This window comes from Achroia grisella, unplaced genomic scaffold (assembly GCF_030625045.1).
Source record: "Achroia grisella isolate CSIRO2021 unplaced genomic scaffold, CSIRO_AGI_Agris_v1 utg5499, whole genome shotgun sequence".
Taxonomy (NCBI): Eukaryota; Metazoa; Arthropoda; class Insecta; order Lepidoptera; family Pyralidae; genus Achroia; species Achroia grisella.
In genome coordinates, this window is record NW_026712934.1 from 37127 (window position 1) to 101838 (window position 64712).

Here is a 64712-nt window from a genome sequence, read left to right on the forward strand (position 1 = left end):
TTTTCACGTTCCCAGCCGGCGACTGTAATCCGTTAACACATCAAAGGGTGATGCGGTGATTATTTGTACTTTTGTGCACACTTGGTCGCCTGTGTTAATTTGTGTCTTAAGTTTTTATTTGTCATTTTTCGACAAACTTGATCAAAATAGGTGTATATTTCAATTGTAACTTCTTTTCCATTTTTAAAGTTTATTTATTTAAGTAATGGCTTAATGCTAACTAAATTGATAAAAATATGTCTTCGTCGCCCAGATTAGTGTCTGTCTTAAGCTTTTATTTGTCTTTTTTCGACATTATTGATAAAAATAGGTTTTCTTAATTTGTGTCTTTGAGGATGTACAGTTTTTTTTTTTTTAGTAATAATAATAATAATATATTTATTTGTCAGAATATGGTATGTACAATGGTGGTAAGTATATATAATATATGTTTCGTCATATTCTGCTGTTTCCAGCGTACAAATATTAAATCAATCAAGTCATTATTTGTCTTCTTTTGCGACAAACTTTTTGTTTTTCATTGCAATTGTTTGTTTTCTGTTTTCTATTACAATTGTATCTTCTTTTTTATGTTATTTATGTTATATGATATATTTACTAGCTCTATGTAGATAAGTTTTCAATAAAATATCTTTTCTGATTCGATAGGTCCTTTTCTTCCAACTTCAAGTGTGTTGTTATAAGAAAGAGGTAGTTATGTTTTAGAGCTTGATCTTCACAATTTATATTATTTCCGATTAATAAATAAATAAATAGTTGAAGGTATGGTTATATCTGGAGTCTTTGAAATACTAATTTTATTAGTAGAGTTGGTTAACCGAGACGTCATCCGCTAAAATATAAATTAATAAAATTTCTAAATTAAAAGTACCTTAAATTGGATTAGGTTAGGCAATTATTTTAGAAATTTGACGGAACTTTCACTCGCATCTGCAAATCAGCCCAGCGGTTTCAGAGATTAGCAAGAACAAACAGACAGACAAAAAAATCTATTATTTTTTTATGTAAGTATCGCATATACTTTCATATACAGTAGTGGAAAGCTATTAATTTGAAATTAGAAATAGATTTATTTGTACAGATGTTGATTTTGGAAGTTTGTGTGTTTTTCTTGAAAAAATTTAAGCATTTATTACAAAAACTACTATTTCATTGTTTTTGTTAAAAACGATATATACTATGTAATATATGTGTGATATATATTGAAAAACCCGGACGACGTAGGGACTGACTGCCATTAACAACAAATTGGTTTTAATGTAGGACCAATTGAAAGCACTACGTTGACAAACGAGGCACAATTGCTATGATTTATTGCAATATTCATTGGTACGGCAAACATGGATGTTTCAATGCAAAAATTATATAATACGATACAGCCTGTACCCGTGATACACTTTGAATATTTATTCTAGTGCTCCCTAGAATGAATTTTCAAAGAATCATCGAAATTGAAAAATTACCTAATGTAGGTAATAGGATGTAAGGAAATAATTAGCTGTATATATATATATATATATATATATAGAGCCAATATAGTATATAGATATATATAGAGCCAGTTTTCACTATTAATGTAATGGTGCATCATGTGCTGAAGGTATACGCTGGCGGGGCACCGGTGAAGAATCATAGGGTGACCATGACGTCAGGTCAGTTAGCCCATCGTGACAAATTCAACAAGAAATTACCTGGACGGTTTCCATGACATAGCAATGGGTCCACATTACTAACAATCCCCTAGTATTAGAAAGTTAACGAAATAACCAATGAGTCAGCGTACACTCACACTAGACAGTGGGAGTCGTTTAACGCGACCCTAATACGCGGGATGTTACTACAATTTGAGTTATATGCTTTATTTATAGGGCTGTTGCACAGTAACACATCTCGCCCTCCCCCCAACACCCCCCTCTTCAAAACTGCTTAATTTGAAGTTTGTATGTGTTAATTAATTATGTGTTAATCGTGTAAGGCAACATTAAATAAAAATGGCAAATCAATTATTACATTCCTTTATCTAAGTAGAGGCCAGAGCCTAAATAATCTTTGGGACATTGATGGATTGGACTGGGTATCGGGAGTTTGGAGTGTTTATTATTATAAAAACAAATAAGTGATAGGTAATTGTAAATAATGAAGCCATTGGGGGGTTTATTAGTTGGGACTGGGAAGACACCACAAGTAGTGAAAGTGAGTTTTAATGCGTTCTAAAAGAGCCCTTTAAACCTACACCCGTGTCACAAGTCTCGGGCACTACTTGGGGTTCTCTCCTTGAACCATCGGTGGCCGGCATCAGGGCCTAAGTCGTCCTCATAACCAGTGGTTTTAAAATATGTATAAAGGATTTCCTATTCTATTCAATTTTAAAGTTGGCGTCTACGCCGTTTTGACATTCTACACGTAACATATAAGGTCTTCAATGTTAGAAAGAAAGAATTCACATATTCATTATATTACGGATGTTCGGATATATATCGCGACAAAGTACACAATATTTACGGGATCTAAAGTTACCCATATTCTCCAAATGACTTAGGCAATGAGCTAGTTATATACATATAGCTATATAAGATAGAAGAATGGGTAACCGACGATGAATATGTTTTCAATAGCCCACACAACCAAATACGAAACCTAAAGTGTCCAAACGATACGTTGGACACTTTAGATGGAATGACAAACTCAAATGCATTGCCACTATTCCATTAATAGTTCAGTTTATGGAAGGTCTAAATAGTTTTTAATTTTTAGTGCGATTATCTCAAAACTATTTTTACTTTACTTACTCCACATTAAGTCGACATTTATATCTGCTATGAAATATGCGGAAGAACTTAGCGAACTGTAGTAGTTGGAGATGGACTGTGTTGGTCTAAGAGACTATGAACATACAAAGCCGATCTCTATATGTAAATGAAAGAGAGTTTTACCTTTTAAATTGTTGTATAAAATACTAAAACATGACATTTCATTTACGCAAAACGCTATCCTGACCACAGCACTAAGAATTTTTTTTTATTAGTCATAAACGCACAAGTATATCAAAATAATAAGGCAAGTAACGGATGCAATGAACACGTAATCAGACGGTAGTTGGGCAACGTAATTGCCATGAGGTACTTACAGCTGACCCCAGTTGCACAAGTAGGAAGATAAACACCGCCCAAATATCTGGCAGCGGGCAACCCTATACAGCTGCGTGTTTACGTACAGGAGCCAGTTAAATATAGAACAGCTCGGAGTCATGATTTTTGGATGCGGTATAGTAGGTTTTTTATAGTATAGAGAACCAAACGAACTTGCGGCTCACGGCTAAGCTCTTTTTAATAAAAGCGAAATTTGCGACTATGGATGTATGTTTATTACTCTTTCACGCAAAAACTGCTGAACGGATTTTGATAAAACTTTACAGTAATACAGCGTATACAGACAAACATATAGGCTATAAATTTAGCGGGTTTTAGCGGGTGTAACCGCTGGCATAGTTAGTATGAAATAAATGCGTTAGTTACCGCATCCATTGGCGTAACATTTCGTATCTCCGTTTTCGTACATCAGACAGCTGTCCCAGCATCCAGTCAGTCTCTCCCGATGCTTCACAGCGTGTTATGCTGCCGCAAGGTCTGCGTCGCGTCACCCATCAAAACACCATACATCGCACCGCTCTCTAGTGCATGAACTAATATCGACTGAACCTTACCACTAATGTCACATTTATTCATCATTTCCCAAAATGTAGCAATTTGATAGTGATAGATAGTCGTGATGAATTAGTGCGTGTATGTATATATAATCGGTGATGATTATACGTGATGTGTGATGTTTGTGTGGGGTTATATTAGGAAGTACATTGGCATGGGACTACCGGATCTGACGGTGAGTCGGTTTTGTTACTTCATTTACGGTCGTCTCTATTTTCGTTGTAATGTAACAGATGATAAAGTTTTAACAGATTATCAAACCTTTTAATTGAACGCCGTTTATAAAGTTTTGTTTATGATTTTGAACTGTTTCGTAGTCTGTATTTTTTATATACATTGGAGACAAACAAGTTGATTTAGTATATAGATAGAATGAAAATGTATTTAATATTTTTTCAGTGAAGAACAGGTTTCGTACCAGATAAGTTTCTTGCTCGTTCTTTTTGGTTGAGGTTTACATTTTGAATGTGTGAATGTGGAATAAAAAATGTATACTAAAAAGCGCTTCTAATGAAATTAATTCATCCAATAAATATTGTTAATAATGGGATAAAGGCAAGGCAATGATGATGATGAATAAATATTGTTATAATTTCTTTTAATTACTAGATCGGAAATCTTACTTAAAGATTTTCGATCGAAAATCTCTGTTAGTCTTAATCCCTCTAGGTGTGCATTAAAACAATAATAACAATGAACAACCCATATACATAGCCCCATAATAAGCAGAGCTTGTGTTGTGGGCGCTAGACAACTGTTACATAAATACTTAAATATGTATATTTTGTAAATAAATACATTGAAAATACCCAGATTGATACTAACATCATACTCATGAATATAAATTTTCATACAGTGCTTGAAATAAAACCCAACCCATCGGAAGTAAGGCAGTGTGGTAAACCACTAATGATATATTAGTTTAAAAAAAACTAATATTTAAAAAGATAACAGTAAACAAAAACACACATATATACAGCTCTAAAGTAGACAATAGTGTATATATTCAATGACACTATAAAAAAATTTTAATAAAGTGGATATTATTTAAAAAAAGAATACTAATATTTAAAAAGTTAAAAACAAACAAAACACACATATATACAGCTCTAAAATAGTCATCAGTGTATATATTTCATGCCACTACGAAAAAAAATGATGTAAGGCGGATATAACTTAAAAAAAAAAGAATACTAATATTTAAAACGTTAACAGAAATCAAAACACATCTAAAATAGAATATTAAATATATTCAATGCCACTACGACAGTCCAATGCGACAATATTGTACTAGTGATATTCATTTTGTACAAACTGTACCCGCGACTTCATCCGCGTGGAATATAACTATTGTTCTAAAATAAAATTATTTTTCTAAAATAAAAGTAGCCTAAGTTACTCCTTATTATATCAGCTACCTGCCAATAAAGTCCCGTCAAAATCGGTCCAGCCATTTCAGAGCCATTTCAGACAGACAGAAATTGTAATAAATGTTTTTTGGTGCATGTATCGTATAATATATTCATATGCATGTAGTAAAAAACGGTTATTTCAATATTACAAACAGACACTCCAATTTTATTTGTATGTATATGTATGTAGATGTGTTTAATCTTTGTTGGGAACTATTCACGGCCCATCAGAGCAATTGTGGTTGCCAAAGTCGCAATGTTATGTACATTAGCAGTATGTATAAAATGCTTCATGCGTTATTGTTGCCAATTTAAAGTCGATCTAGACATGGTATATTCATTTTCCTAGCTTCCGATAGTTACTTCAAATATTTGAAAGATTTTTAAATAGAAATAAATAGTATTGAATTTTTTTTTATAAATATTTCCTAGATTTCAACTGAAATTTAAAACGAAAAGAAAGTAATGCTAATATATTTGAAACGAAAGTTTTTTAAAAGAATTAAAAATTATATATGTATTGAGTATAATTGTTAAACTATATTTTATATTATTAATAGTGTTAGGGTTTATGGTAAGCTAGCTAGAAGTACTTGCTTTTTTTCCTAGCTTATGACTGTAAATTCAGGCAGTTATATTTTTGAAAGACTTGTATTGAATTCAAACAGTATCGAGTTTAATTATTAAACTGTATGTTTTTATTAATGGTAGTTATGGTGTTTATGGTAAACTAGTTTTCCGCAGTGCTGATGTTCGTGGACTCAATTAGAAATAATCTTTATTCAAATAAAGTAACTATTTTACTTCATATAGTAATCTTTTAATTTAATACTGCTCATTGTAAACCAGACTCATCATAAAAAGAACGAGCAAGATACTTGCGTGTTGCTCTTTGAAATAAGTCTTGTTTCTCGCTGATAATGGTTAATTTTTTTAAATATATGTTTTTATATGTCTGTTACAAAAAAGAATCCAATACAAAAAATGTATTTTTTATTATATTATGGATGATTTGATAAGTATCGAGGGGAGTAGAGTGGAGTATTTATCTTAAGAAGTTAAAAAAGGAAATATTTTGTAAATTTGATGCCCATTTGATGGTAGATGCTTACAGTAGCCTATGAAACACCAGGGTATCACGTGCGCATTGTCGACCCTTAAGAGACCTTATAATAGTGTATTCTTATTTATTACAAGCTGTACCCGCGACTTCGTCCGCGTGAAATTCAATTTTATTTTTCAAAAATAAAAGTAGCCTAAGTTATTACATCAGCTAAATGCCAAAAAAATTCCCGTCAAAACTGGTCCAGCCACTTTACACATTAGCCGGAAAAAACAGACGGACAGACAGACAAAATTTGTAAAAAATGTTATTTTGTTGTATACACCGTATTTATATTCATATGCATGTAGTAAAAACGGTTATTTCAATATTACAAACAGACACTCCAGTTTTATTTATATGGATATATTCGTAGAGTATATTAACTTAAAGTGAAGTACTAGTTCTGAGGTATGGTATATGAACACATAATTATGTAGTGGAGACTCATATGACTAATTTGATAACCCAAACACGTTTAACCCAATGACATTTACAGACCTCTTTACAGCGACATACAAACTGTGTCGCACTGATATATTTAGCTCTCAGTTGACTGGGTTAGTTTAAACTGTATATCATACTATATTTTATATATAACACTCATGTCTTTACTAAATATAACTGGTAGTCAAGGTTATATTATTATGTTTTTATATATATTTTAAATTATTACTATTAAAAAATGACGACGATGTACTGTCATGAAGTATTGGTATGTGCTACTAGGCATTACCTAAAGTAAGATTACGTTACTTATTTTTAAACTTTCGCGTTTAGCACACAATATCTTTATAGAGTTCTTGTCAATTGTCTCCATCACGAAATCACTTCGCACTGACGGTAGATTTGACATATATAAGTCTGTAATAGACCTACATGAATAAAAGAATTGTATTTGATTGGACTGGACTTGGACTGGACGATAGGGAAAAAAATATAATGTAAAACTTGACGTTCATAAGCGGGTAAAAAGTCCTACATGAATAAATGATTTTTTAATTTGAATTTGAATTTGATTTTTTGAGTATAAAAGTCGTTGAGTAGACTCGAGAGAGAAGAATAGGAGCCTGCTTGGCGAGCTTTTTTTTTTTTCGAGACAGTTCACACAGCACCTAATTCAAAATCTAAGCAGAGCTTGTGTTATGCTTACTAGGTCTGATACATAGATATATTTTTTGTAAATATATATCTACATACTGAGTCTACTCAACTGTGGCGTTAATCGATTTCCTGACCTGGACATCTTTACATGTGACTTGTTGAATTTTAGCAGAATGGCAATGGATTTCCTAAATAACACGTAAATTTGTCGGTTATTATTGTTTTAATATATATTTTTTTGTGTATTTATTAATATTTTATATTTTGTAAATTTTTTCCTAAGCGAGCATATTGGGAAGCTGTAAGGCTCACTTAGTTTGATGTCAATAAATAAATAATATACATAAAAAATACCCAGACCGATACGAACAATCATACTCATGAATACAAAGAGGGTAGACCACCGAGGCTGTCTCCGTGGAACATCAAGCAAGTCTCATCTCCGTGCTTGTATGAATATGTTGAATAATGTACAGGAAGGAAATGAGGCCTGTGAATAGATGTGGCAACATTTGGCGTTCCGTCGATTCTGTCTTTCCCAATTGCAGTCACGCGTGACGATATATCTTTAAATTGATTTATTAATATTGCTAGTATAACTGATTATTGTTTAATGGTTAATTCTTTACCTTGTTTAGGAGATAATGCTAAGTATGATTATTTTGTAGATTGTTTCCTTGTGTATATGATGAAGTGTATAAATAATAAAATTATCTCGGAAATGTGTGCGTTCTGTTTTTAGTCTATATGACGACGTTTGAGGAAGTTAAATGAAGAAAAAACTACTTGTATAGAGTTTCGACGTAAGATGAATTTAAATGTATCGGCGAGCATGGTATTCGTATCTTAAAACTAAAGTCCCCTCCTGTATTGATGTGGATTGCTCACTCATTGTCATCTAGCGTTTTACTAAAATATTACACATGTATAAAAGATGCTATTTACGACAAGTTTAGGTAGTGGTACTATAAATGATTGTATAAAATATGTGATGTGACGTGATTTGTGGCGTGTGGCAGGAGGTGCGCGCGGAGCGGGACGTGCTGCAGGCGCGCATGTCGGAGCAGGCGCTGAAGATCTCGTCGCTGTCGGCGCGGCTCCAGCAGCAGCGGAACGACGCGGAGGCGCTCGCGCACCACGCCGCCAGCCAGCTCTCAGTACAGCTGCACGACGCGCTCGCAGAGGTACTCTACTGTACTGTACACTCCTCACTACACCACCTCACTACAACGACGCGGAGGCGCTCGCGCACCACGCCGCCAGCCAGCTCTCAGTACAGCTGCACGACGCGCTCGCAGAGGTACTCTACTGTACTGTACACTCCTCACTACACCACCTCACTACAACGACGCGGAGGCGCTCGCGCACCACGCCGCCAGCCAGCTCTCAGTACAGCTGCACGACGCGCTCGCAGAGGTACTCTACTGTACTGTACACTCCTCACTACACCACCTCACTACAACGACGCGGAGGCGCTCGCGCACCACGCCGCCAGCCAGCTCTCAGTACAGCTGCACGACGCGCTCGCAGAGGTACTCTACTGTACTGTACACTCCTCACTACACCACCTCACTACAACGACGCGGAGGCGCTCGCGCACCACGCCGCCAGCCAGCTCTCAGTACAGCTGCACGACGCGCTCGCAGAGGTACTCTACTGTACTGTACACTCCTCACTACACCACCTCACTACAACGACGCGGAGGCGCTCGCGCACCACGCCGCCAGCCAGCTCTCAGTACAGCTGCACGACGCGCTCGCAGAGGTACTCTACTGTACTGTACACTCCTCACTACACCACCTCACTACAACGACGCGGAGGCGCTCGCGCACCACGCCGCCAGCCAGCTCTCAGTACAGCTGCACGACGCGCTCGCAGAGGTACTCTACTGTACTGTACACTCCTCACTACACCACCTCACTACAACGACGCGGAGGCGCTCGCGCACCACGCCGCCAGCCAGCTCTCAGTACAGCTGCACGACGCGCTCGCAGAGGTACTCTACTGTACTGTACACTCCTCACTACACCACCTCACTACAACGACGCGGAGGCGCTCGCGCACCACGCCGCCAGCCAGCTCTCAGTACAGCTGCACGACGCGCTCGCAGAGGTACTCTACTGTACTGTACACTCCTCACTACACCACCTCACTACAACGACGCGGAGGCGCTCGCGCACCACGCCGCCAGCCAGCTCTCAGTACAGCTGCACGACGCGCTCGCAGAGGTACTCTACTGTACTGTACACTCCTCACTACACCACCTCACTACAACGACGCGGAGTCGCGCACCACGCCGCCAGCCAGCTCTCAGTACAGCTGCACGACGCGCTCGCAGAGGTACTCTACTGTACTGTACACTCCTCACTACACCACCTCACTACAACGACGCGGAGGCGCTCGCGCACCACGCCGCCAGCCAGCTCTCAGTACAGCTGCACGACGCGCTCGCAGAGGTACTCTACTGTACTGTACACTCCTCACTACACCACCTCACTACAACGACGCGGAGGCGCTCGCGCACCACGCCGCCAGCCAGCTCTCAGTACAGCTGCACGACGCGCTCGCAGAGGTACTCTACTGTACTGTACACTCCTCACTACACCACCTCACTACAACGACGCGGAGGCGCTCGCGCACCACGCCGCCAGCCAGCTCTCAGTACAGCTGCACGACGCGCTCGCAGAGGTACTCTACTGTACTGTACACTCCTCACTACACCACCTCACTACAACGACGCGGAGGCGCTCGCGCACCACGCCGCCAGCCAGCTCTCAGTACAGCTGCACGACGCGCTCGCAGAGGTACTCTCTACTGTACTGTACACTCCTCACTACACCACCTCACTACAACGACGCGGAGGCGCTCGCGCACCACGCCGCCAGCCAGCTCTCAGTACAGCTGCACGACGCGCTCGCAGAGGTACTCTACTGTACTGTACACTCCTCACTACACCACCTCACTACAACGACGCGGAGGCGCTCGCGCACCACGCCGCCAGCCAGCTCTCAGTACAGCTGCACGACGCGCTCGCAGAGGTACTCTACTGTACTGTACACTCCTCACTACACCACCTCACTACAACGACGCGGAGGCGCTCGCGCACCACGCCGCCAGCCAGCTCTCAGTACAGCTGCACGACGCGCTCGCAGAGGTACTCTACTGTACTGTACACTCCTCACTACACCACCTCACTACAACGACGCGGAGGCGCTCGCGCACCACGCCGCCAGCCAGCTCTCAGTACAGCTGCACGACGCGCTCGCAGAGGTACTCTACTGTACTGAGTACAGAGTACTACCTCTCTGCATCACCTCACTACACTACCTGCACTACCTGCATATCTTGTAATGCAGTACATATATTATACATGGTAGTTCAGAAGCAATGGGAATACACAGCTCACTCCCCAAAATTCGTAGTCTTCGTCAACACACACGTAATACAAATTGCAAAGTTCAACAACTCGCAATTTTATAATATTACGGAATTTTTGTACTTTTATTTTCGACCTTAATTTTGACTGATACGCACGCTTAAATATAAAAATAACAAAAATAATCATTCGTATAAACACACAATAAATGGATGATAAACTTAAATGTTGTATCTGTTTCTTCTTTTTTTTTTTAATATACAATCGATTTGTTTACATAAAAATTTTAAATTAATATAATTTAAAAATTGAAGATATATGTATATATAGTAGATATAGAACCTTAGTTAAGTCCATTTTGTGACTGTTTTTTGCACAATAAACTTATTATTATTATTATAATTTATTGAAATCATGGTGTCCTCATTCTGCATCGCAGGTACAAAGATTAAAAGATGAGCTGGATACAAAAGAGAAACAGATGATGCGGCTGAAACAAACACTGGACGAGAGGGACAAACTTAACGAACAACACCAGACCTTGTATGGAAACTCATGTGAGTATTATTATATCATAACTTACACAACTTGTATAATGACCACCATGTTGTAGCAGTTTACCACATGGTATCATATTCTAATGATCACGAATTTGAACTAAGCCTAATATAAACTTGTATTCTTGAGTATGGCCGTTGGTATTTTTATTTGGACTTAATAATGGAATTAAATAAATTTTACTTGGAAGTTACACAAAAGAGTGTTAAAACAGTAGTAGCAAGTCTGCTGTGAGCAGTATAATGCTCAATACGACAGACGCACTCAACCACCACTGGTCGACGTCAAACGTTGCGTCGATGACGGCATCACAAAATCGACCAGTGAGAAGCACCGCTCATCACGCGACATATATGAGAACCAATAAAAAGGGTGGATACTCCACCCCTATGTAATATTAAAATTTAAAGTTGTTGCAATAAACGCTTCATGAGAAGAGGTCACAAGTTTCATTTAAAAATACTCTTCCTTATCAAAAAACAAATTAACAAGAGTATATTTAATTGTGTATCGGTGGTAATAGCAATACCAAACCGCCATGCAGAACTAGTTACTTCTAAAATACGTGGTACTTTGGAAGTAGATAGGCCTGTCTGATTTATTGTAACATGAACGAATATGTGTTACTCTTTTATATATGTTACATTAGTAACATATATAAAAGAGTAACACATATTCGTGAATCAACAACAATATTAATTGTTGTTGATCTGCTTAAGGCTGCTTATTACTTGTAGTTAGGAATATTTTAAGATAAATACACGAAACGATTGATATCTGATAACTATAGATAACCGCCATTGTCTTACCATATAATAATAATATCACTGGATAATTCACACAGCATCATCTTGTCCCTAACTAAGCAGATCTTGTGTTATGGGTATAATATACATAGAAAATCACATAGACCTATACCACCAATATACTCATGAATACAAATGTTTGTACTGTGAGGAATCGAACCCGCAATCATCGAAAGTAAAGCTAATCTGCTAGACCACCGAGGCCGTCAAATTTCACCAATTATTTTAATTTATTACCAGGTAATCCTAAAGATAAAGTCATCATATTGGAACGCGAGCTCTCTACAGCGCAAAGTCGTATCGCTCAATTAGAGTCGCTCGCAAGAAGTTTAGAATCTGATAAGGAACAGTTGCAAGTTAACGTTAGGGATCACCAGAGGGCGTTGGCCGAGAAAGAAGATCAGCTGCAAGAACTGTTGGGTAAGTTATGACATACCAGTTTTTACTCGCGACTTTGTTCACATGACCGATGTTGGACTGCGGTAAATATAGTACTGCAGTAAAGAAATAATTACGTTATACCTTTGATCATAATTTTATTTGAGATCGTTAAAAACTTTCAATCGAAGTAATTTATAATACTAATAAAGAAAATAACAGGTGATTTACAAGTATATAGGAAAAATGTTACCATTTTACCATTCTTAAATTAAGAAACTAGTTTGTTTAGTTGAAAATATCATTTAACCACAATATTTGATTAAATGTTATGATTGGACGTGAATTTCTAAGAAGTTTAAATTGCAAATTTCTAGACTTCGTTAATTAACAATACTTGGACATGATCCAATTTCCTACAATTATCTAGGGTACGATGACAAATCTGTTTATACCACGGTCATTATGATTCATAGCGTATATTACCTTTCAGCGTTAAAACTAGAGGATGATAACAACGAGGGTACCAACGAAAAAAGCGATATGGTAGAAGGAAAGGCTTCAGCTAGAACACTAAGCGACATAGTCTCAATATCCGAATTTGATGAGCAGGATTTGCAAATGAGGAGAGCGGAGTTAAAGGCTCAGAACTTGAGTTTAACCGGCGCACCGTACGCATCTGACATTCGAGACAAGAGTCAATTGAATAGGACATTGCCCCCGGATTTGCAGCGAGCGAATATGAGCTCCCTCAATATCGAGTTCGTCGACCATTTTGACGTGCAAGCTAATACTCCACGCGCTGATTCATTGCCCACACATCTTACTTCCACCCAGAATAAAGATATACTTAAACAGTTTAAAAGAAATGTCAATGAAACTACAATGTTTGGTACTATTGCATTTGGGGACAGTGTTAAACATTCCACCGCTCAAAATATACCAGATAATTGTTCAATGTATCCTAATATGGAAGTTAATGAGACAAAAGATGTAAGCGTTGAACCTAAAAAGATCAACTTCTCTATTGAACCATCGAATGATAATAAAACGCACGAGGAAGAAGAATTTACATCTTTGCGAGAATTAGGAATAAATCTGGATATCAGACAGGAAAATTTCCCTGATATACTGACACAACTGAAGCATGAGATTAAAAAATCAAGAACTGAATTAGACAATTGTAAGTCAGAATTAAAGAACGCTGAAGAACAATTGTGTGAATTTCCGGCTCTTAAGGAAGAAGTGGAGGAACTTAAGGGACTTTTAGAAAATACTATGGCTACAATGAATACAGACAAGAAATTCTACGAGAATCAACTAGATAATTTCTCATCTAATAAGAAACTTTTAGAACAAAGATTAACGGAACTAACACAGGAGGTTAATGAAAAATCGAAAGACTTACATTTGCTCAAAGAAGATATTTTAAGAAGAGAAAACATGATACTAGAATTAGCTAAAGAAAAGCGTAACCTAACTAATAAATTGGCTGAGTTGGAAGTCAAAATTGATGAGCTTCAGAGTAGAAATAAATGCTTAGAAAAGTGTGAATCTGAGAATCATCAACTTAAGGAGAATATAAAGGAATTACAAAAACTTGAACAATTGGTCTCTGAAAAGAACCATCAAATAGATAGTTTAAATCAACACCTAGACAGATTTGACAATTTGGAAAGGTGTCTTAATGATAAATCTGAAGAATTAGATAATTTGAAAGAGACATTAGAAGAGAAATCTGCCGAACTTTATCAATTACAAGATTCTGTAGAAGCTGTGAAAGGCGATTTGAATAAAGCCAATGAAGAGAATCAACAACTCAATATTAATAATAAGGAATTGATACTAAAGTTAACAAAAATAGAAAAAGAGCAAGAAAATGCTTCTCTGAAACTTCAGAACAGCGAAACTGAGTTGGAAAGAATGAATTCAATAAACAACGAATTATCGTCGAAAATTGACGAGCTTAAGGTGCTCACTGATAAGCTTAAAGATAAAGAAACTGAGATAGAAATACTCCATGAAGATATCAACTCTTTTCATGAAGAGATTGCGTGTTTGAGGGAGCAATTAAAAATGGTATCGAGAAGTCCATCGCCGAAGAGCAAGAACGGCGAGGAGAAAAGATCGCCCAAGACTCAGGCGAGTAGTGACAAGAAGCAACTGGTTAAGATTAGGAAACAGATAACACTACTGCAACATGAGCTTGACTTTAACAAGAAGGAGCTTAATGATAAAGTAAGTAATATTAAACACGTTTTAAAATTATTTATTTTTACTTTAAAGACATGTTTGATGTATCTTTTATTTTGTTGTATGTAAAAGGAATGTTAAACAAGTTGAGGGCCGACGTGATAGAAAATGGCAACTGTTGCCTATATATAAGAACAGCACTACATTACGTCGTTATATGAGATTTGTGGTATCCTACTGGGATACTCATGCCTCTGCACCCTAAAATTTTGCTGGCCTATCTCATACTTCAAACCTAAACACAAACTGCTTGGCGCCAAAATAGGCAATGTACAGTCTATTTTGTACAAACCTTGGATTGAGTTTTAACCGAAGTGTCTACTTCGGTTAAAACCCTTTTCGGCATTTTCCTTGATATTAAACTTTTTACACTGATGTCTATTTTATAATCAGGCATTCGAATTAGCAAAAGCCAAGCTGGATGTAACGGAACTGAAGAATAATCTGAGTCAAGCGAACAAACAGACAGCGGATAAGGATTTGTCCAATATGGAATTACGGCAACAGACGGAAAGTTTACAGCAACAGATACAACACTTGACGGTGGAGAGACAGCACTTGAGCGAACAGTTGGAGATTGTCGTGGCAAGGTTAGTTCCATCAAATAACTAATACACCAGTAGGTAATTTAATTTTAACGATAGGTTCGTCTTCGATTTGAATTTAAATATTGAAATTAGTCTTCGTCGTCTTTATTTTTCCCATCAGGCACCACATGGCATGAAATTCAAGATGCTATAAGTATTAAATTACATCCTTGTTTAATTCATATCCATTTTTGTTTATTTCTTAAGGGAATAATTAGCCGGTCACCTTTGCTACAATAAATTGGGATCAAAATCATACCGATTTATTTCCATTTCTATATTTTTTTTCCTCAACGATACTATGTGACATCAATTTTCATGGATTATGTTTAAGAACTGCAGGCGTCAAATAGGCCTGCAGTTTTTAAATATAAAATAATAACAATATTGCAATTTCTATAGCAATTCTGTTCATATTATTTGTGTACAAATTCATGACTATTTTTAGATTGAGAGAAGAGTCAAATGTATCGGAACTGAAGACGAAGTTGCAGAAGAAGGTGGAACGTTGTCAAGAGCTGGAAAACGAGGTTCAAGAGCTGAAGGAACTCCTAGATAGGTGAGGGAGTTAAATCATGTAATAAAAGTTAATGTATATATTTATTAGTCGAGTTATAGACTCTAATATTCGTAAGTTCGAGTTAAGAGCATCGCGGTTTTAGCAGTATACTACCCAGCTTAAAAATTTTAATGTTTACGCTAACGGTTACGCTAGCGGGTTACTAGGATGATAAGATGAGCCTCACGCTCAGGTCAGATCGGTTCCACCCATCGTGACAAATTTGCCAGGAACTTATGATGGGGTTTTTAGGGGGACTGCGTTGATGGTCCATTGATAGCTATGGGGATGTTAGTCCACAGTACTAACAATCACGTTCGTCATTAGACGGTAATATCGTGTGTATATGGTTTTATAATATTGGAAGACCGGTGTGCAGGCAAAGACCGTGCCAAGATCTGGTGGTGTCGCAGCACTCGGGCGGCGGCAGTCGCTCGCCCACCGCCGAGCTGGAGCGCGCGCTGCGCGACCAGCTCCACTACTCCCACGCCCTCGACGAGGACATCATGGAACAGGTACCCTCCACGCCCCATTCCTAATGCTGTATCATCCAATCCCACGTAACTCTTTATAGCTTAGGAATTCAAAACTGTGTGAATTTTGTTATAGTCAATGTCTCTACGAAACAATATACTCTCATACTAAGAAAAATGTACTAAATTGATGCTCTGAATCCGAAGTTTATTTTCCTAATAACAGAATCTTCCCTCTCTCTCTCTTTCGCTTTCCCTCTCTCTCTCTCTCTCTCTCTCTCTCTTTCTCAGTGCAGACATAGAATTTCAATTTTGAATTTGTAGTACTACTGTTAAATATCCCATTTTTTTTTAATATTGTCTCATTATTATAGCTGTTTGGGTTTGTTCCGTTGCTTTTAAAAAGGTGAAATAACTTTGGCGCCAAAATGTAAAAAATATAATATTATAGAGACCATAAGCGAACTATAGGAAAAGTATATATATTGTCATATTTATTGAAATATACTGAAATACAGTTTTAAAGGTTTTGTTTTAAGTGATATAATAGTTGAAAGTACCTACAGTACAAGTATATATATATATTTAAGGCTTCAAAATAAAGAAGTATATTAATTACAATTTTTCTCTAATTAAACATTTGGTCTCGGATTTAAATTCAGTTTGGTTTAGTTTAGTGTAAATTGATTACCTATATATAACCTGACTAAACTAAGAAACAGAAGTTTTTTGCTGGACAAGTCCATAGTACAACAACGAGTAGCATCAGTGGCGTCACTTCATGGTACCTATAGTGCGTTGTTTTCGTGACATCAGTGGTCAAGCTAGTTGTAGACTGTTGTAGGCGCTGTTCGGAGTAATTTCGATACATGGAAGCAGAGAAATAATATTGCTGTGATATCTGATTATCAATAAGTGAGTGAAGTGGAAACTGTGAGTACATTCCATAAATTATTAATTGTAGGCGAAATTTATTAATTGAAGAGAACAATAGTCAATGAAGATACAATTAAATTAACTTTATTATCTATATGGTGGCAAGAATGATGTACTGCAACAATCTTTCAATAAAGTATTGACTTTGATATTTGTGAAACAAGGATTTGGAAAATTTATAAATAGACAAAAATGATTAATATCGTACAATATTAGGATAAGATACACTTATATTTATATTTGTAAAGTGATTTTATATTTTATAAGTCTGAGATCTGTATGTTTAAACTATAATTTCGTTTAATTTAAATTTACTCTGTAGTTTATGTTTGTAGTTTAATTTACTTAATAGGTTCTTATTACATTGAAACAACAGAGCAATATATATATTATAGAATTTTAATTTAATTAATAAGTGTAAATTGTAAATTGACAAGACAGCAACTATAATTGAATAGATTCTTATATCTTAATATTTTTATGTAATTAGCGTTTGTAAAATGGATTCATTAATTAATGTTCAAAATGATCTATACACACGAATTTGTAAGGCTAGGACTAACTTTAAAAAATCGCCTAAAAGCCGTATTACAATGGAATATATAGAGAGTAAACTAGAAGTAATAGAAGAGTTATGGTCTGAATTTAAAGCTGGTCATAAAGAGCTTCTTAAAGTAGCAGATCCAGATAAATTGAATATTCATATTTATGTTACTGATGAAATATATGATAAGGCTGAAGAAGTGTATATAGATCATAAATGTGAGTTGACAAAACTGTTAAAAGGTTTTATACCAGAGAGGTCGGGTAATGAAACTATTTTCATTAGTAATGATGATACAAGTGCTAAGCCAAGCTATGTCAGGCTCCCAAAGGTTAATATACCTATTTTTACAGGAAAGTACAGCGAATGGATTACTTTTCGTGATTTATTTCTGTCTATGATTCATAATAACTCATCTTTAGATAAAGTGCAGAAATTGCATTACCTTAAGGGATGTTTGACAGGCGAGGCAGAGCAATTAGTAAGGCATATTTCTGTATCTGAAACTAATTATGACATATGTTGGAGGCAACTTGAGGACAGGTATAACAATAGAAAATATTTATCTCACTGTATACTTACAAGGCTTTTAGGTCAAACAAATGCTGTTACTGAAACGGCAGATTTTCTTAAAGAATTATTAGATACTTCGACTGAATGTTTGAATTCTTTGGTAAATATTGGAGTAAATATTTCATCCTGGGATATACTATTAATTCATATACTCACGTTAAAATTAGATCCTGAATCACGAAAGCAGTGGGAATTAAATATTAGTACTAACACTTGTTTAAACATTTTACCCACATTTCAACAGTTTAAAGAGTTTCTTACCTGTCGCTACAGAGCTCTCGAGTTTACAGAATCTAGCTTCAGTAATAGACGAATAGATGGAAATTTAGTACAAAACCCTGTTAGACCTAGAGTACTACATACAAATGTATTTGAAGTAGCGTGTGAATATTGTTCCGGTAACCATAAGTTATGTTTCTGTAAGTACTTTATTTCAGAAAGTTATAAAAATAGACACGAGTTTGTTGTAAATAATCGTATTTGTTTCAATTGCTTCGGAAGCAATCATTCTGTGAGATTCTGTCAAAAACCTATTAATTGTAGAGTATGTCAAAAAAGACATCACTCACTTCTACATCCACCAAATTTGACCTCTGAAACTAGCCATCAAAATGATTCAGTACATAATATCGGTGAAGTCCCAATATCTAACAACCAAGTCGAGACCCCAATAGATTCTGTAGTATCGTGTTTGAGTACTAGCACAGAAAATCAAGTTCTCTTAACAACAGCTCTAGTGAGAGTCAAATCGGGATCAGGTCAATATCAGGTTTTTCGAGCAATTATAGATCAAGGTTCACAAGCCTCTTTCATTTCAGAAACTGCATTTCAAAGATTAGGTTTAAAAAGTTCAAGTACAAAGACTATAATATCTGGGCTTGGTGGTTACTATGGTTCGGTAGCTTCAAAAGGGAAAATATTATTGGAAATTCAGTCAATGTTTGATTCAACTTTTAGCACTAATGTTACAACACATATCTTAAAACAGATTACATCTTACATGTCAGCTAAACAGATACCTAAGATAGATTGGATTAATTCAGCTAACGTTACACTGGCTGATCCACAATACAATGTTCCAAATAAAATTGACATGTTATTAGGAGCAGAAGTCTATAGCCAGATTTTACAAGAGGGTATAATAAGAGGTCCACGTGGTTCTCCTGTAGCACAATGCACCTCTTTAGGTGGGTTTTATTTGGACCTGTTCAATGTATAAATTCTAAAAATAATATAGTGGTTTTGCATAGTAATATAGAAAAAGATGATAATATACTACAAGGTTATCGGGAAGTAGAATCAAATAGTACATATAATTTAGGAACTCCAGAAGATCAAGAAAAATGTATGCGGTTGACCAACAATAAAAAATATATTAAAAGTAGACATAATGTCAAGTCCATGTTTCATACTAAAATATTTTATAATACGAAAACAGAGTTTAATAGAACTACTGAGTATAAAAGACACAATATAAAAGTAATGAAAGATTACTTATATTTAAAAGATAATGTGATGATAGAACAGAATGTTGATAGAACGAAATTGCAGAATCGCATCGCATTGCAGAATGTTGTGGTTCAGAAGGACAAGTCTACTGTTAAACATAATATATATTAAAATTTCAAAATTCAAATGAATTCTGCAAAAAAGTCAAAGATGCAACGTTCAACGATAATAATTGTTAATAGGGACATATTTAGAATGAAGAGTTCAAGCAAATCAAATATGCTGAAAAATGCATAAATAACAAATGCTAGTTTCATAAAAAAAAAAAAAAATTATATGATTAGTAATTGAGGATTAGAGACTGAACCCTAAAAGCACTATGGTGGTATTAAGTTAAGAATGTATAATTAGATTACATATAAATGAAAGATTATCAAAGCATCGAAAAGTAAGTAGAACAAATTAATTGATAGAAAATATAAATTAGTATGGATAATGTAAAAATAGTGAAAGTAGGAAGTATTATCTGGTGTAGATGTTTCAATACATTTTAATACTCAGTGAAATTATCTTCGATCATAAACTAATGATAATGAATATAATTCTAATATTTGATTCAGATAACATATACAAAAATAATATATGATTTACTTACTAAAATAATATTTATTCATTATAATATGTTATATTGTACGAATTCTGTATTGCACACGAGAACATTCATGATTTAACTGTAAAGAATTGTATGGATTTTGTAATATATTTCTCAACACTTTGACAGTGGTTGTTATAGAACTTTGAGTGTCTATTATGATTTTTTGAGCGCACATTTTATTAATTGGTAGCTAAAACTAGGCTGAAAACCAGAATACTATACATATATTGAAATATATATTGAATATACTACAAATTACAATTAGACTACATGTGATAATTGCAATAATCATATTATTGACAGTCCTAAGGCAGATGTGTATCTCAATTAGTTTAGTAAAATAATTCAACTCCAAAAAAATGGGTTTTTGGCAGAATAGCAGTTATATCCTTGTGCCATATAACTTTGGTGTATAGACAATCTTAAAACATTTATGTCATGTTGAAATTCTGTATACTGTCCATTGTTTGACTGAGTTTGGGCAATTCTTATTCATTCTTATTTATGTTAGTGTATTTAGTTCAGGAATGAAATAGATTTAATATTGTACATGAGTTTTGAGTTTGTTTCGATTTTTTATTTCATTATTATATATTTGATTTAGTTGCTTCACGGTGGGCGGATTTGAAATAAAGGACATGAAGTCCTTGGTGGGCGGAATGTTAAATATCCCACTTTTGTTTAATATTGTCTCATTATTATAGCTGTTTGGGTTTGTTCCGTTGCTTTTAAAAAGGTGAAATAACTTTGGCGCCAAAATGTAAAAAAATGTAATATTATAGAGACCATAAGCGAACTATAGGAAAAGTATATATATTGTCATATTTATTGAAATATACTGAAATACAGTTTTAAAGGTTTTGTTTTAAGTGATATAATAGTTGAAAGTACCTACAGTACAAGTATATATATATATTTAAGGCTTCAAAATAAAGAAGTATATTAATTACAATTTTTCATTGAAATTATAGAAAATTCCCTAATTAAACAACTACTATATAATACAAGTGAACCCGACTCCATATATCTTACAGTAATATTTTTACTATTATCAACTGCAAAAGAGTATTTTAAAATATTAAAAATACCCAGAAAATAACAAAGTTCAAAAGCTTGAAATCTTTCTTCGCGCTCTGTCATCGAAGTAATAAAGCTTGCATCCAGACTTGAATGTACTGGAACGTGATTTTAATTTTATTGTTTCGTCGACAGATATTATCCGCAAGTAGCGATGAACGCGAAGAAATACCGCGACTGGCTTTGAATACGTCGAAGTAAGTTATAAATAAGTTTCTTTTTCCTATTTTCTACGCACTTCTAGTGGCTAATTGACTGACGGTCTAAAGGAAAGTTAGAACTGTTCTATATACTTGAATACCAACATAGATGTAACAAAATACATTTTGACTGTCGTGGTACCTTAGGCGTTGTAAGACTGCAAGTGTTTTGCCTCTGTACATTGTAATTTTACTGCCATATCTTAAGCTCGAGACCGAAACACAATTGACAAAGTAAATTAATATGAGTTGAATAAAATAAGATAGACAATTTTGTACAAAGTTTCTCTAGCTAAAATTGTGCTTTTTGAGCCAAGATACACATTGTTAGAATTAAGGGTTATTATTCAGAATAGAATAGAATAGAGTAACATTTATTCAAATAATAAGTTTATTTGAATTATAATTTAAATTATTTCGTCGTTTATTATTAAACGACGAAATAATTTAAGCACTTTTGAATAGTCATAACATTTTTTTTTATCTACCGCTCGTTCGGAAAGCTGTCTCATCACAAGAAGAACGAGCAAGAAACTTGTGTGTTGCTCTTTTAACTTTCACATCTCGGAAGCTTTTAATAAAATGCATTTAGTAAAAACAAATATATTTTAAAAATCAACTTTAAAGTTTGTAGGTTAAAGTCCATATTCCAATGTGCAGTGTATGCTTAATTCCTAATTTCCGTGGTGGAACTTTATGTATGAGTGGTTCCGTCAGGTCATCCAGCTCGATCCAATCGTCATCTTCAGAGCGCATGTCGCGGCTGAGATCGGAGAACGAGCGTCTCCAGCTGCAGCTGAACAGCCTCGAAGCGCGCCTGCGGGATAAGGATGCGCTCATCACAGAACTCAACCGGTAAATAGCATCTTCTCTCCACGACCCGCTTTTTTTAAGTATTCCAAAACTGTTGGCAATAGTTGGTTTTTACAGCTTCACTAAAGGAATATGTGAGCTAATATAGAGGGCACTCCAGGCCTGTAGAAGGACTTATACAGCGATATCGAAAATAAATAGAATATCATACACTGTAATAAGTTTATATTACAGTGTACAATATAGCACCTTCTATATGTCGCCAATGTCATAAGTTTGAATTTAGCAGACACAAAAAGGTTTCTTTGTACATTATATGAATGATTGTACGATTCTTGTATTAATTTCGGTTATCTGTTATTCTGTAACAGTATGGCGGTCTTGTTCACGGCAAATCAAACCTAATAGATTATATGATAAATGTCATTTTGCAGCGTCCGCGACCGGCTCGTGCAGGACTGGCAGACGAGTAAGCTACGCTGCGAGGCCGAGAGAGACAACGCCGCGCGCCTCCACCTACTACTCGACACGCACAAGCAAACCGCGGACTCACTACAGGTAGCTCCCTAACACATACATACCTAACCTCACCCATGTCGCTGTAGGGACTTAATATTGGGTAGATATTGAGCCCCTACAGCGATCATAGCAGCAGCAGTCCATCCTCCATGCGGGCAAACATTATGATTAATAATAATAATTTATTTATTTATTTATTTAAAACTTTATTGATTTGTACAATAGGCGGGCTTAATGCTAATAGCATTCTCTACCAGCCAACCTTAGGGAGTGCAGAGATACTCGAAGGCGGTTTCGTTTTAAGAAATTAAATGTAATTATATTAAATAGATATAAGATCATACATATACATGATAATATACTACATACAATAATAAATAATATCTCAGGATACACTATGGACATAGAGTATATACTCAAAACACAGCGCCGTCTATCACTTAATACACGATCAATCTCTGCATAGCGTCACAAGCTAAATAAAAAATGAGTTATAGGTACGATTAATATAAATATTATACATAGATACGTTTTTTTTTTTGTAAATACATTCATAATATATGTAGAAAACAACCAGACCAATCAAACAATCATACTCATAAATATTTAAGTTTGTATCATGCGAGGAATTGAACTGAATCCAAAGTAAAGCCGTGTGCTAAACGGCTACACCACCACGGCTAGGTTATATTTATGTTGAAAATCAGCCTTTGAACGTTGATTGTATCTGACTCGAAGTCATAGCGTGACAGATGCCAGAGAGCCGAGGAAATATAGCTAATCATATCAAACGTAACGGTGACTAGGTCAAATGTATTTGCATTCTATTACGTTACCTTAGTTTTACTTCGATTTTCACTAGCTTGTTTATAGATGTCTATTGTTGATAAAATGTTCAGAAGTTTTCTTTTTACCTGCTACTAGTTAAGTGCAATTTCATTTCTGTAACATTTTCCTCGTTTTGGAAAAAAGTTATACACAAAGTTATACAAGTTATACATATATACACTCCGCTCTATCTGATTATGTTAAGTATAATAATAAGATTTGTATTTTTAATATCATTACGTAGTATTAAACAAAGTCGCTGTCGCTGACAGTCCGTCTATATGTATGCTTAAATCTTTAAAACGCAACGGATATTGAAGCGGTTTTTTTTAATGGATAGAGTGATCCAAGAGGAAGGTTTATATATGTAATACATGTATCGTGCGAAGCCGGGGTGAGTAGCTAGTTAGTAATATTTAGTTATTTGAATACGGATTTATTATTGTTTATAGAATCAGGATTCGAACATGATACAAATATTGAAGAAGCGTTTAGAGAGCGCGATGCAGTCGGAGTTAGAACTGCAGCAGCGCGAACAGCAGCAAAGAGCTCGAGTGACGCAGCTGGAACGCGAACTGCTGGCCACCGAGCGCGACGACGGCTCGCGGCGACAGCTGCACAATGAGGTACTGTTATATGAAATATTACTTGTAGTAGCAATTTTCCGTTTATTTATATTTATATTCTCATTTTTTCGTGCCAATTCGTGCTTGGAAAAGCATACGAGTAAAGGAAGCTAATGGTTTTATTTTTGACAAATATTTTCATTTTATAAACTTAATATCTATGGTAATATTAAATACGAAATAACACGAAATCCAAGTGTAGTAACAAGTAACCAGGGTAGTAAGTAAATCTTGATAAGGATGGCAGTACCGTAGTAATAAATAGATTTTATATAAAGCCGAAATGTTCGAATTTCTGGCGTACTGAAATTGGCCGTTTTTGTTTTTCAATTGCATGTAGCAGTAGTACTATTACCTGAGCGATTAATTTTACTTATTATTTTTTAAACTTTAAAGATTATATGTGGTTATGGGCCGACAACACGGGATATTTCGGTTGTAGCTAATGTCGGTCACTGTGTCAAAAGAAGGGTATATGCTGCAGAGTCCTCGAAAATTCGAGTTGCGTAGTCGTAAATACAGTTAGAGTTTCGTTTAATAATACGCACATTCATTTTCGTCATCAGATGGAGAACAACAATCAATTGAAGAGTGAGATCGCGTTGCTGAAGGCGAAACTGGAGGCAGAAAGAACGCGTGCGGCAGACACGCAAGCACTCACCGAACGAGAGCGTGCGCACGCAGACAGCCAGCGAGAACACGCCGCGCGGGAACTAGCCGCGCTGCGGGCCCGCCTCGCAGAACACCAGCGGTACGCACACACCAACTAACTACTCGTTTTGGATCCGGCGCGAAGGACCACATGTAGCAATTGAGTACAGTAACAGGTTAAAGGGCAACGCCTAGAAACTTGCTCATTGCGGAAATTAATACCAAACCATTCATATTCCTGTGCCCCAATTTGATAATGGTTTGGTTTCATGTTTTTTTTTATAACCTTTTTTTACATAATTCTTTGTAGCATGCAAATATATAGCGTGTGAATAAAATTATTATTTATCTGTTGTTGTTACAAGGGTTTGTTTAAATTTTGGCTCGTAAGAAATATTCGTTACACTTCTCTTTCTATAGGTAATTTGCCTTAACTCGACAAACATTATAATAATGTAACGTACATGATTGTAATCATTATCTATAGCGGTCTTTGAAAAACTGATCACTTACAATTTGCTAACAATAAATACGTCATAGACATATAAAAAGCTGGCATATTATTCTTAAGTGAATTTTTTTGCCCTCGATAATCAGATTGAAGCACGAGTCGGGAGTGGAGCTGGTCCGCGCTAAGGAACTACTGCAGACCCAGAGCGCCACCATCAGCGAACTGGAGCGACAGCTGGTCTCCGCCCGCCGCCCCTCCACGCAAGTCACGCATGCGCTGGTACTTACCGTTACCACTGCTACTAGTGATTTTATTATACTGCACACACACAATCTAATCCGGCTCGAAGGACTAAACATGTCAGACATTAAGGTTCTCTAAAAATTACAAGCTTTCATCTATATAATATTACAGACTACCTATTCCTGACACCAGGCGGTTTGCTTTGTAACGACTACGTAACAAATATCCTATATAAATAAAACGTTTTGAAATTGACCATAGGAAACCTATTTACCTATGTTAGGTAAAATTATAGGTTAGTTCTTTCCCACCGCTGCCCATCAACCGCTTTCTGTTCTTACCTAATGGTTAGCTGGTAGAGAATGCCATATGGCATTAAGCTCGCCAAATTGTACAATTTTTAAAAGTGCAATAAAGAATAAATTAAATTAAATTATAGGAAAGTAAGTTTAGGAAAATCAAATATGAATATAGTCTTCATGAATGTGTACAGCATGTAGGTGAGGGACCCGGACCTTCAAACTTTATTGATCTAAAAACTAATATATACGTTTCTTTCTTACGAAATTATAAATATTAGGAATATGTATGTGTCATTAATAATAATAATATTAGAACAATTCACACAGACCTAGTAGACCGATCATCAACCATCTAGACCCAAGTTAAGCCAGCTATAGCCTGTGTTGTGGGTACTAGATAACAGATACAAATACATAAATTTTTGTTTTTCATAAGCACATACATATTATACATAGACACACCATAAGTACAGTCAACCCTCCTATAACGCGGTGAGTGCGTACCGCGTTGTATGGAAACCGCGCTATAAGAAACTCGGATTTAACCGTACAAACCAGGCTAATTCGTAGCGCGTTCTATGGAAACCGTCTATCGCGTTGTATGGAAACTGCGCTATAAGAGACTCAGAATAAGTACAAATCACATCATTCGTACCGCGTTATATGGAGACCAATAAATACAAAAGACAAGATAAATTATAAATTATTTTTATTGAATTGAAGAGTATGAACTCTTCAATTCAATAAAAATAAGGCAATGATGAAAAAAATGAAACAAAAACTAAACTAAAAAACTGTTTTCCAACAAAAACAAAAGAAAGACTTTTGTAAAATGATGTAATCTTTCAACACTCATCCTCACTGTCAGATATGAGTCGCCTAACTCGCCTTCTTTTAATGGGCAAAATGTCTTCCCCACTTGGTTGATCTTCACATTGGTTTTAAGCGGCTAAGACATAAGCAGAACGTAGTTTTTCTATAGTTCACGCGACAATGTAGTCAAAAGATCACATATATATCTTTCATGTTACAGTTTCGCATCGACAGCGTGCCATGCGTGTGTGTGTCTAACGAAACTATTTAGTTAATAGAAGTGGAAGATAGCGCATGAGGAGCCCCACCCGTGAACCACGCTGATATAAACATATCCAGTTAAAACCATTCATTGGGTGCACGGAAAGAACTGATGGGACGTTGTTGAACGGAAACCGCGCTGTAAGAGTACCGCGTTATAGGAGGGCTGTCGCAATTTCAGCTCCGCGTTATATGGAAACCGCGTTCTGAGAGTACCGCGTTATAGGAGGGTTGACTGTATATACATATTATATATAGAGAACACCCAGATCGATACAAACAATCATACAAATGTTTGTGCCTAATAAAACATCGTTTTAAAATACCTTTAGTGATATAATCAATGTGTTTTGACAACAGACAGAAATCGAAACCCAAAAAACGGAGCTGGCGCGCGAGATCTCGACTCTAAAGAAATGTCTGCAAGACACCAACAGCCCGGAGATTGCAGAGCTGCGCGCTGAACGAAAGCAGCTGCAGGACCAGCTCAAAGCGCTGCACCGGGAACTGAACCAGCGCCCGCCCACCGACGACAGGGACCAAGCGGTCAGTTGGAACATTACAATCATTATTATACAATAGATACTTGTCAATATTTGAGTTTATTTAACTACAATCTACTATCTGACCCGTGCAACTTCTGCATCTCTTACTTGATATTTATCGTTATATTTCGTCCAATTTACATAATATCTGTTTAAATTATAGCCTATGTGTTATTCTGATATATAAGCTATATTACTGTAAAGTTTCATCAAAATCCGTTGAGTAGTTTTTGCGTGAAACAGTAACATCCATCCATCCATACTCACAAACTTTCGCATTTATATTAATAAGGTTTTAGTTTATATAAAATTAGTCACGATGATTTCATTCCATTATATTTTTAAGGGACACAGTGACACTACATTTATATATGTTACTGTGTTAGTTGACCATACTACTCTGAAAGAGGTTAATCGTTTTTGATGAAATTTAGGTTTATATGTACTCTTTTTAAACCACTAAAGTGAAAAAGGTCCACTAGATTTTTTTTTATATTTTATGACAAGACTTATACTTTTTATGATGCGGTATTAAGAAATATATCACTCCTAAATTTTCACCCTTCTTCTACCAACCCCTATTTTTTAATAGCAATATTATTTTACATGGCAAAGAGAAGTTTTCTGTGTTACAAACTTAAACTACGTTTTGGGAATCGGTTAGGTATCTTGGAGCTTATCCATAAAAAATGCTTAAATTAAGTTTATTTGTAGAAAGGATTTTCTATTCTACTCTAATGCTGTTGGCCGCAGCTGGCCTTTACAGCTTCACCGGACGTTAGGGGGCGAGTGCAGATGGCACTCCAAACCCGCGGAAGGCCAACTCCTACATGACGCATACGACTTTAGTCTGAGGGCACCACTAGAGGTTCGAACCTCCGCTCAGGACGTCGTAATTTGGATCCCCGTTTGAATTGGACGGGGGATCGATCATTCTGTAAATAAAATAAAAGACAAATGATAAAGAAGGTATATATAATACGACAAGAAATTATTTTCAAAAATACGACAGTTATAATGTATAAATTTGCATAATAGTGTGTCCTAAAATCAGTCATCCAAACTTATGGCTTTTCAATACTATTGCTTCTATTGATTTCTTCAACGTAATTGGTAATCCTCGATTCCATCTCCATCACGCTTTGTTTCTCGTCCAAATCGGAGCATAGAGGTTCGATGAACCATAAAGCAACGCAATAGAGTAGGTACAGGCTGAGGTATAGAGTATAGAGTAGGCTGGTGACGCAGGCGAGCCCTATGGGGTAGATCCGGTGGTTCAGATCCGTTTCCGTCCTCCACGACTCTTCGGTCCACATGCGGAAGTACTGGCAGAAGTTTCTAGAAGTGTAGAGAATAAATGTATTAGAGTACATATTGTTTTATTGTAGTCGATAGATTGGTAGTGGTAGTGAAATAACAACTAGGAAGTATAAACATATTTATTAACAAAATTTAAATGATTGTTTTTAAAATAGCTTTGTAATTGACAGAAAGGAAATAAGATAATATATTGACGGCTTCGGTGCTAGCGGTTTTGCACACCGACTTTCGCACATCTCGGGTTCGATACCTCGCACGGAACAAACATTTGTAATTATTGGTATTATTATTGGTATGCGTCTGTGTGTTTACTATGTATTTACAAAACAAAAATGTATCTATGTAAAATAATATATCAGTTGTTTAGTACCCACAACACAATCTGCTTATACTTATATATTGGGACTAGATGTTGCTGTGTGAAATTATCCTGAGATATCAGCATTACATAGTATGAAACAAAGTCGCTGTCGCTGTCGCTGTTTGTCCATCCTGTCTATGTATGCTAGAATCTTTAAAACTACGCAACGGATTTTGAAGAGGTTTTTTTAATAGATACGAGTGATTCAAGAGGAAGGTTTATATGTATAATACATGTACACCCGGGCGAAGCCGGGGTCAGTAGCTAGTTATTATAATATAGAGATATCATGAGATATTCTTGATTCAATGCGGATCAGAAATCACTCAGCATTTTACGTGTATGGTGGAGATGCAGAGAAATATAATGAAATGTATTAGGTAGTGGTGATAGGGTGGTAGGTCACCTGAGCGGTGGTAGCGTGCGGTCGAGTAGTGCCGCGGCGCAATGTAGTGCGTGGGTGACCACCAACACCACCACCCACGCGCACACCAAGTACGGCGGCCAGCGGAAGCTGCCCAGTGCAGCTGCAACACATTTATAATATACGGAACCCAACACAGTTTAGATTATATGCTTGTATTTAGTTATAGAATAGAATAGAATAGAAAATCATTTATTCAAATAAACTTAATTTAAGCACATTTGAATAGTCAACATTTTTTTAAATCTACCGCTTATTCGGAAAGCTGTCTCATCACAAGAAGAATAAGCAAGAAACTTGTGTGTTGCTCTTTTAAACAATCCTTGTAAGTTCACATTTTACAAGTCGAAACGTGTGAATATAAACTACCAACCAGCACTAATTTATTTAGGCTCAAACATAAAAACACAATAAGATTAAATCAGTCGTAGTGATAAGAGCAGACCAGTCCCTACAAGCAGCACTCGTTCACGAGTATGACGGATGAGCCAGCCATCACTGCGCTCGACCATATTTTAGGGAGCCCAATGACCCGGCCCACCACGCCGCCACATGTCTGGACATTTTACTGAGCATGACTACTCATTTTACATAGATACTTTTACACGTAAGGTAGTTCACGTGCGAATCTGTTTTCAAGCAGGAAAGAATGTTCTCGTAAATATAAACAGAGAGATCGCGTGCGTGCGTGGATTCTCGCATCCTTTAGCGTGTTTTAACGCCTTGTAATAATTCAGAGTAAGTAAATTTAAGTAGATTTCATTCAAAATAGCATAATGCAGTCGGTTACGATTGCGGGCGCTGGCCCTTTACACGGCACGTGTCGTGTAAAGGTACCTAATAGTTGAGGGATGCAGTGAATACAACGGTGAAGTACCTCGTAGGAGCGCGGCGTTCCCCCGGCCGCCCCGCGCCTCCCCCGCGCCCTGCACCGCATGCTCCGACGCTGCCCGCCTCCTCTCCCACCGCTCACACCGCTCAGCCCGCTCAGACCGCTCAGACCGCTCAGACCGCTCCGACCGCTCAGCCCGCTCAGACCGCTCCGTACGAGACGACTGCAGTCGATACTCATTTACATATACATTATTTATGCGTATATATAAATAAACTTTAAAAATCACTAGTTCTTACAATAAAAGTCACTACTCTAATTCATGTCAAAAATTGAAACGGTCCAGCCGTTTAGTCGTGAAAAGGTTAAACACTTAATATAATTTTTGTATGGATTTATAACATACACATATGGAATCAACAACTTATAGATAAATAGATAGATAGATAAAAATTTTATTCACGTTAAAGTTAACTTATACATACGATACGTCCGTGTAAAAAAACTAATAATATTTTTTTTTTATATTTCATCCTATATTTACATTTTACATTATTCCCTGGTATCTGAACTAAGTAGAAAACTACATTTTAAGTAACCTAATAATATACAAACACTCGCTAACTCCGCAAACTCCATTCCGCCTCAGAATTAAAGGAGTTTAGAAGTTTAGTTACGCAATACATTCTAAACGCACTCTGTTTGACAATTTGTATGGGAAAATAAAATTGTTACTTTTACTTAATTTGTATTAGAATAGAATAGAAAATCATTTATTCAAATAAACTTACATTGAAGCACTTTTGAATAGTCATAACATTTTTTTTTTTAATCTACCGCTCATTCGGAATGCTGTCTCATCACAAGAAGAACAAGCAAGAAACTTGTGTGTTGCTCTTTTAAATAATTTATTCTTACTTACAATTTAAGTTTAAGTGTGTGAATACAAATTCTTCTCCATGCAATTTCTTCATATTTTATCACCGTTTAAACCTTCCCTGGACTTCCACGAATATTTCAAGACTAAGATTAGCCAAATCGGTTCATCCGTTCTCGAGTTTTAGTGAGACTAACGAACAGCAATTCTTTTTTATATATTTAGATAGGTAGAAAATTCCATACCGTGGGCGATATTCTCGCGTACGATATATGATTCGGTACGCTGGGCTTGTCTTTCTTGATCGTATCTTTGATGTCGAGTTGCAAGTCGCGCACAACTCCGTTCAACTCCGTTTTCGTTATGGATGGATGATCACCGCACATGCTATAATAACAATATCTCAAGACAATTCACACAGCGCCATCTAGTCCCAAGCTAAGCTGAGCTTATGTTATGAGTATTAAATAACTGATACGTATGCATACATACTATTTTTGGAAATACATACGTAATATAAGAAGAAATAACCCAGACTGATACAAAAAATTGCTTGTTTGACTCACCTGATGGTAAAAGATTACCATCAGGTAAGCAAGCTCGTTAAGTAATACTATAAATGTCTTATTAATATTATAAAGCGAAAGTTTGATTGTACAGATGAATGTTTGTTAGTCTTTCACGCAAAAAATACTAAAGGATCTTTAGAGTTGATTTTGAAATCTATTTCCAAATATTTACCCATTTTACTCAATAAAAAAATTGATTAAATTATACATATTTTTTTAATAAGATAGAAAACCATTGCAGTGCAAATTTAGCTCGAATTCATAATGGTTTAGCGATGCATTGCTTCCGAATTGACGATACGACGTTAGACCATATCATCATCATCTGCTTCTTCCTTATCCCATTTATTTGTGGTCGGCGTAATGTTTTTCTCTTCCATTTATCCCTGTTGGCAGTCATCTCGTTATTTACTCCCTTTCTTACAATATCATCTCTCACGCAGTCCATCCATCTCTTTTTCGGCCTTCCTCTGCCTTTATAACATTAATATGTAACATCTTCCTTAAAATATTATCTTCATTCCTACGCATTACATGCCCATACCACGACAGACGATTACTCTTTAATCTCTCCGACACCGGTGCCACTTTCATACTTCCTCTAATATATTAATTCTTTATCTTATCCATTCTTGTCACACCACAGATTCATCTCAACATTCGCATTTCAACATTTTACTCAATAACAAAATTAATTAAATTATTATTTATTTTTAAAACTCATGCAATGTTTCATTTTAGCTCGAAATTAATAATGGTTTAGTGACACTGCTTCTAAATTGGGGAAACAAACGTAAGACCACTTACACCATATCGGGGAGCTTGGGCGGCTCGTTTTTCGGTGGGTCCATGTCTCCTGGTTATCTCACTGTGCTCTCATCGTATACGCTGGGATTTTTGATATTGCTCACAATAAATTCGCCGGCTGTACATATAAATACTATATTACATCTGTCACTGTGACAAGACACAGTATGTTTGATGGAGATGTCTAAAGCGCATTCTGTTTTTGAAATGACAAATTTAATGAATGAAGAATAATTGAATGAGGTTTGTCTCTAACGAGTTAATGAAGAAATAATATTACCGAGGTATATATTGTGAAATCTCTATAAATATAAGGAATCGTTAAAATACTACCTTAGTCAATCTCAGCCACTGTAATAGAAAATAATTAAAGCAGATAATACAAAAATATTATCGTCATCGATAATATTTATTAATCTTTTTATTTAATTTCTTAATTACAGTTTATAAAACAGTTTTGCAACAAAAAATATATTAATTTAAACAGATTAAACTAAAATATTTACATTATCAATAATTAAACTAATCTTTTCGCAAAAATATTAAAGTAGTTTAAACAGGTTTGCATTGTAATTTTATTTTATATTTATATATTATGTGTACTGTTCATTCGGAATGCAGATTTTGCCAAGACGAATCGGGGTTCCGAACAATAATTATTTCTATATAATAAACATTTGTTTGAGGTGATTTTTGTAGATAGATTTTACTAGATATACTATAGACTCTATAATATCAGTATGTTTTTTTTTAGTCTTTATATTTAGCTCCACGAGTCAAAAATTACGTGAATTAAATTAAGTAGGAAAATAAGAATTTGACTTGTAAAACTTTTTTGTATTAATGATGTGTCTCTCCAACAGATACGGTACCTCCACGGCCGGTGCCTCCGTTTGGAGAGCTGCCGGAAGGCGCTGGTGTGGCAGAAGAGGTACCTGCAGCGGGTGCTGTCCGGGTACGCGGAGCTGGAGAATAAGCTGCGGCTACCGTCCTCGAGGACGGTGGAGAAAAGCCATGGGAAGAAACGGTTCAAGTGAGTACTGGATATTAATAGAAGCTTACCACCCATCTGATGATAAGTTATACCCTTGACTATAGATTTGAACAGCGCTACGGACATCATCGAACTTTGAAGAGAGGAATAGTGCAGTGAAATTACGGATTCTGTTAGATATACTGTCTAATCTTCTGCAGTGACAACGAATGGTCGTGATATTTGTCTGTAATGCAGTACATGTATATAGCGTCATACTCGTGAACGGGTGGGTGGGTTATATAAGTACTGATCAGTGACATTAGACACCGGGTAGAGTGGTCAAGTCGTATATAAGCTATTTTTATACTACTATGATTGCTAGCTTGTGGTCCATCTGATGGTAAAAGGTTATAGTGGCATATGGACGTCTGAATCACCAGGGGTGTCACATGCGCATTGTCGACCCCTAAAGAACATTAATAGACCTATCTTGAAAAATCCATGCTCTAAGGAATCATAATATACCCTTCTTGAAAATTCATGCTGTAGTCTCTAGACAAAACCTCGGCAAGTTGTAAGTAATGACGTGCTTTGTCAGGTGTGTGGCGACTGCAATAGTCATAGTGATCCGCATGGAGTTCCTGGTGCGGCGCCGGCGTCAAGCGCGAGCGATAGCCTCCGCCGCGCTGCTGCAGCGACCGCCCACCGCCACCACCTCCACCACATTCACCACCTTCGCCACACCCGCCACGTGAGTATCTTACGCGCCCATTCCATCACTACTGTTATCATTTTCGGTTTTTGAGAATAATACACAAGATGACTGCCCATGAACAGTGACTCGGACAAAAAGGTAGTATACGAACAGCCTGCAAACGGAACGGGCGAGTCGTGTTTGATATTACGTCTCAAATATCTAAATATATATAACTCAAAGGTGACTAACATAGTGATCTATCAACGCACAGCCCAAACCACTGGACGGATCGGGCTGAAATTTGGCAAGCAGGTAGATGTTATGACGTAGGCATCCGTAAAGAAAGGATTTTGATTAATTCCACCCCTAAGGGGATAAAATAGGGGATGAAAGATTGAATAAATCTTATTATTTTTGACTGATTAAACTGAAATGAAAGATTGGAGCTACTATGATGAAGACGTTCGCTTAAATAGGATTTTGAAAATTCAACCCCCATGGGGATGAGTTTGAACCTATCAGTACCTAATGGTACGAATAAATTAAGACGAACAAAATAATTTTTAGTTCTTTAGGCTACTTTTATTTTAGAAAAAGAAAGTTAAATTCCACGCGGACGAAGCCGCGGGAACAGCTCGTTGTTTTATAATTTACGACAAACAATATTGCTATATTTTTTAAACAATGTCCATGTACAATATATAATAATTCATTAATGATCAGCTGTTAGACTGGTCTTTGCTCATAAGAGGAGATGCTATTATTATGCCAAGCCTTGTATTATTATGCAACTGAGCTTGGTGTGGGGATTTACTTTTGAATTTTGTTTCTCTTTATTACGTACAATATGCATTATCACAATATGATTCTCATGACATCCCAGAGTGAATCCAGACAAAAATATATAAAGATATTTTCTTGTAATAAAGAAAAAAATTAATACCTTCTTTTCTTTATTACAAGAAAATACCTTTTTTTTCTTTGTTATAAAAAAAATAATACCTTTTTTTTCTTTATTACAAGAAAACACCTTTATAAAAATATTTTTGTCTGTATAGTTAAAGTATATCTCCCGTCATATTTAGTATTAGTTTTATTCCAATTGGCTCGCAAACGAAATTGTTAATTAAAGTCACGTGTTCAGCTAGTAAATAATAGTGGTGGTCGCGTCGCAGTGCAGGTCCGTTCGCGTCAAATTCTCCAGCGGCGTTCCAGCAGCGAGGGGCTGCCTCCGCCGCAGCCGGAGTAGGACCAGCAACGGGCTCGCGGAGACTTCTCAAGCACGAGCTGCGGCTCAACCTCCCACCCTCGCCCACAGGTCTGTAATATGTTTTTATTGTCCGGTAGAAAATTTCCAAAAGGGCATCCCCGTCAGAGGGTTTTTTTTTTGTATATGATAATGACGAATGCAGCTCAACCTGCACCCGCCTGCGCTAACGGTTTACGCTGGCGGGGCACCGAGCTGCGGCTCAAAGCCCACATGATAAGATGAGAATGAGGTCAGCACGAGCTCAGTCAACCTAGCCCATCGTGATAATTTCACCCTGCAATGGCAATGGGGTCGAGAGTCCACATTACTAACAATCCCTGCGGCTCCCCCCCCCCCCCGTAGGTCCGTCAGAGGCTTGACGAGGGCGTGTGGGATTCTACCCACTTGGACCCACTAAAAACATAATGTTCCTACTTTATACGCTTATATATTAGAGGATTAGTATATCCTCTAATTTCCTCAAAACTTGAATAAAAAATATCCAGTATATTAATTTATTTATTATTTTGCACACAAAATTGTATGGCGAACTTAATGCCTAATGGCATTCTCATGGTCTCGTTGATTACAGATAATAAGACGGTACAATTTAATAAGTTAGATATTATTGAGATATAAAATTATATATGTGTTAATAGAAAAAATATATAATATAAATGTATATCTAAATCTATATCTTAAATGGTATGTTTATTAATATTTGTTAAAATACAGTTGGCGAGTTCACACGACGGTCACCGTACAGCGCAAGCACGCCTCATGAGGAGCCGTTCATATTGAGGTTTGTTCGCCATGCTGTCCTTTTTTTGTTACTTTCGGTTGATATTGTTGCGTTCCAAAAATAAATAAATATTGTATGGGTTAATATAAGTATTTTGGTTTAATTATTTGACAATAAAATACAAAATATACCCAAAAATAAGCCTAAAATCACCTGTTACTATGTATTTACTACACAACTGAACAATAGTTATGCATTCTTTAATCTAAATTTGGACTCTAATAAATTAGTGCTAGTTAGTTGGTAGTTTGTTCTCACACAAAGTAACAACAATTATTTAAAAAACGACTATACAAAAGTGCTTATATATAAATTTATTTGAAATAAATAATACATGATATAGTTGGTATGTCGGACAGTTCGCCCCGCGGTGAAGTGGCGGCGGCGTACCTCAGCAAGCTGGAGCTGGTGAGTCGCTGCCTCACGCGCGCCGTGGACGCCTCCAGGGACCTGCCTTGAACTGCGCCGCGCTCCACCGGCGCTGTCGGTCTGCCTTACCTTGTTCATCCACACGTAATGCCAATCTGCCTATTCTCGGTCCATCTCGCACGTTATACCGCCACGCGTTGTCGATTCTATTAGCGGTATGGTTCGTTTAGCGTTGTCAATTTGACATACGATGTAGATTTGACTGGTGTAGGTGGAGCTCGACGGGTTAATTCGCATTGGACAGTAATACATCGCGAGTTGACTTGCGTTGTTGGTTGACTCCGCCTTAGTAATCCTGTATTGGGTTGTTGGTCCGCTCCGCGCTGTTGGTCCACCTTTCGAGCACGCACTCGCGTTGTCGATTGTGATTGGCTACTCGACCCCGACGCCATTTTGTTTTAACACGGGCGACAGGCCGCGTCGAATGTTCAATTTGAAGAATAAATGTCGTCATTCATAGACTTTAATTTTTTTTTTAATAATAATATGATCTCAATAGAATGCGTTAATTGCCGCGTCGCGTTGATTCATAAATCAGGTTTTAATACAAAGAAATTACAATCTTAGCTCAATTATTAATAGAATACCTTTTACCTTGATATCGGTAATGCATAGCTTCCGTCTATAAAAGTTATATACATGCTATTTGTAATGTATAAAAAAATTAATCAATATATAAAAATTTTCAAATTGACACTTGGACGCGGCCGATCTCCCTCGCATTTCGAAGTATAAAACCCATGCATTTGTTATTGGCAGATAGTATAAGTATTAGATTAGTGCCAAACCTTATTTTGAATTACTTAATTTATTCATTAGCGTATTTACGTGTCGGAGCATGAAATTCCATGACTTCTCTTGTATTCTATTGTTGACACTCCGCCTATTTTTTATTTCGTGTGGATCATGTGTTGAACGAGTTACCGCCATATTTTGTTTAAAAATGATGCTATTACTTCATTATTGCTTTCTAATTTATAATTTATGTTATTTCTAAAATGTGACGACTCCGTAGCGAGTCAGTTTAACAAAAGAACCAATAGATGTCGCTGTTTCTGTTTTTAAGTTTTGTTACTTTCAATTGGCTAGATACGAGTTTATCTTTCTAGAAAGTTATCTACGTGAAAAAGTCCGTTATATTTTTGCTGTTAAGCAGATTTACAAGATTTATTCCGAGGGAAACTTGGACTTCAGTACCACGCATAATTTAATTAATTTCTCACCATTTTTAGATATATATATAAGATCGAGTAAAGCAAGGCGTGTAGTGAGTCCATAATATAACGTAATAATAAATAACACATTATGACGTCATATCCGGTGACTTGCCACTTGTTTACCATTCCAGCTATATACCAATCATGTTCAGCCAAACAATTTTTTTTTAATATTACGCTCTTGCTTTCCATAGACTATTAAGTAAATGCCCTTTTGCGTTTAGTTTTAGATTTTTTTTTTTCTTTCTTTCACCTTCTCCACGAAAATATTATATTAAGTATGTGTGTTAAGCATTAAACATTAGGATTGGAAATTCATACATTTTGGTTGTTTTGTTATAAGTATTTGCTACGGAATCTGTTAAACGAACAGTATTATGGCGTAACAATAATGAATACGACACTTAGATGTAAATTTCAGTCTTCGAGACACCTTTTGTCGTCCGTACTTGCCTTAGAACTAATTATAACATACAGACAAACATGTAGATATTTAAATAGTTGTAAAATTAGTTGTATTTTCAGATTATTTATTCGTTTATGTAAATAGTATTGACATGTTTTCCATTATGACATCGTATTAGTAGGTTTAGTTCGAGTTCTCGTGTCGACTTTTGATGGTATTTTTTTTTATTACATCCCTCGTAGTATTTCTTATGAGAGAGAGTATAATGAATTGTTCTTATAATGTAATTATATCGAAATCTCCATACATATTTAAACATATTAATTTGCGTTAAATTTCATTTGGTTATTGATTACATTTGCAAATTCAGAGCATAAAGTTTTGCTTTTTGTGCCAAAATATGCATATCGTATTTTTCTAACCTAAGTCAAATTCTAAAACGTAAACTGATGCATTCATAAGAAACATGGAAACAAATAATAAATCATAATTATGACTGATCTGTCACTTTATTAAAAATTGACTTGAAAACCATTTTATTTACTTATCTATCTATTAATACGCGAAACATAAATTTTGTACCGATTTTCACGAAAACCTTCGCGGATGGAAAAGTATGAAATTTCACACACTTATACTTATATAGAGGAGTACAGAATGCTAATATTTTTATTAAATTATCCAATAAAAATACATTACACACATTACCATGTATTTGACACATATATACTCTTTTGTTTATTGTTTAAGTCTATGGTCAAATTAAGAATATTATTTTTTGTCTATGATCTTATAAATGTTAAGTTAATTATGGTCACATTTCGACCACTTTTAGTTCATTACATATTATTAGACCATTTATTAATACGTTTCATATATTTGGAAATAAATAGAATTACAAGCGCAAGTCGATACGGGACATTTCATAGTTTTATATAATTTTATGATAGCACAATACCATCTCATCGTATAATGTAGTAACAGTATGGTTGGACGCACGAAAGTACAATTTAGTGTTAAGTTAGTTACGACACGACTAGTCGATCGATGCAACTCGAAACGTGCAAAATTGTATGTGTAGCTGTTACGGCACAGTTTAATTAACACCATAGACAATGTAAAACTGCAGTTCCATTGACACTATAGACAAAAAACTGCTTATAGATCTATGAGTATCACTGTACTGCGGAAACTATGTTTAATATAAACAGAATTTTGAAATGTTCTAGAAAATAATTAATTCTATTGCATGATAATAAGACTGTTTTTTAGTTGTGAGTTGGGTGATTCTAGCAATTGAAATTGAATTCAATAATTCATTGAAATGTATAGGTAACTGTATATATTATTGTTCTTATTCTATTTAAAGTTCGAGTTTGAAAAAAGAGTTCAGCTGGATTGAACATAAGATAGTGAATACAAAAAAAAGAATTTGATATATATTTAAGACTAGCTGTGCCGGCGGTTTTATCCGCGTGAATTTCCCCATTATTTGTATAGTGTTATTCTGATGTTTAACCTATATTATTGTAAAGTTTCATTAAAGCCTATTCAGTAGTTTCTGCGTGAAAGATTAACAAACATCTATCCATCTACATTCACAATCTTCTGCGTTTACAGTATTATTATATATTTAATATATGTTCGCAGTACAGGTGATACATATTAGTATATTGTTGTTTGTATCGCACACCACACGTTATTATTATGCACGAATAAAGAGAAATAATATTTTTATTCTATACATTAGACATTGTAGAAAATATTATTAATAAATCCTACAAAATATTCTGTATAAAAAAAAATAACCATATTGAGGTTATTGTAAACTTACTTTCTATAAATTTACATATGCTGTAATCAAATTTCAATCTTATACTATTAATCATAAGGTCATATTTTATTATGACTTTTTACATTCACATATACAGTATTCAAATGTCAATGTTATATTAGGAATCATAAGGTTATAACCTAGTTTTCGCAATTCAATAATTTTTGATGTATTTAGGAATGCTTAATACTTGTACCAGAGTACATATTATATTCGACTGGTGTTACAAATAATAATGAAACCTAAACATATGTATCCACAGATACAATTTAACTGACTGCACCTAATGTCCTTTGGTCTTTTTGTCATATTTAGTAGCTGTGGATACACCTTTACAGCTACACATATATTTTTGTTATACATTGTAGAACAGCCGGTATTAATCAGCGATCATTTGAAAGATGTAAAATTTATATAAAAACGATCAGTTAGTTAATATCGTCTGTGAATAGTGAAAGGATATTTTTGAGGTACGCGACTAAAGCAGATTAAACATAATTCAAATTCAAAATGTCAAATCTACCGTCAGCTCGAAATGATTTCGAGTTAAGAACTGACAAGAAACTCAGTTCTTATTGTTTTCAAATGGGCTTGTACAATTACAAAAATAAATATTAACTTACTGGTTTTTGGTATCGACCACGTTTGATCTTACGACCTTAAAAACTAGAAGTCATTTTAATAAATACCAACCAAGAAGTCATAAGACCTTAGTTTTAGAAAGAGAAGTAATGAAAGTCATGTTCTCTATAATAGACAGAGATCGAGTCGATCTTCTGTCTCATTCTGGCTATGTTCTGTCTCAGTCGCGCACCTCAAATACCTAAACGATAGACAATATTGTGCAAGCCAAAGTAAACGAAAGTATTACGAATATTGTATATATAGAGAGGATTCCATATTTTTACATGTAATTCTTTGACGCATTGGTCTGTTTGTACTGTTGTAATCTATCTACAATTCCAAACATAATCCCTTTTATATATATACCTCCCTTATTTATAAAAACTATAGTCTCTTAATCAACCAGTGTTCCATAACAATGACTAGAAAAAAATGTTTTTTGTCTCTTTCTTAATTAAGAATATAGCTTGAAAGAAAAGGAAGAATTCAAAAGCTAAGAATATAGTGTAAGTTATTAGATTTTTAACTTTTTTTATGAAGGAAGTAGATTATCTAGTTTTCGACTGAATTTTCGCTCCCTTTATAAAATATTCCCTTTATAATAGATTATAAAATATCTTAAGTGTTTAAGATATAGAGACTTGGTTTCGATCGTTAAAACTGTATCAGTCTGACACTAGTTGCTGTATAATATTTTTTTTTATATAAAAAAAAGATATGTTTGTTTCAACGATTTATTAGTGACTCCGAAATCCCATGATTTATTTCATTCTTGTAATAAATAATAATTAATATATCATAATTAATATTTTGTCCACCAACTTTTGACATATTTAATTTAGAGACGACATCTTGAATGAATCTTTATTGTTCCTCTCACAGAAAATACAATTACATATACAATTATGTATAAAATGATAAAATAAATATATAATACAATAAATAAACAAACATCTTATACGATTTTTTTCCATTAACATTATTAACTGTTTATCTAATTTTGGAATTGTAAATAGAATAAGTTGGAAAGTTTTTCTTTATGTAAAAACCACCGTTGATTATAATCTACACTCAAAACGACCAAAGATTTGATAATATTAGTAAGTGCTAGTTTAATTTCGACTTTAATTATTGTATTGTTAAGAAATATCACCGAATTAGGACGTATTTCAAACATTTATTACTGTTTTCACAATAAATTTGATATCCACCATTGTTTCTAGTCACACGATAACGTAAAAATCACACTCGTGCCATAAACAAACGCTCTCTATGTTTAAAAGAATAGACATACACGTTCTAAAGTTGATATGAATAAAGATATTATTTTGTAAATGTTCTTGGTTTTATTTCATCACTGCTACTTGAGTTCGCAGCGACAGCTCTCGACCGGACATGGGACCGCAGTTATGGGCGGCAGATTAAGGTCATGCTGTTGAAATTACAAATGTTAGAAATTGGACGGTGAAGATTTCTAGTTTTTATTTAGAAAATTGTATAGATACAACAACATCATCGCAGCCCGGAAGACGTCCACTGCTGGACACAGGCCTCCTCCGTTTATTATATACATACAATCTTAAGAAATTACAATGTTAGAACCTGGACGCAGACTATTAAGGCTTTTTTTGGAAATTTATATACATATCTCCTCAATTAACACACAAATTGAAAACAAATAAACACTAAAAAATATACCACCATCTTGTCAATTCTTGAAATAATTTAAGTATTATCCAATAGCAAATTGGATACTGTATTATTTTTAATGAGTATATCTTATTCGGTTATTGATACCCTGGTACGAACAATAGAAGATAATTACATATAAAAAATGTGTAGGTGTAACAACGTTACTTTCGACTAAAACGACTACACAGAATAAACTTTCGAAGCAACACCATTCAAAGAGATATTTTTTTGTGTTACAAAATTAAGCAACATTTGCACTCTATATACTAAACAGCTGATAGTAATATTAAATACATACATACAAAATGACTCTACAGACAAGATATCAAAAAATACAAAGCATTGTATTGTTAGAGAATCGAACTCGCTCCCTACCAATGAGATAAGGCTGGTAAGGTTCTAAACTGCGCCCACCGGGGCCGTAAGTTACTAATATTATCTTATCTGTAATAGACTTCGTAACTACGAATTTACAGCTAATACAAAATTAAAATTACTATTCAGAGAATTCTTTTGTAGTATGAAAATATAAATTAAATCTGTAATAATTACTTGACCGTGCCTCCTCTGTAGTCCATTAGCCCGACCCTGCCTTTTGTAGTCATCGTTAGATTTTACCTCTTTCTTCTCGACCTGCTTAGAACGTCCACCCTGTTTACAAATAATTAATACGTGAATTTTTAATACATTATTATCCATTACCTCGTCCCCGCAGCGTTGCGTGACCCAAATGATAAGTACCTTTTCTATATTGTAATACGTTATTATAAAAAAAACTATTAATATATTATAAACAGGGAAAATTTTATTGTTTGCATTGAATAGACTCAGAAACTATTTTACTATTAGTTTCCTATATTGTCCCTCATGAAAATCGGCAACAGAATATTTTTAAAAAGTTAGCGATCCGACTGATTACCTTCATAATATTTTTTTCACTTGATGCGTTACTCGCAAAAATACCACTAGAGTCATATATTTAAACCCAAAATCTAATGGTTAAAACTCCGATTGTGATGTCATATATTATTGTAGTTTTCAAAGATTTTAAATTCGTAATAATATGAAGCTATCTTCAAACCGTACCTTTTCAATCTTTTGTAAACCATCCCTTTTGCCTTCAATCCTATCCGGTTGATCCTCTAGATCCAGTGCATCTAATCCATGGTCTGGAGGTGGCGGAGCTGGTGCGGTGTACGAAGGATCAGGCTTAGAGCCGTCCCGCGGAGCATACGACTTGAAGTGTTCCTGCAGAGACGCTGGTAGATCCGGCATTGGATATAGTCGATACAACTTGCAGTAACGCTGAATCACAAAACTTCATTTAGAATATGCTGAATACCAATATTTCAGATAAAATACGCTGAATAACAATACATAAGTTAGAATTTAACTACTCAGTACAGCACAGGTCCCAATAATGTACCCTGAGGTACAACAATTTAATTTAAAATTATATAAACTAAATCTATCTCAATAAATAACTGAACTATAATATTAATTTGTTTAGATTAATGTATGGCAAAAAATTTACTAACTTCAAATAATAAACTATACATACCACCTCCGAGGCAGTTGACCAAGTAGGCAGTCAAATTACTCCTCATTTCAGTTCGATAATAAGACCACTGAAGCCGCTTACCACTGAGGAGGCCATGGGAAATCATTCCCAATTTCAGTTACATAAATAAAATACGGTAGTGTACGAACATCGATGGTTCTGCGCAGCGGTCGATCGGGTCGCTGATGACGACGCGCTTCTTGTAGCAGATAGTCTGCATGCGTCAGCAGCTCGTTGTCTGCGTCACGAATTTTCTGCTCTGCGTCTGCCCCGTAGAACTGCCGCGTCTCTGCTAGAGACTTAGCTTCACGCTCGTTACGCTCACGCTGCGAATTTTTACAATAGAATTACCGTGGGGAAGGGTATTAAAAACAATAGAAATAGAAATAAACTTTATTAAAGAAAACTGAAGATAAGTACTTTAGAATATATATTTTATATGGCATATCTTTTTATATAATATATTCTCTTTTATAAGGCATATCTTTTTGATTCTACCACTCATTCGGAACGCAGACTAATCACAACAAGAACGAGCAAGAAACTTATGTGTTGCTCTTTATAATAATTATTTAATAAATTAACACAGTAACAAGTAGAAGGCATGCGGTTATCAACATAGATTGTTAGTAATGTGGACTGATGACACCATTGTTAGCAATGTACCATGTTAAGTTGACCTCCATGTTCTGGAAACCATCGTGAGAAGTTCCTAAAGGGCAGGTTTACGTTGGAGGAATTTGCCACGATCTGTGGACACCGCCCCGAGCCCAAAAATTCACTGAATTGGCGAAGGACCATTTGGCGAATGGACCTTACCTCATGTACATCTTATCATCCTCCACTGGTGCGCCGCCAGCGTCATCGAGGTCATCGAAATACCTAAACTTTCAACATACCCACAACTTGAGAATATCTTCCCTGTACACTTTTATTTTGCGGTCACGGTCTTGTTTGAACTTCTGTTGGAAGTCTTCGTACAGTTCCGCATTCTTGAACCTAAAACCATTTGATATTCAATTTTAATTACAATATTGTAGCAATTAAACGTCATACGATTGAAAAAAAATATTAAGACAAAATATTCACTTCTAAAATATTCAACATTGATTTTTTTAATTTCAATAGAAGTCAAAACATGTGAAAGGTGAATAAATAGATAGCTTTTGTAGAAAACAAAAGCATTTAACACTCTTTTATTTAACAGTGATTGTTACCAATACTCAATACCACCATTATTATTACCACTTACCATCAGGTGGGCAGTCAGTGTGTTTGTCAGTCCAATTACATAAAAAACTTATTAGCTGTCTGGTCGCTAGTTAAATAAATTAATAAAGCAAATAGCAGCTGTTCAAACAGATAAGAGATAAACACATTTCCTGTATTAATAAAACCACTTTAGTAAAATTTTTGCCCGAATGTAATATTATATTGTATTAGTTTTAATGTCACACTTGTTCACATAATTTCGTTCTACGTATAACAACGTAGGTCGAATTTAATGAGTCACCACTTTTTTCCAACTTATGGACATCATAGTTCACATCATCACAACACAACCATCATCAAGGTAGGGGCGTTATCCGTCAGCTATATCCTTCCGGTTGAAAACTTTTAAGATGATTTTAAGATGACCTGCTGTTCTGAGAGTGGGTTGAGGAGTAGCAGATGTCGGACAAAGATATAAAAAGAATTCAGTCATATCCTTCAGGTTCAGATTTCTATCAAATCATTAAGTTAGTTAAAGTTAAATCTATATATTGAAGATAAAAAACAGTCAGTAATAGGGTAAAAAAATTCATGATCTCACTCCAAAATTTAGATTTTTTGCCAAAGTGTACCTGTTCATAATCTCCCACTGTCGCATCGTGTTGAACTCGTGCAGCCGTTGTTCCTCGTCGCGTAGGTATTTTTTCCTGGTGTCTATCCTGTCTTGTTGGAATTGCGCCTTCTTACGTTCCTGAGCCTCGCGACGTGCCTCAGCTCTGTTCAAGGTAAAGCATTTCGTATTTAGTAACTTAACTTGTCACTTGTAGAGTGACTTGCTAGTACTTCTCAACTGAGGGAGCTAGCCGAACCGAGTAATTATGTAGTATTTAGTAACTTGTCACTTGTTGTCCGTACTTCTTAACTCTCTGGGAAAATGTGAAAAATGTATAAAAAACAAGTATTTTCGGTGCCGTAGGTATATTTAATAGAATTCTCACGCGGCCTCTTTCTCCTTGATAGCCTTCTCAAGGATAGCCTGTTCCTTAGCCTCGCGGGCTGCGTCACCCGTCTCCAACTTCTGACTGATCTGTTCCAGCACTCGTAGTTTCTCTTCCTTTAACTGTAAATTAGATTTGCGATGTTTATCACACAGAGTAGTGTAAAATATTTATTCTACTATATATATATAGGATAGTGAGGGTGCTAAAGAGACCTTTAGCACTGACCTGCATATAATGCTCACCCTTTTTTAGATTCCGCTGCCTAGGCCCATTAGGGACAAGAATTAAAGGATATTCTTAGGAGCGATGGTTTATTTCCTCAGGATAGGCCAGATGCTAAAGAGATCTGTAGCACTACGACCTGCAAAGATCTATTATACTCGCTTTATTTTAGAGTTCGCTGCCTAGACAAAAATTGAAAGATATTCTTAAAAGTGATGGTTTATCTCCTCAGGATAGAGTGTGTACCTTCCAAAGGAGATATTCCGTTAATGCTTGGCTTACAACCATATAGGATGTGTAGTGCCGTGTCGCGAATAGTCACAGTACCTCCCTCTCGGTCCTTTGTCGTTTGTCATTCACACGCGTTCGTTCTCGCTGCAGAACTTCCAGCAGCCGGTCGTCGAGTTGTCCGTGCGCTGCTCGCTCGCGTGCTCGCTGCTCGTTCTCCGCCCGCGAACGTTCCATGTCCCACCAGATGCGGGCCATCTCCTCGGCTTTCTGTTACATCCAATACATCAGAGTTTCATAATTCAGCTAGCTTAAGCACCAAAGTTTAAATATCTAATGCTCATAATTTTAGTCGTGAATAAATTATTAAAGATTTTGTATGAATGCCGCTCGTTGGGACTAGTCTTCTCTAATCGTTAGAGGTCATGATTTGTTTGTTCTTCAAATGTAATATATTACTTGAAAACATTTTGAAATATAGCAAAAATTTACATTTGTTCTTAATTACAAAATTTTAATTCTCAAACCACGAATTAAATAAAGGTTTTTAGTTTTGAGGTACAAAATTCGTTGGTTAAGTCAAGTTAATATAGAAAAGTCAAACATATACCTACCCTCTTAAGCTGCTTAACCACTCTTTCCGCGTTGGTTAATAAGAATACCAGCAAAGTTTCTTACCCATTCTTCTTGACTAATTAGATATTGTGAAAATGACGATAGAGTCAAAAAGGCGGGCATTCAAAAGTTTATTAGAATATTCAAATTTTACTCACGAAATTCTCTTCGAAATCCTTAAGATTAGCCATCTCCTGGTCGGCCCTCATGTTGTCTATCTTCTGCATGTTCAACTCAGTTTCGTATTCAATTCTATTCCGCTCTGCAATTTCGTGTGCCCTGTTGTATGACATTGCAAAGTTATTAAGGACTGTAAGAAGAAGTTACGTTGTACCTTGAGACTCCTTATGGCAACGCAAACAAAAATAATGATACACAATATAAATATCTTACTGCTCCAATATTTCCTTCTGGTGCTGCTTATTGGCGTCAAACCTACGCTTCTTCTTAAGTTCCATCAGCTCGTTCCACTCTTTCGCTTCTTTATTATATCCTCGTCATCCTTTCTTCTGTTCTGCCTCCATCCGTCGTTGTTCCGCATTAAACTTCAGCTGCTCTTGACGTTCCTTCTGGATGACTGTCTCGATGACTGCGCTACAATTTGTAAGTACCAAATATACTGCATATTCACACGAAATGGCTGGTCTTAAAATTGACTAGCAGTCACCCGCGACTTTGTCCGCATGGAATTGAAATAAATAAAATATCTGCGAGGGAAAGTCCCGACAAAATCAGTCCGGCTGTTTCAGAGATTAACAAGAACAAACAGACAGACAAATATGTTTTTTTTATTTATATAACGTGATGGAAAGAATTAGCTGAAAAGATAAAGCAAGAAACGAAGAAGTACTACAAAAGGTAAAAGAAAAAAGGCAGATATTGAATATAGTAGAAAATAGAGGAGGAAAAATGTTGGAACACTTGATACAGCGCGATGATTTTATGAAAATTACTGTTGAGGGAAAAATAGGAGGAAAGAGGGGGAGGGGAAAACCAAGGCATCAAGCAAATTAAAGACAAAATGGGAGTCACTTTTCATTTTATTGTTTGTGATATCCATGTGATAGTGAAGAAAATGACTACTCCGTTCTGTGGTGTTACACATTCCGTGGTTGACAATAAGCTTATTTGTCACTAGCTTTTGTCCGCGGCTTCGCTCGCGTTAATTTACTCCCATAAGGGTGGAATTTATCAAAATCCTTTCTTAGGGGATGCTACGTCATAGTAGCTTTATGCATTCAAAGTCTCAGTCCGATCGGTTTAAAATTGACAAAGTTTCATACAAACTTTCATCACCTATATTATCTCCTTAGGGATGGAATTTATCAAATTACTTTCTTAGCGGATGCCTACGTTATAACATCTACCTGCATGCCAAATTTCAGCCCGATCCGTCCAGTGGTTTGGGCTGTGCGTTGATAGATCACTATGTCAGTCAGTCACCTTTGAGTTATATATATTTAGATTTCCATGATGCGGTACATGCACAAAACAGAAAAGTAAGTTACTTCTCCTTTCTATGGGATCCTCTATAGATGTCGATTTCCACTTTCCATGGTAGACTATCAGACTGTTTCTCATTTCACATCATTACGTAGTATAAAACAAGTAAAGTACAGGAACATAGGGAAAAAAAATATAATGTAGAAACTTGACGTTCATAAGCGGCTAAAATGTCCTACATGAATAAATGATTTTTGAATTTTAATTTGAAAAAAAAGTCGCTGTCGCTGTCTGTCCGTCCCTATGTATGCTTAAATCTTTAAAACTACGCAACGGGTTTTGTTATTTTTATTTAATAGATAGAGAGAATTGCGACTTTGAAGTGGCAATGAGCAGGGCACATAGCTCGTAGGACAGATGGCCGTTGGGGCAGTAAAGTCCTCGAGTGGCGACCACGGACCGGACGACGCAGCGTGGGAAGGCCTCCAGCAAGGTGGACCGACGATCTGGTCAAGATCGCTGGAAGGCATTGGATGTGAGCAGCGCAGGACCGATCGTCGTGGAGATCTTTGGGGGAGGCCTATGTCCAGCAGTGGACGTCTTCCGGGCTGCGATGATGATGATGATGATGAGATAGAGTGATTCAAGAGGAAAGTTTATATATATATAATACATCGTCACCCGAGCGAAGCCGAACCCCATTCTGTGCCATTTCAGTTATTCGAAGCCTTCTCACGCACGCATCCATAAAGTTTATTTTTAGTAGGGTTTCAACGTACCTATCTTGCGATCAACGATTAGATCCAAAAACCCAATTAAAGGCCAGTAGAAGAAGAGTAGCTAGTTACATATAAAAAGATCATCTACCTGAGCAATAGTTTCGGCGCATCCTTATTCTTAAACACAGTGTCCCTAGCGTTGTACATGAGTCGCTGCTGTTCATCCTTCTTGCGCTTTATGTAGCGCTTGTAGAACTTGGTGTTCGCTTGCTCTGCAGCTTCAATCCGAGCGCAGCGTAACTCTTCATTGCGCTTGTTTACATTCTGTCAACAAAGTTGCAATATTTTTTATAGTATAGGAGACAAACGAGCTTACTGCTCACCTGGTGGTAAGTTGAAATCTAATATATCTGTATCAGTTAACTATATAGCACCCATAACACAAGGTTTAGCTAGCTTAACTTGGGTCTAGAATGCGCTGTGTGAATTATTTTGAGATTTTTTATTATTATTTAATAAAAGAATTTGAGAAAGCTTTTTTATAATATAGGCGACAAACGAGCTAGCAGCTCATTTGGTGATTGCGCATGAGCACCCGCAAAACCAGAGGAATTGCAAGTGCAGACTAAATAAGCTATTTTCTTGACGGTTTCAGTATAGTATCGGTTCGGATATATCATCACGTAATTATTATGTAACTATAGGTTTTGAAAATATGTTTTGGTTGAGAAGAGAAATTAAAGGCTACGCGGCAGGTTTCCGTTCAACAGTAATAATAAACTAAGTCTAAGCGAAGCAAAGCTTGCGTTATAGGTATATATCAGTTGTTAGATAAACAACTAATATATATATATATACTTTTTAATATACAATCGATTTGTTTACATAAAAATTTTAAATTAGTATAAAAAGTGAAGTTATGTGTATATATAGTAGATATAGAACCTTAGCTAAGTCCATTTTTGTAACTGTTTTTTTTTTGCACAATAAACTTATTATTATTATATATACTCTTTTTTTGTAAATAAGCATATACATAGATAACACCCAAACCGATGCTATATGCAAACCCAAATCATATTAGTGAATACAAATGTTTGTACCCTGCGTGGAATCGAACCCGCGACGATCGGAAGTAAATCGGTGTGCTAAAAGGGGGGAAGGGGATTGTTAGTAATGTGGATTGATAACCCCATTGCTAGCAATGTACCATGTCAGGTCGACCTCCACGCGGTTCCCCCTGGAAACCATCGTGTTTAATTTCTGGTGAATTTGCACGATGGGCTAACTGACCTGACCTCATGCTCATCCTATCATCCTCCACTGGTGCCCCGCCAGCGTAAACCGTTAGCGCAGGCGGGTGCACCATTCCATTATCAACCCTAAAAAAACCGCTATACTACCGTGGCCGTCAAATGAGTGTCTGTATGTATGTCAAATAACTTGCGGGCACCACTAGTTCAAATATGTTATTTCTACCATCTTAGGTACCTCAACGGAGTTGGGCCATGATTTAGTCATCTCCCTGGAGGTGGTGTCGAGGTATCTAACATACTCTCGCCGCCTGACAGTGTCTGGGTCCTCCCGATCCAGCTCGCTGCAGCGGGTGATGCGGCCCCACTCCTCTTTGCTTAGCGCTATAGGCATTGCTGTTAATGACAAAGATGAATGAGTGAATGAATGAAAAACTCTTTATTGTTCCTCTCACAGAAAGAAAATAACAATTACATACATTAATATAGTACATAAAAAAAAACAACAATAACATTATAGAAGTAACAATGGGCGGCCTTATCGCTAAATAGCGATTCCTTCTAGGCAACCTTATGCTACGTTTACACTCAGCCCGAGTGGGCAGGGAAGTGAGCAGCGCAAGAGTTTAAACACGATACTTCCCATGCTATTGGCGCTGCCACTCGCGCTGCCCGGCACTCCCTCGATTGTCTGTTTTCGTGCGGGATTCAAAGGACTGGCAGCGCGAGTGGCAGTGGAAGTGACTGAATGTAAACGTATCATTAGGATGGAGAGGGACTGTCCAGTCGGGCCATAACAATTATTTAAGTATTATTAAATAAATACAAATTACATATAATAATGATATGATTCTTTTAACCAAAATAATAAGTAAATAAGCTCTTTTGAATAGTCATACTTATTTTTTTAATGTATCGCTGATTCGGAACAAGATCATGCTAATGAATACAAATATTTGCACCGTGCGAGTAATAGAACACGGCAACATCGAAGTAATGTGTTGTGTTATACCTCTAAACTACCGATTTGTCATTAATTGATGAGGCATTATGGACACCATTACATCCTAGTACATATGTTCTATTTTGTTAATATTATTAATTATTACATTTATGCTCATTAAAGAATGAACATAAAACACTAAAAAAGTACGTAATACATTTGCGTGAAGGTAAACGGCAGGCGTTGTACTTTTTACATTAATATTAAACTCCTAAATATAATAGTTTTTGATATAAGTAAGAGATATTGTTCATATAATTTTACCGTGTCTGTCAAACAATAAATAATTATGAAAAATTGCTGTTTGATGTTATATTTCATAAATTCTATTATTAATATTTAATATTGTTAGCAAATAAAGGGTTTTCTAATAATAGTTGACACTGTTTTGCTTTTTTTCTTTCTTTATGATATTCACTGACATTGTTTACGTGTCCTTGTTATAATTCTATCCAACCTATGTTAATTATTAGAGCCTAAGCACCTAATTACCTGATTATTTAGGCTGTATAACTTACTATTTTTGCCTTTTATGCTGCTCTTGTTCTAAAGTAGATGGTAGTTTATGTTATAGGTACACAAAAGAATAATTTTGAAATCAGTAAATAAATAAGTATTTATGCTTTATAGCCTCTTAAAGATATTGCATTGCAAGCAGTGCATTGATCTGCATTGTTGTTGGCATGGAAACAAAATGCTTTCGATGTAGGCACCTATTTCATGTTCAAATAATAAAATAAAAAAGTTCTTGGCACAGAATCCCTAATGTGCTTGAAGACGTCTCATACTTGACATTATTCTATACTAGAGAGTTATTATGTTCGCATTATAATTAATTATTTAAGTACGATACAATTGAATTCATAATGAAAAATATTGAATAGAAATTCAATATATATTTTTTTAATAATTCTTTATTCATGACCACAGACACAAGAACTTCAATTAAACATTTTAATGCATATAAATAACATGAAAATTCAAACAAATTTACCAATAATCCACTACATAAGATTGCATCTTAAATATTCTAATGTTGTCATTATATACATGAACAATGTTCATAACTGTCAATGTCAAAATGTGAAGTGTCACATTGTATGTTTTTCACCAGTTTTGACGTCAGCCACGTTGGAAGTGCCAACTCGCTGTTTTTATGGTAAATATTGCATTTTTCTAATTAAAATGCTGTTTATTGAGTGTAAAAAAATAAAATTCAAAATTTCCTCTATCGTAAAGTTAATATACTCAAAACGGAACTCGACATAGTTTGCTAGTTGTACTCGTAAGAAAAGTGTGACATAATTTAAAAATACTTCGATTTAGTGAGTTTTTCTTGGTTACTAAACTTGTTACAGTGAAATAGTGGCTCTAAGATGAAGTTGAAAGAGTTGAAGAAAGCAGTGAACATTAGCTGGTCGCCAGCGGAACACTATCCCCATATTGTTGGCGGCCGGCTCAGCGGCACAGCAGGTTGATGTTTTCTTTAGTTCAATTCTTGTTTGGAGCTGTACTCCTTGAATCTGGACGATCCTGGACTTGATTTGGAACTGAAGTCCAGTTTACAGACACAAAACAAGTAAGTTGTTTGTTCTATTTAAGAATATTACATGTCATAGATGCTTGTACTTGCTTAGTTATTTTCTAAAACAATGAGAATAAATATAGTGATACACTTTGTGATATACATCTATTCCTGTTTTTGGACAGAAAATTATAGAAGTTTTAAATTTTAATATTAATCTAATACTATTTTTTTATCGTTTGTATATGTTATTTTAAAAGGCAGTTCTTAATGTTATTTTAATTACATACTAATTATTATTAACATTACTATTGTACCGTTTCTTATTTGATGATGCTGTAATAAAATATTACTTCCCAACTCACAGACTCTAGGTCTGTGAGTCTGGAATGTAGATAAACAAAACTAGTGTCCTATAATAGAAGTTTTGTAGATGATTTTACTTATTTTTATTCCATATAATGTCTTGAAGAATTATTTATTCTTAGCAGGATTTTTGAGGAATTAATTATAATGAAATGTACTTAATTTATCTGACTTTGCTTTGGTGGTCTAACAGCTTAATCATACTGCCTTACTTCCAAAGGGTACAAGTTTGATTCCTCACATGATACAAACTTGTATATACATGAGTATGTATTGTTTGTATTGGTCTGGATGTTTTCTGTGTATATTACATATTTACAAAAATAATGTATTTAAGTATTTAGAAAAAAAAGGTATTAAACAACAGATAGATAATCAGTTGTCAATACCAATAACACAAGCACTGCTTAACTTGTGATGAGATGGTGCTATGTGAATTGTTAATTAATGGTTTAGAGTGGATATATTGTAATTTGTGGTTTTCCAGAATATTTTATGCATTGTGTATAAGTAATTTACATTTTATGGTCTTTGTCCCCATCACAAGACTATTAAAATTGTTTAAGGAATTTATTTATCCAAATGGGACCATATAGAAATAAAAAAAATTTGAAAAATATACTTGAAATTATATGGAAAAATAAAACTTAAGTAAGTGAATTTGTTCCATGTCAGAAATTACTAAATGTTCCACACATTTAGACATCTCTGACCAATTAATCTATATATATGAAAATGTATTGCTGTTTGTTGGTCTCGCTAAAACTCGATAATGGCTCAACCGATTTGGCTAATTTTAGTCTTAAAATATTCATGGAAGTCCAGGGAAGGTTTAAATGGTGATAAAATATGAAGAAATTATATGTAAAATAGTAAAAAGAACAATTTTATTTTCCCATACAAACTGCTGATACCTATCAAACAGGGTGCGTTCAGAAATTTATTGCATAAACTTAAAAAACCTTTGACATATTTAATTTTAGGTGGAATGGAGTTCTCATGGTTAGCTAGTTATTTATAAATACATTAATTAAGGAAGGAATTATTAAGAATTAATATAACACTCTCAATGTACCACATTTTATACAATAATAATTCATTTAAATAAAAATGGAACTTAAAATATGGAAAATAAATATAAATAAATATTAAAATTAAATATTATAATCTTTTATTCATGTAGGACACTTTATGTATATTTACTTCTTAGCATTGTCAAATTTTTTACATTATAAGTTTTCCCCTACCAAACAGTTTAGTATAGAGATACAATTGAGAAGAACTGGCAAGAAACTCAATTGAATTACTTTTTTTTCAAAAGCCAGTTGTTTACAATATACATATAGGTGTCTATGTCTAACATTAAATGAAAATCCCGTGCATGAACAACTATTGCCATGCACACTCGTCATTCAAGTAATCATTTAGTGAGTTATTAGAGAGTCTAACTCTCTTTAAGGCTTTGCTTATATAATAATTATATTTTTGAAAAATATGTGTTATGTGGATGTGAAAGCTATAATAATAATAACTTATTTTCTAGATTCCAGAAGATTGTATGGTCCGGTGCAGGGGTCATAGTGGGGGGTTGTGATGGTGGTTTGCTCGAGTTCTACAATGCGGAGAAACTACTTAAAAATAGCAGTGATGCCTTACTCGGCAGTATCACAAAACACAATGGTGAGACATTTTCATTGTATTATATTTACCATATCTTATATATGCACCTCATATATACACATCTATATTAATATTATAAAACTGAAGAGTTTGTTTGTTTGTTTAATTTGTTTGAATTCGCTTATATATTCAGGAATCGGTACTGAACGTCGTTAGTTATTAATTGAAATTTTTAACATGAATGACTGATATAAGGCTCTGCATCATTTTATATTATTTTAGTATGTCAGAAAATAAAAATTTGTAGAAAAATAAATATATTGCATTATATAGTGCAAGTCTTGTCAGAAGAATCTAGCTGCTTCAGAGATTAGCAATAAAAATTCTAGCAGACAAATATATATATATTTTTTTTAATTAACCCTACACATATAAATAAATATAATCTTTATTGAAATAAAAACTTAATATAAGCACTATCCAAATGCAGATATAATAATATAATTTCATTAGCATTCATTTAAAAGCGGTAAATTACAAAAAGACATCAATTTTATTTACTTATACATATATATAAATGATAATTGGTTGCTGGTCAGTTAGTTTACTATTTTTGCACATTCTTCTCGTGATGAGTCTGCTTTAATAAATTTAAGTATTTTACAGATTGTTGCCATTATGTTTGTGAGGAGAAATAATAAATCATATTAAAAAAAAAAAGAATGAAAAAAAAAAAATATGACTATTTCAATTCAAAAGTATTTATGTAAAGTTTATTTGAATAAAGATGATTTCTATTTCTATTATGAATGTACAATAACTCATTCGGTTATCAATTGGTTGCTGGTTAGTTAGATTATTATTCTTGCATATTCTTCTTACAATGAGTCTGCGTTCATAATGAGTGATAGAATAAAAAAATATGACTTTAAATTCAAAAGTGTTTATATTAATTTCATTTGAATAAAGATGATTTCTATTTCTATTATGTATGACACAACTCATTCAGTTACCAGTTACTGATAACCCCTTATCTCCCCACATTGTACTATTTTTTTATGAATGTTTCTATAGTTTGTTTACTAGAAAAGATCAGTATCGTAATGACGAGCGTGCATGGCAATAGTTGTTCATGCACGGGATTTTCAATTAATTAGACATAGACTACCTATATAGAGAAATTGTAAATGAACTGGCTTTTAAAAAAATTCAATTGAGTTTCTAGCCAGTTCTTCTCAATTGGGTCTGGACTGAACTGGACAGTAGGGAAAAAATTGTAATATAAAAAAAAAATCATAAGCGGTTAAAATGTCCTACATGAATAAATGCTATTTGTATTTGAATATCTTATAATGCAAGAAACCTGAATAAGTATTTTTTAGCATTATAAAGTGGAGATTAGAAAATGCTGCTTTTATATGAGCTGATGGCCTCTGTGTTCTAGCGGTTTAGCACACTACCTTACTTTTCGATGGTTGCAGATTCGATTCCTCAAATAGTACAAACATTTTATATTCATGAGTTTGGTTCTTTGTATTGGTTTGTGTGTTTCCAATGTATATTATGTATGTATTTAAAAAAAATACGTTTTTATATCGGTTTTTTAGTACCCAGTAAGAGTTTTTTTAGAAATATTATGTACATATTTACAAAAAAACTGAATCTATGTGCTTCTGTCAGTTGTCTTCAAGTACTCATATCACAAGCTCTGCTTAGCTTTGAACTAGATGGCGTTGTGTGAATTGTCTTGATATATTATTATAGTTCTTGAATGTAATTTAACAGGCAATGTATCAGCACTGGATATCAATCCATACCAGAAGAACCTGCTCGCATCTGGAGCGTCTGAGAGTGAGATCTTTGTGTGGGACCTAAACCACATCAGTCAGCCAATGCCGCCGGGCAACAGAAGCTGTAGCCGTATGATCATGTGCAGGGGTCGCATGGAATCAACAGGTATGTTAATTTATTTATTCATTCATTCATTCACACACTCATTCACTAAATCATTCATTAATCCACATACTCACTCACTAACTCATTCATTAATCCACACACTCATTCACTAACTCATTCATTAATCCGCACACTCAATAATTAATTAATTTAAACCTCTTAATTTCTGAGTACGAAGCTAATTATTTATTCATAAATTGTTTCAAGATGCCTGACCAGCCTTCTCGAGGGAATCTAATGCTGTGCTAAACTGTTGTAAAGCACTCTATTGATGAGACTAACAAGTCATGGAAAACAAAAAAAAATCCATTAGAATTCAAATTTGTACTGAGGTTTTTTTATGTAATTATAATGGTGAACTATTTGACGGCCCACTTTATGTATATATAATTAACGGTCACTTCGCTTATGTACCAGATGTCTAGTGCCTATAACACTATACTTATCTTGAGATTTGATGGCGCTGTGTGAATTGTCCAGGGATACTCGTTCGAGTCGTATAATAATAACAATTATTATTGTAAACGGGATATGTACCGTGACAATATTATTCAAGAACAAATAGAAAAAGAGAATCACTTATTCAAATAAACTTACATCGAAGCGCTTTTGAATAATCGTCCTTTTTTTTTTAATCTACGGCTCATTCGAAAAGTCTTCAACACTAGAAGAACGAGCACGAAACTTACATGTAATTTTACATTTTTAAGTTGAAATGCGTGAATATCTCCCGATATTTTGACGCTGTTTCAAACCTAGTCGTATTGTTGTAAATACATCGTTTCTATAATGTCTATAGTAATGCATACTAATTGATTATTCATACATTTTAGGTTCAACACATTCTAGGTCTGACATTCACGACACGATGCGTCGTATGGGACTTACGGAAGAATGAACCAATCATGAAATTGAGGTATGTGTGTGTTTACTATATATCAATACTTGTATTATTACCTGACACAATTATTGTATGGAAGTTATTTTTTTTTAAGTAAAGGAAAGGTAGGTAGGTAATGAGTGAGGATGTTACAGTGACACCCAGTCCCGAAGCCGCTGGCGCACGTTGGCGTGGCACCCGTCCGTCGCCACGCAGCTCTGCATCGCCTCCGAGGACGACCACGCGCCCGTCATACAGCTCTGGGACTTGAGGTAATATACTCTACTACCTACTCATCTCATTCTACTCTATATATACTACCTGTACCTCATCTCACTTACCGTGCAATATTTTGCAACTTATATATGTAATGTAATATCGTTCGAGTTATACCGAAACTGTAAATTCATAAGTCGTTGGTTCAGATCCGGCTCGAAGGATCAATGTTCGTGTTGTACCGAAACTATAAAAGTTTCTGATAGGTGTTATTGATTAGATGATGCTGTGTGGGTTGTGTTTAGAAGTGTGATTGTGTGGGGGCAGGCTGGCGGCGTCCCCGCTGGCGACGCTGGAGGGGCACCACAAGGGCGTGCTGGCGCTGTCCTGGTGCCGCCAGGACCCCGCGCTGCTGCTGTCCGCCGCCAAGGACGGCCGCCTGCTGCTCTGGGACCCCAACGACACGCAAGCCGTGAGATACCTCGTTCATTCATATACCACGCTCTTACATTTGTGATTTGCCAACAGAAGAACAGAAATAGATTTTAAATTGCTGTTTAAAGTCTATTTCTGTTGGTTTCGTTCCATAATACAACTTTTAACCCTATTAGAAGTCTTGACTTCTGGCTCGCAGACTATAAAGTTAGCGGATTGTTGTAATGTTGATGGTGTAAGTAAACTTGTGGTGCAGGGCGGCGCGCAGCCGGACGGAGTGTGGGCAGCAGCAGCAGTGGGCGCTGGAGGCGGCCTGGAGCCACGCTCGCCCGCACTGCTGGCCGCCGGCGGGGCTGACCTCACCGTGCTGGAGCTGCTGGGCGGACGGGCACCCGCCACGGTCGGTACCTTCCTGTGTCGTACGTACGGAGGCTCGGTAGATGTTTACGTCACTCGTTGCAATTGGAGAGCGATCTTTTCAGTTGCAACTAGTGACGCAAATATTTTAAGACTCTTTGTGACGTGAGTGTTTTGTTTGTACAGAGTAGCGCGGCACAGAGCAGCATCCTAGAGTCATTCGGCGGCGCGCAGTTGGGCTCGCTGCCGGCGCTGGCCGCCGCGCCCCCCGCCCGCGCCGCGCTGCCCCCGCGCGCGCCCGCCTGGCTGCGGCGGCCGGTCGCGGCGCGCTTCGCGGTGAGTACCCCCCCCCCCCCCCCCCGCCCCCGCCGCGCCCCCCCGCCCGCGCCGCGCCGCCCCCGCGCGCGCCCGCCTGGCTGCGGCGGCCGGTCGCGGCGCGCTTCGCGGTGAGTACCCCCGCCCCCCGCCCCCCGCCGCCGCCGCCGGCCGCTCCGCGCTGCCCCCGCGCGCGCCCGCCTGGCTGCGGCGGCCGGTCGCGGCGCGCTTCGCGGTGAGTACCCCCGCCCCCCGCCCCCCGCCGCGCCCCCCGCCCCCGCGCGCGCCCGCCTGGCTGCGGCGGCCGGTCGCGGCGCGCTTCGCGGTGAGTACCCCCGCCCCCCGCCCCCCGCCGCGCCCCCCGCCCGCGCCGCGCTGCCCCCGCGCGCGTCCGCCTGGCTGCGGCGGCCGGTCGCGGCGCGCTTCGCGGTGAGTACCCCCGCCCCCCGCCCCCCGCCCCCCGCCGCGCCCCCCGCCCGCGCCGCGCTGCCCCCGCGCGCGCCCGCCTGGCTGCGGCGGCCGGTCGCGGCGCGCTTCGCGGTGAGTACCCCCCGCCCCCCGCCCCCCGCCCCCGCCCCGCCCCCGCCCGCGCCGTTGCCCCGCGCGCGCCCGCCTGGCTGCGGCGGCCGGTCGCGGCGCGCTTCGCGGTGAGTACCCCCCGCCCCCCGCCCCCCGCCCCCCGCCGCGCCCCCCGCCCGCGCCGCGCTGCCCCCGCTCGGGTCCGCCTTGCTGAGGCGGCCGGTCTCCGCGGGCTTCGCGGTGAGTACCCCCGCCCCCCGCCGCGCCCCCCGCCCGCGCCGCGCTGCCCCCGCGCGCGCCCGCCTGGCTGCGGCGGCCGGTCGCGGCGCGCTTCGCGGTGAGTACCATGCCTCGGTGGAGCATGCCTCGATGTGTCCGCTGCGACTGTCGCGTCAGCGTCTTCACCGCCGACCGATACGATGGGCCACGTAGGCTGAATTAAATAAATAAATAAAACAATATGTTGTCAACAGTTCGGCGGCAAGCTGGTGACGTTCTGTGCGAGCGGGCCGGAGGCGGGCGCGGCGGGCGCGGTGCGTGCGGTGCGCGTGTGCGTGGCGGCGTGCGAGCCGCAGCTGGCCGCGCGCGCCGCGCCGCTCGACGCGCTGCTGGCCGCCGACACCGCGCACCACGCGCTCGCTGAGTGAGCACTCTATCTAAATATTTACATACTCACCGCGCTGCTGGCCGCCGACACCGCGCACCACGCGCTCGCTGAGTGAGCACTCTATCTAAATATTTACATACTCACCGCGCTGCTGGCCGCCGACACCGCGCACCACGCGCTCGCTGAGTGAGCACTCTATCTAAATATTTACATACTCACCGCGCTGCTGGCCGCCGACACCGCGCACCACGCGCTCGCTGAGTGAGCACTCTATCTAAATATTTACATACTCACCGCGCTGCTGGCCGCCGACACCGCGCACCACGCGCTCGCTGAGTGAGCACTCTATCTAAATATTTACATACTCACCGCGCTGCTGGCCGCCGACACCGCGCACCACGCGCTCGCTGAGTGAGCACTCTATCTAAATATTTACATACTCACCGCGCTGCTGGCCGCCGACACCGCGCACCACGCGCTCGCTGAGTGAGCACTCTATCTAAATATTTACATACTCACCGCGCTGCTGGCCGCCGACACCGCGCACCACGCGCTCGCTGAGAGAGCACTCTATCTAAATATTTACATACTCACCGCGCTGCTGGCCGCCGACACCGCGCACGCGCTCGCTGGTGAGCACTCTATCTAAATATTTACATACTCACCGCGCTGCTGGCCGCCGACACCGCGCACCACGCGCTCGCTGAGTGAGCACTCTATCTAAATATTTACATACTCACCGCGCTGCTGGCCGCCGACACCGCGCACCACGCGCTCGCTGAGTGAGCACTCTATCTAAATATTTACATACTCACTTTTGCCTGCGGCTTCGCTCGCATTAATTTATCCCCTTAGGGGTGGAATTTATCAAAATCCTTTCTTACGGGATGCTCACGTCATAGTAGCGTATGCGTAGTAGTTTATGCGTGTGAAGTCTCAGCCCGATCGGTTTGAAATTGACAAAGTTTCATACGAACTTTCATCCCCTATTTTATCCCTTTGGGGGTAGAATTAATCAAAATCATTTCTTAGGGGATGCCTACGTCATAACATCTACCTGCATGCCAAATTTCAGCCCGATCCGTCCAGTGGTTTGGGCTGTGCGTTGATAGATCACTATGTCAGGCACTTTTGCGTACAGACAGTTCAGTGGGCTAACGGCTTCGGATGGTGACGGGTTCAGTTCTTCGCACGATACGAAATTTGTATACAAAAGTATAGAATTTTTTTATGCACTTTATGTATATTATTTACATAATTAACCGGGTCTTAACACGAATAATTTTATGGCAAATAAAGGTATTTACCACAACTAAGTTACACTAGTAGTCACGAGTCAAAACGTCAGAGAGGTAAAAACTTCATTTGCATTAAAATTATTCGTTTATAAGAATATATATTATATAACACAAAAGTTTTTAATACATATCAAAAACTTCGTAGGTATCTCAGTCGCACCTTCTTCAGCCACCAAACAGCTTGCTTTGTAAGCTGTATTCGGTCTCACCTACTTCAGCCACCAAACAGCTTGCTTTGTAAGCTGTATTCGCTTGTAGGGTGCAGTGATCAGTGAAATTACAAAATAGAGGCATGATATCTTACTTTTCTGGATTTTCCACGGATGTTACATGTCCCCCTCCCTGCAGGTACTGCCGTCAGCAGGGTGACGCGGCGACGGACCAGCACGAGCGCTACACGTGGTTCTTCCTGCGCGCCAACTTCCTTCCCACCTTCCGCACTGAAGCACTCAATTTGTTAGGTAAGTATTGCAACGCTTATAAAATCACAACTAATTTAACTAACTATAAACCAAAATTACACTCGTGTATTTTAGGTTTACTGATCGGTTTCAATAAAAAATATATATATATGAAGTTTCTAGAAAACGAAACATTAGCGCGTTACAGCCCAACTATTGATGTTGTACGCAAATAATAATATAGATAACTATCTACTGAAACTCTAACAACCCCCCTCCGATCGATCCCCCGTCCAATTCACACGGGGATCGAAATTACGACGGCCTGAGCCGAGCTTCGAACCCCTAGCGGTGCCCTCAGACTAAAGTCGTATCCGTCAGGCGGAAGTTAGCCTTCAGCCGCTCCATAAGTCCTTCCGCGGGCTTGGAGTGCCATCTGCACTCGCTCCCTATCGTCCGGTGAAGCTGCAAAGTCCAGCTGCGGCCAACAGTATTAGAGTAGTCCGCAAAGAAAAGTTCATCAAATCAATTGTTCAACTCCATACATAATATTGAATATGAAGTAGGAATAATCCAATTTAAATTGGTATAACACCCACACTCGCTAGGCTCCAGTTGCACCGACGGACAAACTGCTATTAAAGGTTTAATTGAAGTCGCATTACAGTAATGTAGATTATAGATAAGGATGCCATTTAGCTATAATATTCGTCCAGGTAAAAACCGTCGGTGTAAAGTGAATACAAATAAATATTTCGTTTTTACCATACAGGTTACAGACAAGATGAGATACCTTCAAAGTTCAAGAGCGCAGAGCCTGACTCCACGCAGGACCTCGACTCCAGTCAGGTGGGTGGTGATCAAATCTATACATATAAATAAAATTGGAGTGTCTGTTTGTAATATTGAATTAAAATTTTTTAGTACATGCATATGAAAATAATTACGATACATACACCAAAATAACATTTTTTCAATTTTTGTCTGTCTGTCTGTTTGTTCCGGCTAATCTCTGAAATGGCTGGACCAATTTTGACGGGACTTTTTTTTGGCAGGTATCTGATATAGTAAGGAGTAACTTAGGCTACTTCTATTTTAGAAAAATAAAGTTAAATTTCACTCGGACGAAGTCGCGGGAAGGGCTAGTAGTAAATATAAACCTATCGACTTGTAAAGAAGACGTAGAAACATATTGAATTGTATTACACAAGGTGAATAAAAGGCATTGAATACAAAAGGCAGATAGGACACTTGATACGTCACGAAATTAATTTATGAAAGTATTATTGAGGAAAAATAGAAGGAAAGAGAGGAGGGGCAACCAAGGTATACATCAAGCAAATGAAAGACAAAATTGTATTCGTGTCGTGTCGACATTTAAAGAGCATGATGGAAGATGGTGGAAAGTGGCAAGAGCTCCACCGACAAGAGCGTGGCTCTTAAATTATGAATGAATATGGAGTATGGATGGATGGATGGATGTTGCTCTTTCATGCAAAAACTACTGTATGGATCAGAATAACATATAGACCAGTGATTCCCAAAGTGGTCTATATCGACCCCCAGGTGTCTATGACAAACTGCAAGTGGTCTAGACAGTGGTCACTTTGTTGCTTTTACTTTATGTTTTTAACACTAAACTTTACTACAGGTAGAAATTTATAAAAAATCAATACTAGGTAAGAATGGGGGGTCTACCCAAAACCGAAAAATATGGCAAGGGGTCTACGACACAAAAAAGTTTGGGAACCGCTGATATAGTCTATAAATTGAAAGTGGGTGAAAGCGCAGGCACACTCATGTATGAATAATAATAATAACAATCTCAGGACAATTCACACACGGCTGTCTAGACCCAAGTTAAGCTGGCACAAAGCTTGTGTTATGGTGCCTAGATAACTGATACAAATACATAGCAACTATGAAGTATATATGTAGTGAATATATGTACTACAAAATATATTTACGGGATAATGAGACACTTCTGGAGAGAAACTTCGAACGTGGATCTGGATAGTAGACACTGTTGAGAATGTTGTTATACCA

At 36.9% G+C, this 64712-nt stretch overlaps 2 protein-coding genes and 1 long non-coding RNA gene across 3 annotated transcripts; 2 read left to right on the forward strand and 1 right to left on the reverse strand.

The window, feature by feature from the left end:
- Positions 1-3822: 3822 nt before the first annotated feature.
- On the forward strand, positions 3823-38265 carry LOC131848339 (early endosome antigen 1-like). Its single transcript, XM_059198157.1, has 20 exons — positions 3823-3879; positions 8342-8506; positions 11138-11255; positions 12303-12482; positions 12934-14678; positions 15087-15283; positions 15729-15839; positions 16219-16354; positions 21682-21743; positions 22464-22601; positions 22994-23117; positions 24359-24532; positions 25099-25283; positions 25781-25913; positions 27614-27799; positions 33852-34021; positions 34563-34715; positions 35837-35979; positions 36646-36712; positions 37072-38265. The coding sequence occupies exons 1-20, from the start codon at positions 3823-3825 to the stop codon at positions 37169-37171; spliced, it is 4344 nt and encodes a 1447-aa protein (XP_059054140.1). The 3' UTR covers positions 37172-38265.
- Positions 38266-42103: 3838 nt separating this feature from the next.
- On the reverse strand, positions 42104-50875 carry LOC131848342 (trichohyalin). The gene is given in 12 exon segments (XM_059198159.1): positions 42104-42654; positions 43467-43565; positions 44001-44219; positions 44625-44801; positions 45375-45474; positions 46320-46463; positions 46686-46807; positions 47238-47408; positions 47912-48032; positions 48147-48347; positions 50064-50239; positions 50861-50875. Coding segments are annotated over 12 exon segments (1617 nt in total). The 3' UTR covers positions 42104-42582.
- A 2791-nt stretch (positions 50876-53666) lies between these two features.
- LOC131848341 (uncharacterized) lies at positions 53667-57588 on the forward strand. Its single transcript, XR_009357757.1, has 3 exons — positions 53667-53750; positions 55606-55742; positions 57468-57588. It is a non-coding gene; the product is annotated as an uncharacterized LOC131848341 (long non-coding RNA).
- The last annotated feature ends 7124 nt before the right edge of the window (positions 57589-64712 follow it).

Excerpts from the sequence above, each read along its gene's own strand:
- LOC131848339 (XM_059198157.1), top strand. The coding sequence starts at position 3,823 with ATGTTTGTGTGGGGTTATATTAGGAAGTACATTGGCATGGGACTACCG. Across the intron at positions 22,602-22,993 it reads CTCATCACAGAACTCAACCG|CGTCCGCGACCGGCTCGTGC; the intron begins GTAAATAGCATC and ends GTCATTTTGCAG. Across the intron at positions 27,800-33,851 it reads CCGACGACAGGGACCAAGCG|ATACGGTACCTCCACGGCCG; the intron begins GTCAGTTGGAAC and ends TCTCTCCAACAG.